At 57.2% G+C, this 69499-nt stretch overlaps 3 protein-coding genes across 4 annotated transcripts; 2 read left to right on the top strand and 1 right to left on the bottom strand.

The window, feature by feature from the left end:
* Window positions 1–1236: 1236 nt before the first annotated feature.
* RpL9 (ribosomal protein L9) lies at window positions 1237–7226 on the top strand. The gene is made up of 5 exons (XM_037214501.1): window positions 1237–1307; window positions 1506–1643; window positions 3515–3628; window positions 6007–6220; window positions 7102–7226. The coding sequence occupies exons 2-5, from the start codon at window positions 1506–1508 to the stop codon at window positions 7203–7205; spliced, it is 570 nt and encodes a 189-aa protein (XP_037070396.1). The 5' UTR covers window positions 1237–1307; the 3' UTR covers window positions 7206–7226.
* A 12598-nt stretch (window positions 7227–19824) lies between these two features.
* On the top strand, window positions 19825–40413 carry Msh6 (DNA mismatch repair protein Msh6). Of its 2 annotated transcripts, none has more exons than XM_037214124.1 (22): window positions 19825–19877; window positions 21507–21945; window positions 22236–22477; window positions 22738–22911; window positions 23533–23667; window positions 24088–24223; window positions 24622–24764; window positions 25550–25684; window positions 30229–30445; window positions 30832–30949; window positions 31881–31998; window positions 32481–32596; window positions 33240–33395; window positions 33762–33925; window positions 35280–35383; window positions 35585–35740; window positions 36207–36341; window positions 36842–37057; window positions 37876–38058; window positions 38433–38610; window positions 39275–39408; window positions 40037–40413. In XM_037214124.1, the coding sequence occupies exons 2-22, from the start codon at window positions 21540–21542 to the stop codon at window positions 40295–40297; spliced, it is 3627 nt and encodes a 1208-aa protein (XP_037070019.1). In that variant the 5' UTR covers window positions 19825–19877; window positions 21507–21539; the 3' UTR covers window positions 40298–40413. The 2 variants fall into 2 exon arrangements, with proteins under 2 accessions (XP_037070019.1, XP_037070018.1); XM_037214123.1 differs by having other exon boundaries at window positions 19868–19947.
* A 245-nt stretch (window positions 40414–40658) lies between these two features.
* Window positions 40659–66560, bottom strand: LOC119091367 (ras association domain-containing protein 1). Its single transcript, XM_037214122.1, has 9 exons — window positions 66479–66560; window positions 65919–66101; window positions 65498–65612; window positions 53747–53886; window positions 47745–47852; window positions 43391–43578; window positions 42333–42448; window positions 41766–41884; window positions 40659–41373 (listed from the first exon to the last, which is right to left on the bottom strand). Exons 1-9 carry the CDS (start codon window positions 66497–66499, stop codon window positions 41200–41202), a joined length of 1164 nt encoding a protein of 387 aa, XP_037070017.1. The 5' UTR covers window positions 66500–66560; the 3' UTR covers window positions 40659–41199.
* Window positions 66561–69499: the final 2939 nt, after the last annotated feature.

The following is a 69499-nucleotide window of genomic DNA, read 5'->3' as shown; positions in this document are numbered from 1 at the left end:
ACGAGACCGGGACCTACAGGCCTAGTGGCCTTTTACAATTCCCGATCACCATAAGGTAAGGTAAGGTAAGGTAAGGTAAGGTAAGGTAAGGTAAGGTGATGTCCCCAACTTATTCATAACATAGCATGATTCAGCATTTCATAACCATTGCTCACATTGTTTACATGCCATGTTTCAAACAAAATTGGGTTTGGAGGTTGGGATGGGGCACCAATGTAGCACTTCAGACATCTTCATATGGTACCTACAGATAAATTAAGACATTAAACTTTTACAACACATCTGCTGCTTGTTATTGTTCACTTTCACTTCCCAATGTACATGGTATCCTTAAAATGTATTAATCAAGTTTTCTATATTTCCAAAAAAGACCTGCAGGTCTCGTTGGTGAAAACTATCAATGATGCTCTGATAACATTGCAAAGCTCCAAGCATGATACTTACCTTGAGCGAAGGATCTCCCACATCATGTACTATGCTAGTTATCACTGGTACTAAATCAAAGGCCCTAAATGCCATGATCTATTTTTTAATAAAATATTTTTCTGGCTGATTTGTTTTTTTTGTCTGGTCACTCAAGTGCTTAAAGCAGCCAGAAATTACGCATGAAACGTACATCCGCAAGTGAGTAGTAGCAAAGTAGCAAAGCCATAACGCTAGGCAGGATTTATGGACCAGGCATAAATAGCATGGTTTTTGAAATAATTTACAGCCCCTTTCAATGCATTCAAATACTTGGTACCGCTAAACCCTTCCGTGAACAGTCCCCTTAGTTAACGAATACGAACGTGCGGGCCGCAACACGCCCCCGCCACGAAACTTCAGAGGCAAGCGGCGCTATCGACGCGCCTCCGCGGTACGTGCAGGCCTGAATGTAAACAATTTTGGTTTGCTGACATTTACGACGCTTTAAAGGCGTAACCTATACAAAAACAGTTTACTAAAGATCATGCTATGCACCAAAAATATTATATTTTCGAGGAAATACAGAAAACAAATGAAAATTTGCATGATGCACTTCAGCTAATACAGAACAAATTTTCTGACTTACGAACTCACTTTTGAGCCGACAACAATGTACTTGGTGAGGAGTTGACATATGGCCATGATAACTCATTCTCTTTGATCAACGTTGATGATATTGAATAATGCTTTTCAAATTATTTGAAAATTATGCTCATCTGAAAGGATAAAACTGAAATATCTTTTGGCCTCCAAGCTACTGTTTTTCATGTCCGCAAATATATGGTACAGCGGCAGCGCCGCGCAAAAGACCTTTCCGGCTTACAGAACAACAAGTCGAGACGGTAAGTTATAGAGTGGTGGCGATTTGAATCATGTCAAGTTTTGTTCTGCCTTCTTTCCTTTTCAAAATTGACCTTATGAAATGACACGCTATGTGGCAACCTGCGACAGTCCTGGGGTGTGTAAATGTGTCTGTATTTCGGTTTTTTGCTAGGGTGAGGCAAACATGGCGTTGCAATAACGAAATGTAATTTCCCCAGATGAGGCAGATTTTGCAATCGGAGACGGTCAAGATACCGAAGGAATGCACCGCCCGAGTGAAGGGGCGGACTGTCATCATCAAGGGCCCTCGTGGCACCTTGACAAGAAATTTCAAGCATCTCACCTTGGACATTCAGGTATTTGTTGTGCCTGTGCATGTAGGCTGGTATGTATATGGTGCAGTTGGTATGAGGAAATGACATTAGTGCAAACCATTCCATGGTATGCTGATGCTGCAAGTGGTGGCCATGATTTAATTGTTCATTTTCTTCCATCCTTCATTCACCACAAGGTGCAAATAAAAGCATGGTACACTCATTTGATTCATGCTGTTCATATTGCTCAGCAAAGAAATATCATTCTGCGGTAGATAATGCACTGCCAAGATTATAACATGCAGTTTGTCATGGTGTTAAACTTTGCAAGCTGCTTTTGTTTTGTGATGTATATTTTCCCACCTAATGTTACATTTATAGTGGCACAGCCTTGCTCTTGCTTTAACTCTTCTGAGCTTTTATCCAGTCAACCTAACATAGCCCCTGGGAGTGATAAGCATGTTGAGGTCCATTATTTGGTTGGTCCTGTTCAGGCTTGCTTAGTACTCTGTTAGTTATTAGACACTAGCTTTATCAATTATCAGGGGATGCTTTAGAGCTTGTTTAGCACTCTTGTGTGTGAACTGGGCCTAGCTACTGTAATTGAATGTTGTTTTATGATAATATGGTGGCTACCCTGTATCAGGCAGGTGGCAAGATCTGCACTCTGTTAGATTCAGGTCTTACATGCCAAAAGGCTATCAGACTGTGTTCCTTGTTGTAGGAGACATAAAACCTGCATCCTAAATATTTGATTCAGGTTATATTAGTCTGAGTGCCCAAAGGAATGTCTGATAATAGCTGGGATTTTAGCTTGCTTTGCTGATGGGAACTGCACCTTGCTTTCTGAACCTCTGGTGTTTGTAAATGAAGAAGACCATGTCTTCTTCCATGGCCACTGGCATGATAGGTCTAACTGCAAGATGCACTGGAGCCTTGAATTGATATAACATGAATGAAGTACCCTGCACTTCCTTTCATTGAAAGGGACAAGCCAGCAATTACAACTACTTTGCCAGAGCAGCCAGGTCTGCTGATATCTGGTCATAGTCTTCCATCCCTGTGATGCATGCTTACAGCTATATGTAATCAACAAAGCTCTTGATTTGATAATGCACACATTTCAGAGGTCCTTGTTAGAGATCAGGTGGGTGGGACCCAGCCCTGCCACCATGCCATTGTAAGCTGGTCCAATCTTGTGCTGTTGACTGTCACCTGGTGTGTTTAGCCAGTCAAGAATATATTGGTCCATCCTCATATGCCTTTATTGTGAATGCATTATTTGTCTGATAATTGCCATTCCTGTGTTTCTGACCAGTTAAAGAAAATGTCATAGCTGTTCAGTTTACAACTTGGTTACAAGCCAGGCAGATTAACTATTTGATAAGTATGGTATTAACTGCTTGTTTCTTACATCAAGCATGTCCATGCATGTAACTTACAGAGACAAAGTGGTGATTTTGTCAATATGGAAATGGCCTACCTGTCTCTAGAACTGTTTCACAAATTTACAAGATGTCTACCATGATGGACTGCATGTTGGTTTTGCATCAGTCATGTTTCAGTTGTTCACCCTGTGGTATTACATAGGTGTCATCAGCTCCAGCAGGCCAGCCTGTCCCAGTAATCATGTTTCTATCAGGGCTAGCTCAAGGCTAGCCTTGCTGGTCAATGCTGGCTTGTAGTTAAGCCTAGCTTCACTATAGCCCATTTTGGAGTGCTAGTAGTGTAGTGGTTGATGCATCTGCATCAACTGCTGCATGTCTGGGAAACCTGAGATTCATGGTTTGATTCCCCATGGTGACCACCCTTCCTGCCAGGGTGAGAGGGCGGGTGATGCCATATAGCCTCAGCAGCTGAGTGTGTTGTAAAAAGCCCCAAGGATGACAACTATAGCACATTTCTGATTGCAGATGGTGGGAAAGAATGTCATCAAGATTGAGAAGTGGTTTGGCAAGCGGAAGGAGCTGGCTGCCGTCCGTACCTGCTGCTCTCATATTAGCAACATGTGCAAGGGAGTCATCTTTGTAAGTGGATCGCTGTGTGGCTGTGGTGTGCTTTTAGCACTGCATATTTTCCAGTCACTTATGTTTTATATGTTGCATAGTCTATTGGCTAAAATCAGTATTACTGTAAGTAAGCTCCATGATCCCACTACTATAGTCTACAATACTTATGGGCAGCTGTGTTACAATATTATTGTGACCAATTTAGTCAAAGGTATGCTTTGACTGGTCACTTGGCTTACATTACAAAGAGACTCAGCACGCACCTTAGTGGCATGGTCAAAGTGAGCTTCCCCTGCACCATGTGTCCTGGCATACAGATGGTCAGGCCACTTGCAATTCAAGGTTTGTTGCCATGTTAGGCATAGTTTCCAGCCCTTCATCACTGGCATTGTGTCCATTTAGCTCTGATTGGCTTCATTACAGGTGGTATTTGGTGATCCACTGAGAATGTGAAGGCATAAAACAGCCATGCTGGTGTCTGAATGAGGTCTGATAAGTGCAACTGAAAAAACTGAAAGCCTACCACATTTCAAAGTGATTCACCACAGTGGGCACATTCAGGTGATGGCATGTTCTCCCATATTGAGATGATGCATTATTCAGAGCGAGAATGACTAGCTTAATTCTGTCAGCATACCATATTAAAGAGCACCACAATCCACAGTAGGGATGCACACCAGCACTGCCATGTTAAAGTAATCAAGGCCTATCTAAAGAGGGTTTTATGTGAATGTCTGTCACTTTTGATGTTAACACTCAAAATGGTATCTTTCTGCTGTTACATGTGGTGTGTAGTATTTTATCACTTTTTGCAATGCTACTGCAATATGGGTGTTATCCTCATTTTGACTACAGGTTATGAAATATAGAGTTGCAGGTGTTATAAATTCTTGTGTGTGGCAGCAAATGAAGTCCAAATAACCAGGCATCTGAAAAAGCAGACCATGCATGCCTATTTGAGGCCTTTATTAGGGGTGGTGGTTGTCAGATGACATTGCAAATATCCCAGGGGAGTAGGTGGGGAATATTAGGCACCATGTCTAAATTTATATTTTTGGTGGGAAGCTATGGATGGGGGCAACCATATGTCTAGGCCTCTGAACTTGGAATTCATAATGGTATTCTCCCATTCATGGATGGATTGCATTTTTCGCCACCAGAACTGCATTTTCTGGGTTAGCAATGTCACAGTGTCATTATTGAAGTCTGCTTAGTTTTGTCATTCCATTGCTGTTTTTATGACAGCTGCTCCAGTTAAGCCTGCATTGAACTTCAGGCACATTGTTGAATGTTCTAACCAAATGCATTTTTATGGATCCATAATATTCTCACTGCCAGAATTTGCTGATTTTTGTGGTGGAAAGTCAAATGGGTTACATGATGGTCAGTTTGTGGGATATCTGTGGTGGGTACCTTGATTGCAAGGCACATTGTTCAAATACATTCAGCTCCTAGTCACTTGTGTAATCAGGTAAACTTGTAAGTTGGGGGGAATACTTTGCAGTTGAAAATATTGAAGCCAGCATCAGATATGATGAAACAAGCTCCTTTATAACTATTTGTATGCTTTTAAGTAGGAAGGACTGCTGTAGGATGGGGTGCCAGTAGTGTAGTGGTTAAGGCATCTGCGTTAACCGCTACGCATCTGGGAAACCAGAGGTATGGGTTTCGATTCCCCGCGGTGCCCGCCCTTCCTGCCAGGGTGAGAGGCAGGTGACGCCATATAGCCTCAGCAGCTGGGTGCGTTGTAAAGTCCCAATGACACACACTTTGCTGTAGACCACAATTCTCTGTTGAGCAAATATGCTCTTCATTGTGTCATAGTTTGATTGCATCATTATACCTTTGATAACATTGACTGAGAGTCAACTGGCGGCCGTTATATCTGGGAATCGAGCTCACGAATGCCAGACATGAAGGCCTCAACAATTACACTTTTTACCGTGGTTGCATTTTGCTTATGGAATGGCAGGATTTGAATTCCATTATGATGACATCATGAATGCTGAGGTAACAATGAAATACTCTCCCTGATATACTTTTCCCCATTTTTGCTTGCATGTAACTCAAAATAGGGGGGGGGGGGGCTAAGGTTACCAGAAAGGCAGGATTGTGAACATCGCCGAGAGGTCTTGAAGATCGCTACTTATTCAAGCCTGCATATAAATGTGGAATGCTCCCTGTAATAGGTATGCCGGTGTGTGCCATCTGTTAACCATTGGAACACTGTTAGCCATCACACTTTGTATCATCAAAGCTCAAATCACCACCATCACACTTTGTATCATTGATCTTCTATTGAACTTACACATGCCATTTTTGGTCCACTTTTAGTGGCCGTCATGTTTTTTTATCGCACGGACGATCGTTCTAAACACATGCATGTTGTGCTCCAGGGCTTCCAGTACAAGATGCGTTCCGCGTACGCCCATTTCCCCATCAACTGTGTGGTGACGGAGAACAACACGCTGGTGGAGGTGCGTAACTACCTGGGCGAGAAGTACATCCGCCGCGTGCAGATGCTGCCCGGTGTGACAGTCTACAACTCGGCCAAGGTTAAGGACGAGCTGGTGCTGGAGGGCAACAACATCGAGGCCGTCTCCAAGTGCGGTGAGTTTGACCTGTGTTGGGCTCGTTGGTGGGTGGGTTCAGAATGCTGCTCATATGCTGGACGCTTGTCACCAGTTACGGGTCGGCTGTGGTTGGCGTCACTGCGTCACGGCATCGGTGACAATGGCATACGGTCCGGCCTCAGCTGCGGAGCTGGGAATGGGTCATATAGTTTTTGGCGAGACTATCACGCCTGTGTTGCGGATGTGTATCAGTAGTTGTGCACGCCTGAAGGATGCTGTGTCGTTTCAAGTGGAGTATGACTGGTTACGTTGCGCGTCTGGCAAATCAGAGGTACCGGGGTCCGATTCCCCGAGATTCCATACTGGAAAGGAATGGGAGCTTCGGGGGGGGGGATGTGTGGAGGAAATGTGGGGGCACATTGTCGGGGTGAGAGCCGAGAGACGCCATGTATAGTCTCAGCAGCTGAGTGCGTCGTAAAGCCCCAATGAAGACGATTCAGATCTCATTTTTGCAGAGGCATGCGACCTCTTGGTGAATCGTTCCCGCAACCGTTTCATGGCCGGGACCCCTGTAGGGAAAACACGTGGATTGGCAACATTAGCATTTCCTTTCTTCTTTTAGTCAGCTTAATGATAACAAATACTGAAACTGTCTAAAACATGTGATAACAGAAAAAACACCCTAGCTGGATGCCTCATATCTGGACTCTGATCATCCCTGATATTACTTCCTTGCTTGCTCAGAGAGATTCAGCGTAGAGGACGTCAGCCTCTTGTGTGCCATGTGCCATGCTGCCAGATTCAGAGTACCTTTTCAACCTGTATGGTCCATCATTGTGTCCCACCTGGATGTAAAGAGGCATGGATACAGCATCACCTGGGGTGCTGTGACTTACGCCTTGCTTCCGTTTGCCGCAGCCGCTCGCATCCAGCAGTCGACTTCCGTGCACAACAAGGACATCCGGAAGTTCTTGGACGGCGTGTACGTGTCGGAGAAGACGACCGTCGTTGCGACCGAATGAATACACTAGATGGACTGCCTCGCCAGCTTGTTTAATTGGCACCTGGTGGTGCTCGGAGCGAACTGAGGTCGAGAGTCGAAACTGGGCCTGCACATGTGCTCCCCACCTGGCGACGTTATTCGCCAGCATCAGGGAAAGCGTGCAGGGCGCAAAATGACCTACGACGTCGGTGCGCCCATAAACCATGACCGTCATCGTAGGAGAGCGTGCTTACACGTTGCACGTGCTCATGGCAAGTACTGTCATGCATGAGCAAGGGTTAAGGCGAATTCGAGCTGATTCCGTGTTTTTATGCGCGGCGCACCGCAAACGTGGGCTGACTGGACCGGGCTCCCGAGCCCACTCATCCCGAATGGCAGGGTCATCGCTGTAGATGCTGGGACTATATCGGTCTTAAATTTGCAGGAAGTTGTGACATACATTCTGGAATGGTATGGTATGGTTTTTGCTAAGTTCTATTCTTGCAGTTGTGAAAACGCTGCAGTTCAGCCCTAACACGGCTTAATGAGAGGTGGGGTACCGCATATATCGCAGTTTTGGCGACATTTGTACTCGAGGCTTGAAATGAAAGCAAATCACAATTGTAAAATTGACATGCTCGAAATTTGTTGGGTTTAAAGTGCGGTGGGTTGGAATAAAGATGTTCAGCTGGTTTCAGAAGAGAAAAATACGAGTTCCCCTGGTGAGGTAATGATTGTTCCAAGGTATACAAACCTGTAGATTTTTCGCGAGGCTAGTCAGTTGAAGTGTGTGATACGCAGGGTGGTGCTTCATTCCTGTCCCTGTCTGTACACGTGACCCAGCTGTTACATCTGTTCGTGATCTCCAGAAAGCGAGACTGTAGCGTCGATTCAACGAAAACTAGCATTGTAGGGAGAGAAAGCATCCGCAAAAACGCAACGTTGAATACAGTTGCTGCCGTGGCATGCCAGCAGCAGATTGATATCCAACTGCCAGTTGGATATTGCGGGGCATCTCGATTGCCCCCAAATTTGGTGTGCAGGGCCTTCTCGACACGCTGATTCCGAAAATCACTATCTTTGGGGTGGAATTTTGCGTAATTTTCGAGTTATACGCTGCGTAACATCCCAATGTGATATTGCGGGGCGTCTCGATTGCCCCCAAATTTGGTGTGCAGGGCCTTCTCGACACGCTGATTCCGAAAATCACTGCCTTTGGGGTGGACTTTTGCGTAATTTTCGAGTTATACGCCGCGTAACATCCCAATGTGATTTTGCGGGGCGTCTCGATTGCCCCCAAATTTGGTGTGCGGGGCTTTCTCGACACGCTGATTCCGAAAATCACTGCCTTTTGGGTGGAATTTTGCGTAATTTTCGAGTTATACGCCGCGCAACATCCCAATGTGATATTGCGGGGCGTCTCGATTGCCCCCCCCCCCCAAATTTGGTGTGCAGGGCCTTCTCGACACGCTGATTCCGAAAATCACTGCCTTTGGGGTGGAATTTTGCGTAATTTTCGAGTTATACGCCGCGTAACATCCCAATGTGATATTGCGGGGCGTCTCGATTGCCCCCAAATTTGGTGTGCAGGGCTTTCTCGACACGCTGATTCCGAAAATCACTGCCTTTGGGGTGGAATTTTGCTTAATTTTCGAGTTATACACCACGTAACATCCCAGTGTGGTATTGCGGGGCGTCTCGATTACCCCCAAATTTGGTGTGCAGGGCCTTCTCGACACGCTGATTCCGAAAATCACTGCCTTTTGGGTGGAATATTGCGTAATTTTCGAGTTATACGACGCGTAACATCCCAATGTGATATTGCGGGGCGTCTCGATTGCCCCCTAATTTGGTGTACAGGGGCTTCTGAACACGCTGATTCCGAAAAACACTGCCTTTGGGGTGGAACTTTGCGTAATTTTCGAGTTATACGCCGCGTAACATCCCAATGTGATATTGCGGGGCGCCTCGATTGCCCCCAAATTTGGTTTGCAGGGCCTTCTCGACATGCTGATTCCGAAAATCACTGCCTTTTGGGTGGAATTTTGCGTAATTTTCGAGTTATACGCCGCGTAACATCCCAATGTGATATTGCGGGGCGTCTCGATTGCCCCCAAATTTGGTGTGCAGGGCTTTCTCGACACGCTGATTCCGAAAATCACTGCCTTTGGGGTGGAATTTTGCTTAATTTTCGAGTTATACACCGCGTAACATCCCAGTGTGGTATTGCGGGGCGTCTCGATTACCCCAAATTTGGTGTGCAGGGCCTTCTCGACACGCTGATTCCGAAAATCACTGCCTTTGGGTGGAATTTGCGTAATTTTCGAGTTATACGACGCGTAACATCCCAATGTGATATTGCGGGGCGTCTCGATTGCCCCCTAATTTGGTGTACAGGGCCTTCTGAACACGCTGATTCCGAAAACACTGCCTTTGGGGTGGAATTTTGCGTAATTTTAGTTATACGCGCGTAACATCCCAATGTGATATTGCGGGGCGTCTCGATTGCCCCCAAATTTGGTGTGCAGGGCCTTCTCGGACATGCTGATTCCGAAAACACTGCCTTTTGGGTGGAATTTTGCGTATTTTAGTTATACGCGCGTAACATCCCAATGTGATATTGCGGGGCGTCTCGATTGCCCCCAAATTTGGTGTGCAGGGCCTTCACACGCTGATTCCGAAAATCACTGCCTTTGGGGTGAATTTTGCGTAATTTTCGAGTATACGCCGCGTAACATCCCAATGTGATATTGCGGGGCGTCTCGATTGCCCCCAAATTTGGTGTGCAGGGGCTTCTCGACACGCTGATTCCGAAAATCACTGCCTTTAGGGTGGAATTTTGCGTATTTTTAGTTACGTGCGTAACATCCCAATGTGATATTGCGGGGCGTCTCGATTGCCTCCAAATTTGGTGCGCAGGGACTTCTGAATACGCTGATTCCGAAAATCACTGCCTTTAGGGTGGAATTCTGCGTAATTTTCGAGTTATGCGCTGCGTAACATCCCAATGTGATATTGCGGGGCGTCCCAATTGCCTCCAAATTTGGTGCGCAGGGACTTCTCAACACGTTGATTCCGAAAATCACTGCCTTTGGGGTGGAATTTTGCGTAATTTTTTAGTTACACGCTGCGTAACATCCCAATGTGATATTGCGGGGCGTCTCGATTGCCCCCAAATTTGGTGTGCAGGGCCTTCTCAACACGCTGATTCCGAAAATCACTGCCTATAGGGTGGAATTTTGCGTAATTTTTTAGTTACACGCTGCGTAACATCCTAATGTGATATTGCGGGGCGTCTCGATTGCCCCCAAATTTGGTGTGCAGGGCCTTCTCAACACGCTGATTCCGAAAATCACTGCCTTTGGGGTGGAATTTTGCGTAATTTTCGAGTTATACGCCGCGTAACATCACAATGTGGTGTTGCGGGGCGTCCCGATTGCCTCCAAATTTGGTGTGCAGGGACTTCTGAATACGCTGATTCCGAAAATCACTGCCTTTGGGATGGAATTTTGCGTAATTTTCGAGTTTTGCGCTGCGTAACATCCCAATGTGATATTGCGGGGCGTCTCGATTGCCCCCAAATTTGGTGTGCAGGGCCTTCTGGACACGTTGATTCCGAAAAACACTGCCGTTGGGGTGGAATTTTGCGTAATTTTTTAGTTACACGCTGCGTAACATCCCAATGTGGTATTGCGGGGCGTCTCGATTGCCTCCAAATTTGGTGTGCAGGGCCTTCTCAACACGCTGATTCCGAAAAGCACTGCCTTTGGGGTGGAATTTTGCGTAATTTTCAAGCTATGCGCCGCGTAACATCCCAATGTGATATTGCGGGCGTGTCGATTGCCCCTAAATTTGGTGTGCAGGGCCTTCTCGACACGCTGATTCCGAAAATCACTGCCTTTGGGGTGGAATTTTGCGTAATTTGCGAGTTATACGCCGCGTAACATCCCAATGTGATATTGCGGGGCGTCTCGATTGCCCCCAAATTTGGTGTACAGGGGCTTCTGAACACGCTGATTCCGAAAATCATGACCTTTGGGGTGGAATTTTTCGTAATTTTCGAGTTATGCGCTGCGTAACATTCCAATGTGATATTGCGGGGCATCTCGATCGCCTCTAAATTTGTATGCAAGGCCTTTGGAGTTAAAAGGCGTAGAACGTGGACAGCTTTAGAAAGCTGCCCTAATGGCAGTGAAATCTGCGATATATTAATGCTGCTTAATTACGTGATTCTCCTTAGTTGTCCACGTGCTTGCTGCTTTCCTTTTAACAAGCTGTCAAAGATGAGGAAGTGCAGTACCGTGGGTTGGAAGGTGCCGCTGTGGGTTGCAATGAGCAACGGTATTTTATACATGGAATTTTACTTGGCAATCTGATTTTTGGACACCTTTGGACTGACAGCTGATCCGTCCTCGTGGTTGCGATTGGACTTTGGACAATCGTTCCCGGAAAAACGTCTGGTCAGGAAACATCATCCCACCATTACACAAATGGTGGGATGATGTTTTGTTTGTGGGATTCGAGTTTTGCGTAATTTTCGAGTCACTTAATGTCAAGTGAAAGCTGGAATGATGTACGGCACATGCAATGGTGAAAGTTACGCAGCGATTGGTGCAGTAGCTTGGGGTGTTGAGTTGACTGGTTAACATGCTAAGTTATCCCTTCATGTTCTCGAGGTGCTCCACCTCAGGTTTGGTCTTGACATGGCCAACCCATTACTCACTCATTTACATTGAATGGATTGGTGAAGATTTCAAGGCAATCGGACAAGCCGTTTAGTAGAACGAGCTGTGTCTGCTTGATATGTCAGTTTTTTAGACCCTGCCGCTTGAATTCGCGCATCGGATTACATCTTGCCGGTCTTTGTGAACGCCGTATGAAGTGAACGGTTGGGGTGATATGCATCAGGTGGATTGGTTTATGGCACGCACTAGGTGGAAGGCAGAAGCAGGATGAATCAGCAGTTGGAGATGGTATGTACAGAACCACGTTCACCCTGTATGTAGGTAGAAACGACTCACGCGCCGTTCCGCTGATTCGAATCGTGCGCCGGCGGAAATCCCTTCCCGTCGGAGGATCGACTGTTCAGGAAGCGATTTCGTCCGAATTATTGGTGGTCAGCTGTCCAAACAACAAAAAAAGAAGAAAAACTGCATCGCGCATGCAATTCTGTTCAAGGCCATCTCAGCTTTGTTTGGTGTTACCGGTGGCCACGGATTTTTAGCTATTGGTCAATGACGATCCAAGTCCAAGATGGAAAGGAAAAACGGAAAGAAGGTGAAGGTGACACCAGGCTACTAAAGTCCTCTCATTATTGAGGGACTTAAGTGGCTAGAAGCACAGGAATGCTGACGTAATTCAACCTTGTTAGGCAGGCGTCAGCATTGTGATATTATCTTTCCGTCTCAAGGTTAGATTGATTTACTTCTGGGGCAGGTTCCATGCTTCCAAAAACCGTATTGAGGTAACACAGTCATTTTATGTAGCTTAGCTTTAGCTATTTTATGCTAGCTTATGTAGCTTTAGGTGGGTTTAAGTTTCTTTCATTAGGTGAATACCTAGAGGCCCCAGGATTGTTATGGCAGAAGTTCCTTCAATTAGGATGCTGGCTGCATGTCAGGTTAAGTCTTGTGGGAAAGGTAACTTAAAAATTCCTGCATGATATGAAAGATATATGTGGTATTCATTCTGCAGAATTCTGCTAAGCTTTGGTCTCAATTTAGATGCGTTCAACGCTATGTGCGTACCACTTGGTGATGTTTGCGCAATGACATCTTCAGCTCATGTTATGGCGTAATGCAAATGGCATAAAATGATAATGTTTCACGTTTTGGTGGCCTGGCTTGCTGATAAGTTATGCATTGTAACAGACGATGTTTTGTAAGACTCGATGTCGTTGAAGCCTGTCTCGTCGCGACGCCTGCGCCGATCGCTGGTCTGACGGGGCACTGTCGTGTTCACAGCTGTCAGTCCGATTCCGGGCTTGCCATCGGCCGTGTCTGGGGAGCAGGCGTCTGGCAAGCCGTTCCCCATGGTGATGCTGGTTCACCTGATTCTGCTGACGCGCTTGCTGATGGTAAAGCTGGTGCCGTTCGACCAGCTCCTGGCCACGGCGGCAGCCGACAACGACGGGTCGGAGGCTAACATCTTCAAGAGGCCGCGAGACAACACGGGGTCAGGCGAGGTGATATATGCCTTCTCATTTCAGGCTGAAAACGCGCTTGTTCTTCGTGGATCCAGTTTTGAATGTAGACGAACTTACTGATGGATAATTTGATATTAGATTCACTGGACGGGATAGCCACATGCATAGTTGGTAGATGCGTGTTGGGAAGCCAGGCTTCAATGCGTTTTGGAATGTGTCTTGGAATTCCTCTTTGGGCCTGTTCGTATCAGTTCACTGGAGAAGGTCAGTCGCGAGATGTAAGTGATAACCGTGTGGTATATGATAGCATCGGCATGGTGGTATGGCCCAGTGACATCCTTCTCAGCTTTGTTTCGTTTCTGACCTTTACGGTGGTGGAGTAATAGTCCGACATAGTCATTATCATTGTTTGTCCTAACCAAAAACTGACAAGATGTCGCTTGTGACCAAACCAATCGTGCCCCACCGCCGGAGCGTGAAGATTTGGGTGATGTCACCGCCTGTCTTATCTCCCAAGGACGCTGGTGACGCCGGTGGAGCAGCGCATGCTAGTTGTGCACGCCATGCCCATGTTGTTGGCTGGCCGGCCACATCAGCCCGCTGCTGCTGACCGTAGTGGAGACACCGCACTACGCGAGCCGGCCGGACTGCGGTGGCGACACACCGGTGGTCAGGCGGCCCAAGCAGCTGATAGCCGACTGCATGCCGAAGCATGGGACGGCACACGACGTGCGCGCCGGGCGCTGATTGCCACCGACCCCGTCCTTACCCAAGCGCCGACGGCAACCAGCCTCGTCCCCACGCGTCACTGATGGATTTTGTTGCCCGCATCCCGCACTGCTTCACGCGGTGGATCAGGTAGGGGATGGAAACGAACTGGGGCCGCGGCAATGCATCGCTGATGATTCTCTTCCTCCGTGAAGCGACGTTTTTACTGGCATTGCCTGTCGCGTGTTCGTACTCCTGTGATGGCCGTCACGCGAGATGACTGGCTGGCTAGCGGCGAAGATGTGTGGCAGGGTCATTGCGCTGCGTTGCATCAAATGTTCACAGGAGCGCGGCGTGTGTGACCCCAAGAATGTCAGGAATCATAAGTGCGAGAGAAGCAGGTGATGGTGGCCCGGAGAGTGGTGTTTTAGAACTTATTTATTGTGAGGTCCGATGTGCACAGCTCATAGTTAAGCATTGTATCGTATGTTCATTTCCATATGCCGAAAGTGTAATCAAGTCAAACTTTTCTAGGGTGTTGTTTGTAGCGTAAAATACACTTCGCATGTGTACAATTTGCAGGAAATAAAACTTAAACTTGACTGAAGTCCCAAAGTAGTCGATTTTTCACGAACCCACGGATACGCTTTAGTACGGTCACAAGCATCAAAAGCAGCGGCAGCGAGAATGATCACTTTCCATTTGTGTAATGGTGGGATGATGTTTCCTGACCAGACGTTTTTCCGGGAACGATTGTCCAAAGTCCAATCGCAACCACGAGGACGGATCAGCTGTCAGTCCAAAGGTGTCCAAAAATCAGATTGCCAAGTAAAATTCCATGTATAAAATACCGTTGCTCATTGCAACCCACAGCGGCACCTTCCAACCCACGGTACTGCACTTCCTCATCTTTGACAGCTTGTTAAAAGGAAAGCAGCAAGCACGTGGACAACTAAGGAGAATCACGTAATTAAGCAGCATTAATATATCGCAGGTTTCACTGCCATTAGGGCAGCTTTCTAAAGCTGCCACGTTCTACGCCTTTTAACTCCAAAGGCCTTGCATATAAAATTTACAGGCGATCGAGATGCCCCGCAATATCACATTGGAATGTTACGCAGCGCATAACTCAAAAATTACGAAAAATTCTACCCCAAAGGTAGTGATTTTCGGAATCGGCGTGTTGAGAGGGCCCTGCACACCAAATTTGGGGGCAATCGAGACGCCCCGCAATATCACATTGGGATGTTACGCAGCGTATGCTTGAAAATTACGCAAAATTCCACCCCAAAGGCGATGATTTTCGGAATCAGCGTATTGAGAAGACCCTGCACACCAAATTTGGGTGCAATTGAGACGCCCCGCAATATCACATTGGGATGTTACGCGGCGTACAACTCGAAAATTACGCAAAATTCCACCCCAAAGGCAGTGATTTTCGGAATCAGCGTGTCGAGAAGGCCCTGCACACCAAATTTGGGGGCAATCGAGACGCCCCGCAATATCACGTTGGGATGTTACGCAGCGTGTAACTAAAAAATTGCGCAAAATTCCACCCCAAAGGCAGTGATTTTCGGAATCAGCGTATTCAGAAGTCCCTGCGCACCAAATTTGGAGGCAATCGGGACGCCCCGCAACACCACATTGGGATTTTACGCGGCGCATAACTCGAAAATTACGCAAAATTCCACCCCAACGGCAGTGATTTTCGGAATCAGCGTATTGAGAAGACCCTGCACACCAAATTTGGGTGCAATCGAGACGCCCCGCAATATCACATTGGGGTGTTACGCGGCGTATAACTCGAAAATTACGCAAAATTCCACCCCACAGGCAGTGATTTTCGGAATCAGCGTGTCGAGAAGGCCCTGCACACCAAATTTGGGGGGGGGGGCAATCAAGACGCCCCGCAATATCACATTGTGATGTTACGCGGCGTATAGCTCGAAAATAACGCAAAATTCCACCCCAAAGGCAGTGATTTTCGGAATCAGCGTGTCGAGAAGGCCCTGCACACCAAATTTGGGGGCAATCGAGACGCCCCGAAATATCACATTGGGACGTTACGCAGCGTATAACTCGAAAATTACGCAAAATTCCACCCCAAAGGTAGTGATTTTCGGAATCAGCGTGTCGAGAAGGCCCTGCACACCAAATTTGGGGGCAATCGAGATGCCCCGCAATATCCAACTGGCAATTGGATATCAATCTGCTGCTAGATTGACGGACGTGTTGTAGCACTTGTAGTTTCACGAAAATGTTCGGAGCTGGGTCAAACTCATATCTGCACCCACAGCTGAACACAGAAAACTGCGTTTATGAGTCATATCTGTGCGGACTTAACCTTACTTAGGCATAACGCCTTGGGTCTACGTGGGGCCCCAACAGAAACAAATTTTAGCACCCTGTCTGGCTTTGCTAGCTTGAAGAATACCAATACAGTTATAAACACATCGTGCTGACAATGACGGTGGAACTGCGAGACTTCGGTCCGATGAATAAGACTCATGCATTGCCGTGAGATGCTGCCATCATGTGCGGACAGGCTGTAGTAGCACCCTCTTAAAGTAGTACACCTCTTGTATAATTCCGATCGGCGAGACCTAAAAACCACTCTGATAGGCTAAGACACACCCCGCCGAGAAAACATCCCGACACGAACCCTAAGGAACGAAGCTAAGCCCCGGGAACCGAGGACCGAAACAAAGGCAACGGTTTAGGTACGGTACATATACGTTTAGTCGTGCCGGGCACCTGAAACAAGAGCCCTTATAACGCGATTCACACTAAGTAGAAATAAACACATTGTGCCGACAATGTCGGTTGAGCTGCAACACTTTAATTCAATGAATAAGACTCATGCACTGTCGTGGGATGTCACCATCATGTGCGGACAGACTGTAGTAGCACCTTCTTAAAGTAGTGCGCCTCTTGCATAATTCGTTGGCGAGACCTAAAAACCGCTTTGTCATCCAAAGACACACTGTACCGGAATAATGTGTCACAGCAATTCTAAGGGAACGGACCACGCCCCGGAAACCGAAGACCGAAGCGAGGCCAAAGTTTTCGGTACGGTACATATGTATTTATAAGCGCAGCGTACCTTATATACGAGAGTACTTCTTCGGTAGAAAATGTTATTGGATGCCGCAGCCGTTTTGAGGTCTCGACAGCTGGAATAATGCAAGAGGTACACAACTTTAAGAGGCTGCCTCTACGGCCAGTCCGCGCAACGTGATGGTGATATCTCACGGCAATGCATGGGTGTTGTTCATTGAACCGAAGTGTTGTAACTCAACCGACATTGTCCGCACGACGGCTGGCTGGCTGGCTGGTGGCTGTTGGCATATTATCTCGGCAGAGTACGTCTTTGGATGTCAGAGCGGTTTCTAGGTCTCGCCAATCGGAATTATACAAGAGGTGTACTACTTGAAGAGGGTGCTACTGCAGTCCGTCCGCCAATGATGGCAACATCTGGCGGCAATGCATGAGTCTTATTCATCGGACCGAAGTCTTGCATATCCACCGACATCGTCAGCAAGATGTGTTTGGTCCTAATAAGTGTGAATCGCATGATCCGGACTCGTGTGTGGGGTACACTACGCTAACAGACGTATATGTACCGTACCGGAAACGCTGGCCTTGCTTCAGTCTTCGTTTCCCGGGGCTTAGTCCGTTTGCTTAGCGTGGCTGTTGGCATATTATCTCGGCAGAGTACGTCTTTGGATGTCAGAGTGGTTGTAGGTCTCGCCAATTGGAATTAATTGGAATTATACCAGAGGTGTACTACTTCAAGAGGGTGCTACTGCAGTCCGTCCGCCAATGATGGCAACATCTGACGGCAATGCACGAGTCTTATTCATCGGACCGTGGTCCGGCATATCCACCGACATCGTCAGCAAGATGTGTTTGGTCCTAATAAGTGTGAATCACATGATCCGGACTCGTGTGTAAGGTGCACTACGCTAATAGACGTATATGTACCGTACCGAAAACGCTGGCCTTGCTTCAGTCTTCGTTTCCCGAGGCTTGATCCGTTTCCATAGGGTGGCTGTTGGCATAATATCTCGGCAGAGTATGTCTCTGGATGTCAGAGCGATTTCAAGACTTGCTCGTTGAAATTGTGCAAGAGGTGCACTACTTTAAGAGGGTGCTACGACAGTCCCTCTGCACATGATTGCAGCATCTCACGGCAATGCATGAGTCTTATTCATCGGACCGAAGTCTTGCAGTTCCATCGACATTGTCAGCACGACGTGTTCAGTTCTAAAGGGGTGAATTGCATTATCCGGACTCGTGTGTGAGGTGCACTACGCTAACAGACGTATATGTACCGTACCGAAAACGCTGGCCTTGCTTCAGTCTTCGTTCCCCGAGGCTTGATCCGTTTCCTTATGGTGGCTGTTGGCATATTACCTCGGCAGAGTATGTCTCTGGATGCCAGAGCGATTTCAAGCCTTGCTCGTTGGAATTGTACAAGAGGTGCACTACTTTAAGAGGGTACTACGACAGTCCCTCTGCACGACATGATGGCAGCATGTCACGGCAACGGAGTAGTCATATTAATTGAACCCAAGTGTTGTAGTTTAAGCGACAATGTCGTCACGATGTGCTTGGTCCTAATAAGTGTGAATCACATTATCCGGACTCGTGTATGAGATGCACTGCGCTAATAGACGTCAATGTACCGTACCAAAAACGTTGGCTTGGCTTCGGTGTTTGGTTCCCGTGGCTTGGTCCGTTTTTTAAGACTGCTGGAACTGCTTCAGTTCCGCCGACATTGTTGGGTTTTTCTCTGTGCTGTCTGTTTGGAAATATCAATTCGAGACACGAATGTGAAGAACTGAGATACTTTTCTTGATTGCTCGAATGTGCGTAATTTGGTGCTTATGTTGCGCTTTTAGTACATGCTATAAATCGTCGGCTGTCTGCGTGTTAAAAATCAAATGACCTGTTTGTGGCCGAAATTATTATATTATCAGATGGTTATTTCTTGAAGATGATAGGCAATCATGCGAGCATTGTGAGTAGCAGTGGTTGAAACGACGTAGTGAATAATGTTAATTGCCTGCTCATTATATTTGGTGCTAAAGATGTCGTTTGGATTGTATGATTTCAAAGTCGGGCAATCCTGCCAACGCGAGCCGGTTGAGCCCGTGCCGCACTGCGCGTAAAACGCTCGCGGTGGAGATTTTTCTTCTTCTAAAAAAGGTGAAGTACTTGAAGAATACCACAGATACCCCCGAACTCGTTTCTTGTTCCTGCTTTCGCAACACGCATCAGCCGGCAATTGCCTCGCCGGCGACTGACGGATATCCTCGACCACCAGGGACCGTCACCGCACCGACCGGCTTCTACACGCCTCCAACGTCCTTAAATGTATTGGAAAGAACCATGTTAGGTGGAACGAGTTACGCAGCACGTCCTGCACGTCCGTTCTCGCGATATGTTTACCTGGCGCGTCCCGATATCGCCCTCGGAGGCGCGCGCTTATTGCGGCATTAACGCCCTATCCGCGTTACAATTGGGTTTGCTGGTAAGTTCAGCGCGACCGGAGCCCTCTTCGCGCGCTCCGTAGCTCGGCAAGAAATGACGTAAAAACAAATTGGGATATAAAATTGTTATAATTCAAGCATTATTTTCCAAATATAAAAGCAAATAAGAAGGTTAAGTTTAATATTCACGCAAAGTGTTAAATGATTTCCCTCAACAGATTTGAAATAATTGTTGACGTCATGTAGTTCTACCACCTCGTTTCGATCAGCCTAGTAAAGAGTCGCGCGCAAAAATGCACATTTCAGGAGCAGCCACAGCTGGCGATAGTGGCAGCATCATTGCCCTGCATGGGTTAGCGCCTCGGTATGGACTTTTCAGTAATAAGAATCGGAAAGGAAGAAATGGCGTGCTGTTGGCATATATCCTCATGGATGTAATGTCTGTTTTTTTCTGTGTGCGAACGTATGTAGCCCCCAGCGAATGTGTCCCTCATGCCCGTAATGTTATGCATTAATATCGGGCTCCCGTGGTGCTATCATGTTCGAGGTTGGGAGGGGATGACGAGTGTTGACAAATATGTGCTTGATGTATCCCTTGCGGCTGTCCTTGATGATATGTTCTCCTTCCTTAGACTTAAGTGTCCGCTGGCACTGGATGTGAGTGTCTTGGCATGGGGATAAGACAGCTAACAGCTAAACTAAATCACAATTCTAGACAAGTAATGTGTGAAACATGAAAAACAGGGCTAGTTCCACTCAGGGGGGCTATTTCATACCAGCTTAGCAAGGTTATTTGATGCCAGTTGTGTATTAATCAACTCTGCTACCTGCCTGGATTTGCTCACACAGGTAGTGCCTAGACTTACAGCATTCAGACCTAAGCACAGGAAGACCTATACATGCTAGCTCCCTGATCATGCATGATTCAACACTAAAAATTGCATCACCACTTGAAAAGGTAAATCCACGTCCTGGGCCGGGCCTCATTTATCACAAGTAAGGAGAACTGTGAAGATGTAGTGTTGTTTTGAGAGATGGATCTTGTCTTTTAGCACCTTGGTGCCAGCCTGCAATAAAGCATGCTTTTGCTATGTTTCTACAGCACCCTGAACCTGGTGCTTGTATGCTCCAAACTGAAGCCATGCTAATTTGTGCTGCATTATGTTGTATTATGTATAAAAATACTTGAGAACATTTTTACCCAAAATTACCTAGACACCATCATATTTCCCAGATAAGATGGCTTTCTGCTGACATTGGTGGTGACAATGCTCCAAGCTCTGCTCAGATTTACAGATTATGTGAGCTGAAAGTTTACACCAGTTTTGCTGCTATGCCATACATCTTAGGCATCATGTGTATTTGTTCCAGCCTGATCTAGGTGCCACTGCTATCAAATAAAATAGCATCTTTGTGTCATCAGCAAACCTTTTTGTCTGGCTTATGATGAGGTTTGGTGAGTTATCAACACATAGCAAAAAAATGGCATGGGCTTGGCAATGAACCATACATCTCTTGCCTGGTGACTGCTCAAAATGAACTGAGCAATAGGAGTGGTTTCTCACTGCTTAGAATTAGGAGCTTGTTTCAATGTTTCTGAATAAAAGCAAGATGATGGTCAATGACCAGTGATAGAGGAGATATTTTTATCCAGTGCCCACATAGTACCCAGTGTCATAGAGCCTCAAAATTCTCCATGAGGTCTGAGAAGATTGGTGTATTTTCAGCTGTGCTTGATTGTTGCATTCATCATTTACAGACATTACCAGGTCACCAGTATTGTGCCCAGTTTTTAGTTTATGCTTTGTCTTGTTAAGTGCTTCCTATAAATAGCCCTATAATTGTGACAATTTGTCTCCAACAAGGGAAATTTCAACTGAGGCAGCAGCTGCAAAAATAGTGAAATATCTATCAACCATTCTTTTGACAGCACACATGCATAACTATATACTATAACTATGACTATTTTTTTAACTATGTGCCTGTTTTTCAGGCATCCATCTCAGAGTCATACAGGCTGAAAGCAATGTCTCAAAAGAATACACTGTTCAACTATTTCCAACGTTCAAAGGCATCGCCTACTGCAGCTGGCAGTAAACAGACTGAGCACAAGGAGTGCACTAAAAGCAGCACTCCAATATCACAAAAAGAGCACACTCAGAAAAACACTACTCCTAAAGTGCACAAGCAGTGCAACCAGAGTGTTACCCCAAAGCGACCGAGGCCCACTGGAACTGAGAGTGGCAGCCATGAAGCAGGCAGGAAGGGGAGTGCCAAACAGTTCAAGAGGCTTCGACTTCAGAGTGATGATGATGACAGTGAGAATGATCAGAGCTTGGCCAATGGAAAGAAAGTGGAGGACAAGCAGCTTCCCGAAACCATACATTCAGAATCAGATGAACTAGATGAAGATTCTGAAGATGAGTACCAACGTGAGTGCGTTGTCAGCTGTCATTACACAGGTGCTGTGCGGTAGGCCTGTTGCAGCTCAGGTAGACCTATTGGAAGATGTGGTCTAGCTGCTGAATATCGTCATTGACTCACAGTGTTTCAATCAGGATTTTGTTTAGACTGGGTAGGGTTTGGGGATAATACTGAATGGTCTTAGTATTGCATGCAAGAACCTGTGTGAGTTGAATGTGCCATTATGTTTAGATTTGCCTATTTGCATGCGAAGGTTTCGCCCTAAGCACTGGCTTAAAACCGTTCGCGAATGCTGCAGCTAAGAAACACGAGCTGAGCTCCGATGACGAGTACGCTGATGACGCCGTCGACTCAGCCGAGGACTCGCCGGTTAAGAAGACCCCTAAACGCGCCAAACTCGTCGCGAGAACTCCAACGTGCGGTTCATCTGCCGACAAGAAGTCTCCCCGAGTCCCCTCGACGCCCAGCACCCCGGCACCGACGACCCCGCGACCCCTGGGCAGTGCGACCAAGCTGAAGCTTGCCTCGTTCTCGGCGGAGGTGAGTCGGACTGGACCCCAGTTATCTAGGCGTCGGGATTGGTCGTTGGAAGCCGGTGGCGCAAACAGCATTTCCTGTTAGAATTTTGACTGATTTGGAATCGCTGTACGGTCACCACGCAGATTGGGTTCAATTTATCGCCCGTGTGGGGAAGTTTCAGTAGCGGAAGCTCCAGCCCTGCTCACCCGTGTGGAGCCGGACCACAACAGCGCCGGCGCCGGAAGCGTCGAGCCCGCTCCCGAGCCTACCCCCGGTTGCAGTGCGAGGCGTCGCCGGCGCCGGCGGACGACCTGGCGGACAACTGGCCGCACCTGAAGCTGGACTTCCTGCTGCCGGAGCGGCGGAGGGACGCGGCCGGCCGCCGCCCCAGCGACCCCGACTTCAACCCGCGCTCGCTGCGCGTGCCGGCAGATTTCCTGGATAAGCAGACGCCGGTACGGGCGCGAAGGCGGCGAGCGGCAGCTCGGCGAGAGCGTGTGGCTTTGTTAGACCGCGTTTGAAGTTATCACTTCATATTTTCTGGAAGGAGGCATCAGTTTTAAGGCAGAGCTACATGGGTCTGGATTTATGGCATAATGGTAGCTGGGCCAGTGCAGTTGATGCACTCTTAAACCTCCTAATGGTAGCTGAAGAGATGTTGACTTTTGCTCCAGTATCCGATTTGCTCACTGATACTCCAATTTCCTTGTTCCAAATTCTGCATACTTGGGAGAAACAGTGTCACAGGATCGACAGCAAATGGCCTAGCAGCAGTGTTTTGTAGCATGGCATTGGACTCAACTGCACATTAGATGGACTTGGTTTTGCCTGAACAATTTTCGGAATTATAGATAGTCATAATCTATGAGTTATACCATAAACTTCCTTGTCACACATTTGCCTGTGGTCCCAAAAGTAAACTTGGGCAGGGGCATTTATCCTGTTGCTTGTCCTGTTCAAAATCACTTGTTAATTATTTGCGGATGCATCCGCAGTGACTGTTGGTTGTAAATAAGCGCCTAAAACAAGTCTGGAATGTCCAGGCTTGGGTCAGATGCCAGCTTCTTGTGTCGCAGGCTTTACGGCAGTGGTGGGTCATCAAGTGTGAGCACTTCGATTGCGTCATCTTCTTCAAAATGGGGAAGTTCTACGAGATGTTTCATATGGATGCCGTTCTCTGCGTCAAGGAGTTGGGGCTTCTTTATATGAAGGTTGGTTCTTCACTGCAGTTGATAGAACAGAACCTGCATTTTTTTGCTCACGTGTTAAATTATGTGCGTCATCATTGTTTTCTGGCTGTTACTCATATCTTTTGTGGATGCGGACTGTAAATATGTCGCTGTGGAGCATTTCAACGATCTGCTTACTCGTTTGAAGAGTCTCGTGTACATTATATTTCAGAAAACACGGGCTCAGTGTATGTCACGTTGCACCATTCTGCACATGTTAGTTGTGCGTCCTCCTGCGCACCCCTGCCGCCAATATTGCGATTCTCACTGCTGCCCATGTACCAGCACCGTTCCGCGACTCTCCAGACAGCGCGGCGTCACCTACGGCCACCGGCCAGCCTTCTGTCGATTACACCTCTGCCTGGCCTTACCGCTGTCTCTGACGACGCCGCGTGCCTGCAGGGGGACCACGCGCACGTGGGCTTCCCCGAGGCGTCCTACGGCCGGTACGCGGCCGCCCTGGTGGAGAAGGGCCACAAAGTGTGCCGCGTGGAGCAGACGGAGACGCCGGACATGATGCAGAGCCGCGTCGCCAGCAGTGAGTGTCGGTCGGGCGACGTCGCTGTCGCCGCTAGGGGGCGTGCGGTACAGCCGAGCATGGTTGTTGTGTGACCTATCACACGGCTGGGAGCAAGGGACAAACTGTTCCGCGCCTGAACAGGATGAGGCTGCTTTTCAGGTGCTTTTTTGTGTTGTCTTTGCTTTAACTGCTTCGTCAGGAAGCAATCAGTGCGGCGGAAAGCGGACATACCTCAGAAGACCATCACCCAGCGCGTGCGAGCAACTCGAGTTTTTCTCACATCGGTTTCCCTTGCGATGTTGGTGTGACGTGTTGTGTCGCCGTCATGTTGGCTTTATGCGTTTAGTTGCACCGTGTACCCGCGTTGATGGTGCTGTTAGGCGTCAGTTCACGCCGCGGTTCCGCGTTCGCCGCAGGCACCAAGAGGACGACCAAGTTTGACAAGGTGGTGGCGCGTGAGGTGTGTCAGATCACGTCCCGAGGGACGCGCACCTTCAGCGCCATGGAGGGCGACGCCACCGACGGCGAGCTGCGCTACCTCCTGGCTGTCAGGGAACAGGTGAGCTGGCCGTCAGGTGGCAGGTGAGCTGGCCGTCAGGTGGCAGGTGAGCTGGCCGTCAGGTGGCAGGTGAGCTGGCCTTCAGGGAGTGTGTGAGCTGGTCTTCAGGGAGTGGTTGAGCTGGCCGTCAGAGGACAAGTTGGACTGGCCACTTGGGGACGGTTGTGAGCCGCGGGTCTGAACTCGACCGGACACAGCCGTGTGAAGCTGCTATGCCGCCTGATCTAAGTTAGGCTGCATCGTCAGTGCGCAGACTTGCGCTCTTTTATTTTCGGTTCTTAAGGCGATAAGAGTGTGTTGTAGGACCGTCTGCGAGCGGGCCTCAGTTCGCATGTCAGGCTGCGGTCTTGAATCGCGCAATCCTGCGAGGTTGTGTTTACGAAATTGATAACTGATTTGATTATTCGTTTTCGGCCGTGGGCGTTGGTGGGGACAGGCCGTGAATATGTTATGGACGTGCCATCCTGAATGGATTTGGCGTCATGGCATGTTTTGGTGTTGGTTGTCGTGTCCAGCGTACTCTTATTTGTATACTTCTCTGGTCCTTCCCCGCGTGGCCGAAAACTGTGGTCTCGTTTTGTGGTATTAGTCTTATTTAAGTCTAATTTTTAATGTTAGATGTGTTACGATCAGGCTGCGAACAAACCAGGCAGCGTGACGCAATATTGGCAAGCTCCTTCCAAAAAAATGCATGGTCACAACGGACAAATAGACTCGTTATCAGCGCGTCCGAACTTTCCCACCTGCGCCGCGTTTGTAACCGCTGATCGCTGACCGCCCGGCAGGAGGTAGACGGCGAGCTGCAGTTCGGCGTGTGCTTCGTGGACACGTCGGTCGGTCACTTCCGTCTGGGGCAGTTCAGTGACGACTGTCACTGCTCACGCCTGCGCACGCTGCTGGCGCACTACCCGCCAGTGCAGGTCAGTACCCCGCCCTTGCGTGTGGGCTGGTGGCGGATCCTCTGTGCGTTGGGCACGACAACTGCCGATTTGATTTCCGCCTGGGGAACACCTGCTAATCATTGCTGCATGCTCCTTGTCACTGTTATTGTTGCCCTCAGTTTCTCTGCATAGCTGTGCAAGATAAATAATTTACTGCGACGTGCGTCGTGTCGAAGACGAGGTGGCAAGTGGTCAGAATCTTATTTAACATCTTTTCAGCTTCTCTAGCTTTGGTTGGGCTGAATTCTGAGGCCGCGTTGAAGCCAGACAGTATTCATCGCCATGTATGGGAAATGAATTGACAGAATATGGTGCGCTATCTGGCGGAGAGTATCGCCAAGTTGCGAAGCGGCCAGAGCATCCAGGCCTGCCAAGACGGGAGTCATTGGAAAAGCAACCTTGCACAAACGTCAGTATACCTAGCCCGAGAAACCTTGGCGTGCTCAGCATCCTCCTCTTGGACACTATTTACACCACGGCACCACGCTGTTGTGTCGTGTTGCATTTCATTTGAATGTCGTTTTTGCTCCCATAAGAAATCAGGGGACACGCGGCTTGTAGCTGCACTAGCAGAGATCGTGTTAACGTACAGTGCGGAACCTTAAGTTGCTGTGGCATTTCATAAATGTCATAACGTGGACACCCGGTCTCTAATATAACCTGAGAATGCAAAATAGATGTTAGTCCAATATTTGGATCAACTGTATGTGTGCGAGGGCATTTTGTAGTCACTGACCTAGCAGATGTTTGAAGTTTCCATCATATTTCATCAAGTTTCCATCATGTTGTTTTGTTTCATCAGTGTGCAACATTTGTCGTTCAAGGCGTTTCGGGCTATCGTTCTGCCCACGTAAGCAGAGTGGACCTTCCGTTACTGGCCCCTGCTGATCTTGGTCGCATCCGTTGGCGGTGTGATGCGGTTTTTTGAAGGTGAGGTTTTTGTTTTGTCCGAGCTTAGTTGATGTACGACGGCGCGGCCTTCTTCGTCTGCACAGTCTGCTCGTCATCAGCGGCTGCTGATTCTCGCTCCCCATCAGCAGCTGCTGATGCCCTCCTACCCTCGGCGGATGTCGACGCTCTCCGTCCTTCGGTGGTTGTGGACGCTCCCCCACCCTTAGCGGATGTTGACGCTCGTCTGTCCTCGGCGGACATGGATGCCTTCCTGCCCTCGGCGGATGTAGATGCTCTCCTGTCCTCGGCGGATGTCGACGCTCTCCTGCCCTCGGCGGATTTGGATGCCCTCCTTCCCTCGGGGGTGGCGGAGCCTCCTCCATCCTCAGCGGATGCTGACGCTCGTCTGCCCTCGGCGGATACGGATGGCTTCCTTTCCTGAGCGGAAGATGAATCTCGCTGCTCTTCAGCGGATGCGGACCCTTGCCGCCCTTCATTGAACGTCGATCCCCTCCTTCCGCCTTCCCCTGCCGATCCCTGCCTGCCTTCCGCTGGGGCTGACCCCGGCTCCCCGTCACCAGCCAGGCTCTGCTCCTCACCATCGGTGGACCCCTTGGCCTCCGCCGGCCCGGACGGCGGCCGGTCACCCTCGGCTGGCGGCGTCTCCTCGCCGGCACCGGCGGCTGTAGAGCGAGGCGCCGCTGGCGGCGGGGCAGTGTCGGCGCGACGGCGACAGGCGCAGGCCGCAGCGCGCCAGCCACGCCACCATCTGCTCGGCGGCGGCGCGCACCTGCGCGGCGCCGGCCGGGCCCAGCGGCAGCGCGCGGCACACTCGGAAGTCGCCGGCCACGAGGCGCGCCGGCGCGGCGAACACCAGCCGCTCGGGCACGCCGAACGCGCCGTCCGACGCCACGCCCAGCGACTGGAGCCGGCCGTCCTCGTGACCGGCCCACCACTGGCGCAGCGTGTGGGTGAGGCCGGAGGCCAGCGTCAGCGGCGAGAGGCGCTGCTCGGCGCCGTCCAGCGCTGCGTGCGGGATCTCCGGCAGCGGGCGCCGGTAGCCGGCCGGGCCGCGCACGGCGCCGCGGTGCCGGCTCACGCCCGCCGCCTCCAGGTCCAGCCAGCTGCGCCCGCCCGGTGGGTTGCCCCACTCCACCAGGTCGTGCACGTCGGCGGCGGTGACGCCCAGCTCCGCGGCCAGCCGCGCGCGCAGCTGGTTGACGCGCGGCGTGCAGAGCGCGATCACGTTGTTTGGCGGCAGGCGCGCCAGGTGGAGCAGCATCACACTCGCTGCGAAGCACGGCACCCGGCCGCCGGCCACCACCACCCGGCAGTGGCTGCTGGCCGTCGCCTCGATGGCCAGCGCGTACTCGCGCATCCGGTCGAACAGCTCCCTCAGCTCCTCGTCCCAGTCGTCGCCGTCCGGCTCAGGCTGCTCGGGCTGCGTCTCGCCTTCGGCAGATGGCGTCGGCGCCGTGCTCGGTGCTTCCGAGGTGGTCTCGCCGCCTTCCGACTCGGCCGCCTCGGCGGGGGCCGTCTGCGGGTCAGACGGCTCGTCCTCGGCGCTCCCGGCCGCCGGCTGGCCGGAGCCGGGCGGCGTCTCTCCAGTCTCGCCGGAGAGCTCTTCCGGCGGCGGCTCCGACGCAGCGGCGTCCGCCGGGGCGCCCTCCTGTGCGTCGCCGGTGGACGGGTCTGGTGTGCCGGGCACCGGCTCTTGAGACCGCGCCAGCGCCGGCGTGGTCGTGGTCGTGGTCGTGGGCGCCTCAGCAGCAGCGGCGGCTGCTGCCGCGGCCGCGGCCGCGGCTGCGGCGCTGGCGGATCGTGACGCCGCCTGCATTTCCTCCTCCTCCAGCGCCTCGCTGTCGGGATCCTCCTGGATGGTGGAGAGCCGGTGCAGTTCACTGCCGGCCCAGCGCGCGGACGTCGGCGGCGACGAGGGCATCTCGAAGGCGGCTGGCGGCGGTGATGCGTCCTCGGTGATGGAGATGGCCGGCGGCTCTGGCGAGGTGCGCGGCGCCCCCGCGCTGTCGGCAGAGCCGGATGGCCGCGCCGGCTCGGCGTCGCCCTCCGAACGCTCGGCCGAAGCGGCCGGCAGGGCGCGCTCTGCGGCGGGCGGCGCGTCCTCGGACGGCGGCGGGCTGGCCGGCGGCGACGGCGGCGGCGGCGGCGGAGGCGGAGGATCGACGATCGGCTCCAGCACGATGACGACGGCCGCATTCCGCACGGCCTCGCGCAGCGTCGGCAGCAGCGCCACCTGCGCCAGCTGCGGGCTGGCTAGGTCCAGCAGCTCCATGCGCAGCGCGCTCAGCTCCGCGCAGCTTGGCTCGCCCAGCAGCTGTAGCCGCATCACCAGCTCCTCGCCCAGCACGCGGCCCGTGGCCAGCGCCGCCAGGAAGTGGTAGGCGGCCGGCGTGAGCGCGCCGATGATGGTGACGCTGGTGAGTCGGCGCTCGAGCGCGGCGCGCTCCTGGCACCGCTGGCGCAGCTCCAGCCGCTGCTGCTCGGCCGTGCTGGCCGCCACCTGGCGAGCGGCGGCCGGCGCCGGCGCCGGCAGCGGCAGGCCATAGTAGATGTCGACCAGCCGCAGGAAGTCGGAGAGACCGCCGATGAGCAGGGCGCGGCCGCCGCGCTGCACCAGCAGCCGCCAGACGAGCGGGCCGCGCGTGTCGGCTGGCAGGTCCCAGCCCTGCGCGGCGCACGTGCGGCGCAGGTAGCACGCCCAGTGTTCGGCCGGCTGTGGCTCCTTGATAACGCGGCAGCTGGGCAGACGCCGCTGCAGGTGGTCGGCGGCCGCCTCCAGCCGCGCGTACCGCTCGCACTCCACCTGGCCGCAGATGACGAACTGGCAGGCGGCCATGGCGCGGGCAGTGGCGGCGGCGGCGGCGGCGCTCAGGGGTCGCGCGCGGCGCTCTCACACGCACGGCTCTGGCCAAGGCAGAAGCGCAGGCTCAGAAGCTCAGCAGGCAGCGGGCACCGGTGCCGCGACCGACTGGACCACTGCGACGTGTCTGAAGCCATTCGGCCGACATTTAAAGTCACGATGCTATTTGGCGCATCTGGCTATCAGGATATAAACACTAGCACTATACGCAGGTATACGCTAGCATGATGCCGACACCACTTCTGCCCTTATTTTACAACGTTGGCGCTTTCACGTGACGCAAATATGTCGGTGCTTTCAGTCAGTGTGGAAGACGTTATTTTGTTGACGAAAAATGCGAAGCTTGTTTTTCTTGTTTTCTTTTTGCTGTTAGTATTTGAATATGTATTTTAATGGATATATGTTTCCTGTAGTTCACGACACACAACACTCCGCTCCTAATCCTTGGTCACCGTATCACCGAATCTAGAATTATGATAGTTCTGTAGGGTTTTTTTTTTTGTTAATCTACGCGGGGTGGCTGGGCTTTCAATTGCGCGTACGAACATGTTGGATCACTCCGTTGGCTCTTTTCTCCTGCTCTGTTGGAGCACCCCGTCTTAGGTAACAGTAAGATATTCGCACACACTGGCAGCTGTGCGCCTGCCGGCCTGTCCCACATGCATGGTGCGCTACCCGCATGCTTCTTGTCGCCTGTATCACCAGACCCTCGCCAGCCCGGCTGACACTGCGCGCCGTTCTTCACCCGCAGCTGCTGCAGGCGCGCACCGCCGCGCCGCAGCGGTCACGTGACGTTCTGACGTCACTGCTGCCCAACTGCCTGAAAGAGACGCTCCGAGTCGGCGAGGAGTTCTGGGCGGCCGACAAGACGCTGCGCTTCCTGGCGGAAACGGACTACTTCCGGGAGGGCGAGGACGGCAGCGGCGAGCTCCAGTGGCCGCAGACGCTGCTGGACGCCACCAGAGACGGTGAGGCTCGCCTCGGGGGTGGTGTTCGGCCGACGCGTTACGCCGAACGGGACCTCAGGCCAGTGGCGGCGGCTGGTCGGTGTTCTAGCATGCGTGCTGTGAAGAGGTCTCCGACCTACATGTATAGCCTGGAGGCGGGGGACGAGCATCGCAAAGCTGGTCGATGAGAATCACACGTTCTACTCTGTGTTCGAGTGTCGTCGCCGCTTTGTACCTCCGAAACTGATCTTCTCCAGGTGTGTTGTATGCGAACACTATATCAGTAATCCATTTCGACATTTCTTAAGGTCACCAGAGGTGGCGAGAACGAAGGCGAATATGAAAAGTTATCCGTATTCACGGACATCTGCTCAGCACCCAGCCATGGAGTGACGCCTGCCCCGCAGGAGACACCCTGCACCTGAACCCCCGGAAGGACTGTGAGCTGGCGCTGCAGTGTCTGGGCGCCGTCACCTGGTACCTGCAGCTCAGCATGCTGGACACGCAGCTGCTCTCCATGCGCAGGTACGGCCCCGCGCGGGCTGACGGCGCCCGGTACAGGACTCGCCCTGCAGCACCTCAGTGGCGCTGTGTAACACGACGCCACCCGGACTGGCTTCGGGCTGGGGCGCCGAACCGGACATCCGCTGTGAACCCGGTCCGACTTCGGCACTTGTTTGCAGAGCGGTCTCATGCATTCAGCGATTTTGATGCGACGGACGTCATACGTGTGTTGCGCGTGCAGCTGCTGCTGCCAATCCAAGTGACATTCTGTCGACGGGACCGCCATCGGCAGTCTCAATGGCAGCTTGGTTGGGCTGGTGCGCCCCCCTGGTCAGCTGACAGGGTGGCTACATGCCCGAAGTGCAGTCGTTCTCTGGTGTGGTACTGCCAGTATCTGGTGCAATGAGTCGTGTTTGAATGGGTCAGTGTCTCAGCCAGATTCTCTCAGTGCACTGTGTTCTGGGCTGGCGCGGCCAGGCTCTTCCATGCTCCGATGTGGCGTGTGCCCTTTACGGGGTCATGTTCTCCCGGCAGCCCCGTATGACGTGTGTCTGTCCTCTGGCAGGTTGTCCTGGTGCCCCCGTCTGACGCGCGTCTGTACCCTGGCAGGTTTTCCCGGTACCCCCGTTTGACGTGCATCTGTTGGGTGACAGGCTCTCCCGGTACCCCGTCTGACGTGCGTCTGTACCCTGGCAGGTTCTTCCGGTACCCCGTCTGACATGTGTTTGTGACATGACAGGTTCTCCCGATACCCGTAAGACGGCGCCCGTCGGCTGGCAGGTTCTCCCGGTACCCCGTATGACGTGTGTCTGTACCCTGGCAGGTTCTCCCGGTACCCCGCATGACGTGTGCCTGTTGGCTGGCAGGTTCTCCCGGTACCCCGTCTGACGCGCGTCTGTACCCTGGCAGGTTCTCCCGGTACCCCGTCTAACGCGCGTCTGTACCCTGGCAGGTTCTCCCGGTACCAGCCGCCGGACGTGCCGGGCGCGGCGGCTGAGGACGGCTCGCCGGAGACGCCGCCGGACCGGCCTGAGTCGGACGGCCCCGCGCACCATCCGGCGGGCAGGATGGTGAGCAGCGCGCTCTCACAGCAGCGCCGGTGACGTTCAGTGCAGGGCCTCGTGTTGTAACGGCCAATGACTTTTGTGCGGCTGATAGTTGTTCATACTGCTTTCGTATGTGGAACGATGCTATATGATGTTTCTTTCGAAACGTCATGACCAACAGAAATTGTATCCGATGGCTGGTTGGGAATCATATGTGCTTCAACCCCCCCCCCCCCCCCGTCTGACGCTTCCGGCTACTGGAACCCGCTGGGTTATGGTATTACTTGGGTGATTGCTTTTGCATATGAACCAGAAGCCCTACTTGGTAGCTGATATTGCACCATTTAGCGAGGTACGACGCACAAATTTTATGTGGCAAATAGTTGGTTTTCTGTTCGATGTTAAGCCATATGTGGTGCCATTCTGGTGGACTGGTGGTCCTCTCGCAGCCGGCTCCCTCAAAAGCGCTGCCGGCACTCACGGAGCGACGTGCTCACTATCGCCAGGTGCTCGACGGCGTCACACTCCGGAATCTGGAGATCGTCTCCAATTCGGTAGATGGCGGCACTGAGGGTACGCTGCTGGGCACACTGGATACCTGCGTTACGGCCTTCGGAAAACGGTAGGAGGCTTGGCGGTCTGAACCTGATGAGCGGCAACGGAAGTCGGTCCGCGGCCTACTGCCCACACTGCTAGGTCATATCAGGGCTGTGGTCATGCCAGGTCCGTCCACAAATGAGGGCTTTGGCACCATGCCCATTTCCACGCAGGAGCAGCGTGAGGAAACTAGTCTAGATGCACTCAGACCGCCCCACACCCGGATGCCTTGTGTTTTGGCTCTGGGGGTTGGCCCTAGTGTATTATAGCCTGGTTTGTCCTGACCTGGTGCCGCCCTGACCTGGCGCCGGCGGTTTGCTGTCGGCCTGCCCCCACAGCCTGCCGGTGACCTGACCTGGGCCGCTGTCGACAGTGTGCTGCGGGCCTGGTTCTGTAGCCGGCCGCCGACCTGACCTGGGCCGCTGCCGACAGCGTGCTGCGGGCCTGGTTCAGCGGCCGGCCGCTGACCTGACCTGGGCCGCTGTCGACAGCGTGCTGCGGGCCTGGTTCTGTAGCCGGCCGCTGACCTGACCTGGGCCGCTGTCGACAGCGTGCTGCGGGCCTGGCCCTATAGCCGGCCGCTGACCTGACCTGGTCCGCTGTCGACAGCGTGCTGCGGGCCTGGCCCTATAGCCGGCCGCTGACTTGACCTGGGCCGCTGCCGACAGCGTGCTGCGGGCCTGGCTCTGCAGCCCACTGCGCTCGCCGGCCGCCATCGCCGCCCGTCTAGACGCCGTCGAGGACCTCATGAGCCGCGCTGACGTCATGGATGACGTCACGGCGCGGCTGAAGCAGCTGCCCGACCTGGAGCGGCTGGTCCGGCGGTACGTCCGCCGCCGCCGCTGCGGCCGAGTCGGCGCCATCTCTGGCGTGGTTTGTGTGTGGCCTGACCCGTGCTATCTCCTGACTGGGTCACCACCAGCTGCTTCCGCCGCCGTGAAACGGCGCCAGCTCACTGGAGTTGGAACCCAGGCCGCCGCGCTCCTGTGGAGTGCTTTGTCTGGTGTGCGCATGTCAACACAAGGCGTGTTCTGAATCAGAAGTAGTGATATGTCTGCTGGCCGCGTGAAGAAGTGCGCTTGCGAGCCCATCTAGCCGCGGGGACCGGGACCATGACGCCCAACGCCGCGAGCTGCGCCGTGCGGTGCCGGCCGCGCGCGAGCCACCTGACCTGGCCGCTCGCCTCGCAGGATCCACGTGCAGGGCAACAGCCGGCTGCGGGCCGGCGGCAGCCACCCAGACTCACGCGCCATCATGTTCGAGCAAACCAAGTACAGCCGCAGCCGCGTCATGGACCTGCTGTCGGCGCTGGCCGGCTTCAAGCAGGCCGCCCAGCTGCTGCAGTCGCTGGCAGGTAGGCGGAGGGCGGCTTCGGCCCGCGCCGCGGCAGCTGTAGTCGGAGCGGGCGCTATGATGTCAGACGCTGACGCTGCTCCACGGGAGCTGCCGGACGGGAGGACCCGGGCCCCGCGCTGCGTTGCTCTGGTGGAGCTGCGGCCGACCTGGCCTCGCCAGACACGCTCGGTGGGGTAGCGTTGTTAGTCGACTCCGTATTCGGGGCTTCACGAGGCCCGCAGGAGGCTGCTCACGTGCCGCGCCGCCTCATTATTGAAGGCCTCGCCGCCTGTGGCCGTGAGACCAACGCCAGCCTCGTTCAAACACGGACTGAGGCAGCGCCGGGCCGCGGCGTCCATCAGTGATGCATCCCGACATCCATTGTTGATGCGACACGGCCGCCGCCTCGCAGCCGCTTTATGGACATGTCCGGTCTGAGTTTGTGTTTGACGATCGGAATGTTAACGTTCGCTCGTACGTTCTTTTACCTCTTGTACCCCTCCGTACGACATGACTGGTTGACGTGACCTCGTGCCTCGGGTCACGTTTATGTGGGTGACCCGTTGGTGGAAATAAGTAGTTGAAGTCGGCGGCAGGGGAGGAGGATTGGGCTTTACATGCTCGGTGAAGGTGCTGGGGTCGAAGTTCACAGCTGTCATCAGCGGGTGGCCACTGGCAGGCATTCGGGCCTCCCTGGCCTTGGCCAGGCGGCCTGGCCGCGCAGTTCTGGTTGGAGTATACCTATAGCGCTGCTGTGGCTCTTGACAGGAGGTAGACCGGCCTCGGTCAGGCCGGCGGAATAAGTCAAAATATGTGCTATTTTCAGTTAATTTGCGATGGGCAGAGAATGCACGAAACCGGCCTGCTGTGCTCAGTGGTGGGCGACTGGGTTTCGCGGCTGGCCTTACCCTTGAAGCATCCATCCATCCTTAATGGACGGATGGAGCGAGACTCGTTCGTTTGGAGACGTGGCAGATTGTCCAGTCGTTCGTGTGATATCTGTGATTTATTTCGCTGTGTCCTCTTGGTAGACTCCATATCTTTGTCTGCAAAGTCCCGACAGAACAACATAGCAATAATGGATGGTGTGGAGCTGGAGTTGGACAACAAAGCAGCGAAGAGTTGAACGTCGCCAAGTTAGAAAAAGGCGACGCCACAGTGCCAAAACGCGAGTTACGGAAACATTAAGAGCGCTGTCGGGTCACGTACCATCCAAGCCCTGGCGTTCGAGGAGGGATGGCCGGTAGACGGCAGGGGACGACGGGCAGGGATGATCGGCAGACGTCCAGGGAAGACCCCGGCCGTCGTGAGTGTGCAGCGGCAGGGCCGGAGCTTCGGAGCCCGGATTCTGAGTGGGGCTCTGCCGACCGCAGGCACCGCGAGCGACTTCGGCAGCTACCTGCTCCGCTGCTGCCTGACGCTGGAGAAGGATGGCGGCAAGTTTCCCGAGTATGACGAAGTGCTCGAGTACTTTGAGGTGAGGAGTGTTGGTGTTTCATTATTCCCAAAGTAAATTATTTCAAAGACCTTTGTAACGTGAAGTCAGTCTGATTAACACCGCCCGCCTAAGCGTCATCCTGTTGGTTCCGAACGCTCGTCACACCTGATCCGTGAGCCAGCCGTGTCGCGCCTCCGCTGTCTGGCGGTGGTGAGTTTGACGCGGTGCCGGTCGGCGCAGACCTCGTTTGACCAGGCCGAGGCGCGCAAGGAGGGCCGCATCCTGCCCTCGGACGGCGTGGACGAGCAGTTCGACGCGGCCCGCGACGCGCTCGAGCAAGTGGAGCGCGAGCTGGACGAGTACCTGCACGAGCAGTGCCGCCACTTCGGCTGCAAGGTAGGATACGTAACGGGCCGCGGAGGCGGCGCGGCCCCTGGAGCACGGCTGTAAATTGGCCTCCATGGCTTGAGGGGCGGGTGTAATACGGGTGTGACGGGGTAAGATGATCGCTGTAACGGATGAAACGCGGATGTAACGGTGTAAGATGGCCGGCATAGCGGGTGTAAAGTCAGACTTGTCATGGGAGATGCGGACACGCGGCAAACGTCACCGGAGCACTGGCGTGGGCGAGGTCAGACCGGGCTCGTCAGCACCGACAGGGGCGTGGCAAGAATGCCACTGGGGACAACGACACGAGCTAGAAGATCGCACTTGCACCTGCGTTTCCGCTGGAGACGTCGGCCTTGACCTGAGTACAGAGCGTACGCTTCGTGTACGCGTGAGCTCGTGATTGGCGTCCCACACCGAGGTGTCAGCCCCCCCCCCCTTCAGAATGCACCCTGACCCCTGCGCCGTCCGCCAGGTGGTGTACTTCGGTCAGGCCAAGAACCGGTACCAGCTGGAGGTGCCGGACCGAGCGGTCCACAAGGCGGGCGGCTCGTACGAGCTGCAGACGCAGAAGAAGGGCGCCAAACGCTACTGGACCGACACCACCAAGGTAGGAGCTGTGCTCGAGAGAGCCATGCTGGGCGGGGCGATGGGGCTATTGATGAGTCGCCTGAGGGGTGTTGGCGAGTGTTCCCTCTGTTTTTGAACTCGACTGTAATGCTGGTGCTACTGTCTTGCATTGTTTTGCGTTGCATGGTATGGAGTATCTCACGATAAAGGACGTTGCAATCGAGCAAAGTGTTGTGGAATGAAAAGGCATGACACTCGTTCCGACTCTTATCCCAACTTGTTTGCCTAACTTTGCTATTGCCGAGCTCAAATATGTCTGCTGGCGGTTCCCTACCTCGGCCTTTTTACACTCCAGACGCGCCCATATCAAATGCACGCAACAGTGTCACAGGCCCGACGAAACGCCCGGATCCTTATAAGAGGCACGGGATTTACGTGCGACTAATCGCCGCGTGAGCCTTGGCCGTGGCCGTGGGGCGCTGGCGCCGCGTCCCCCGCCAGCAGCAGCGATGCCGAACCCTGTGCTACCTGTGCCGGCAGGAGCTGCTGGCCCGGCAGCTGGCGGCTGAGGAGCAGCGGACGGCGGCGCTGCGGGACATCAGCCGGCGCATGTTCGCCAGGTTCAGCCGCCACCAGGCTGTCTGGGAGCGCGCCGTCCAGTGTCTGGGCCTGCTGGACGGCCTGCTGGCGCTGGCCAGGTTCAGTCGGGGCGCTGAAGTCAGCTGTCGACCGGAGCTGGTCACCGGCGCCGACCAGGTGAGACGGCTGCCGGCTCCAGCTGGTCACCGGCGCCGACCAGGTGAGACAGCTGCTGGCCCCAGCTTGTCACCGGCGCCGACCAGGTGGGGCAGTTGCCGTCCCCAGCTGGTCACCGGAGCCGACCAGGTGAGATGGCTGCCGACTCTAGCTGGTCACCGGGGCTGACCAGTGAAACCAGGTGATTTAAGAGTCGATGAGCTGTCTTAGCGGGGCAGGTGGCACGGCTGTTAAGCCGAGCTGCTCACTGGCGTGGGCCACGAGAGGTGAGGTAAGTGGTGAGACGAGTCACGAGAGATGAGGTAAGCGCTGGGACGGGCTGTCAGGGGTGAGGTGAGCGGTGGGACGGGCCACAAGAGGTGAGGTGAGCGGTTAGATGGGTGACGAGATGTGAAGTAAGCGGTGAGTCGCGCGCGAGAGGTGAGGTGAGCGGTGACACGGACGAATGGCTCTGGCGTCGTCCTCTGGATCAGACACCGAATCCGGTTCACGCCCCTTGACCTTTCCGTGGCCCGCTTCCACTAGGACGGTGACACGACTTTCCGCCACATGAGATGGTGAATCATGCAGCGATGATGATGCGCTGCGCTGCCGTTGACTGACTGTCAGCAGCGCCAGGCGACCGTGTTTTCCGGCCGATGAGACCTCCCCCGGCGGCCTCGAGGCGATGGTTGTGTCCGTACAGTTGGCAGCCCATGGCCGCGTGCGTGGCGTTCCCCCCCCCCCCCCGCCGCGTCGCCTGTCTGCAGACGGCGTCGTACTCGTGACGGCCAGAGGCTGGCCGGCGGACGGTGACCGTCTCGGCCCGTGTCCGCCAGGCGGTGCTGGAGATCACGGACGGCCACCACCCGTGGCTGGGCCGCGGCGGCGGCGGCGCCGACTTCATCCCCAACTCGGTCGGCACGGAGCGCGGCCGGCTGCTGCTCATCACGGGCCCCAACATGGGCGGCAAGTCGACGCTGATGCGCCAGGCCGGCCTGCTCGTTATCCTGGCGCAGCTGGTGAGCCGCGCTCCGTGCGAGGGTGCCGACCGGGCTGAGCACGGCCTCGTGCTCTGCCGTCTGCTCCGCGCTCTCCCTGCCGGCCCCCCGCCGGCGGCGGTCCGTCCGTCGCTTCTCGCAGAGTGCTGCGGTACTCAGCGATACTGCTGGTGGGTGGCGCTACCCTGGCTGGGGTGCTGCTCGCTCGGCAGTCGCTGGCTCCCGCGGTGTGTAGGTGTCGCCGTCGCTCGTCAGACGCCCGCCGGCCGTGCTCTCTGCGTCAGCGGTCCGTCGCTGGTGACCGGCTCTCGGACACGGCCCCCCTGACCAGCCCGCCGTCTCCCGCGGCGCCGGACTCCGCCGCCAGTCTCACCGTCGACGGGCGCTGTCGGCAGGGCTGCTACGTGCCGGCGGCGTCACTGCGCCTGTCGCCGGTGGACCGCGTGTTTACGCGGCTCGGCGCCCAGGACCGCATCATGAGCGGGGAGTCCACCTTCCACGTGGAGCTGAGCGAGACGGCCGCCATCCTGCAGCACGCCACCGCCGCCTCGCTCGTGCTGGTGGACGAGCTCGGTGGGTGAGATGGGCTTGTTGGACGAGAGAGCGAGAGAGAGAGAGAGAGAGAGAGAGAGAGAGAGAGATAGAGGAGAGAGAGAGAGGAGAGAGAGAGAGAGAGAGAGAGAGAGAGAGAGGAGAGGAGAGAGAGAGAGAGAGCGAGAGCGAGGGAGCGGGAGCGGGAGCGGGAGCGGAGCGGAGCGGGAGCGGGAGCGGAGCGGAGCGGGAGCGGGGGGAGCGGGAGCGGGAGCGGGAGCGGGAGCGGGAGCGGGAGCGGGAGCGGGAGCGGGAGCGGGAGCGGGAGCGGGAGCGGGAGAGGGAGAGACGTGGGGGACAAGCTCCTGCATGTAAGTTATGTGCAGAGTTAAGGGAAATCATAAGGCAGGTGTCCACTTAACAGCATAAGACATAAAGCATGTCATGCAACACGTGCAAACCTCCTGTTTGGTTTGGGACCTTGCGAGTTTCATCTGGCTACAATGTTCGACATGGGGTGGTTTTAGCCGTGTCGTGGCGTGCCGTGCCGCGCGGTGTCGTGCCGTGCCGTGCCGTACCGTGCCGTGCCGTGCCGTGCCGTGCCTCGCCGTACCGTGCCGTGCCGTGCCGTGCCGTGCCTCGCCGTACCGTGCCGTGCCGTGCCGTGCCGTGCCGTGCCGGCCCGTGACCGCCGCCCGCTCGCCAGGCCGCGGCACCTCCACATTCGACGGCTCGGCCATCGCCTCCGCCGTGCTTCGCCAGCTGCTGCGCGTCGGCTGTCGCTGCCTCTTCTCCACCCACTACCACAGCCTGGTGGAGGAGTTCCAGGACCACGACCAGGTGGGCCTGCACGCAGTCTGTTGAGGCGCCGGGAAGGTGGCGGTTCAGCTTGCATCGTTTGCCTCGGCTCCGCTCGACTTATGACAGATTTGGCAGCTGTCACTGATGACGTTGGCGCTTCGCAGTCGGGTTACCGGCGTCCGGTGTCTGGTTTATCGTGCGGTGTGACGTCACAGGCACCGATAGAATTGGCACCGTGCCCTGCTGAAACAGGCTGCGTCGAAAAGCGTTGCAAGTCCGTCAGATCCTGCAACGTGTTATTACTCCGTCATGATGGTCCCGTAGTGACCTACTTGTGTGTCACTGGAACAGGACGTTTTGCAGTGCCCTCGTCTGTGCCGCGCCTAAATTATCGACGATGCTAGGACCAAGGTCATGTCACCGACGAATGCAGTAGCGCTCGCAAATCTCTGGTCAATTCTGCGATGCATGAAGCTGAGGGCTAAAGGACCGTCTGTCAGCCAATTTCTAACTTTCCAGCTTCGGGCCAGGCTCTGGTTGATTGCATGAACAAGTGTCATGTGAAATGGCTATGCATGTGCCCTACATTGCGCCTGCTGTGTGATCGTGTCCGATCGTCCCCACCCCGGTCGTGTGCAGCGCGTGACCCCGTCCCGACGCGGCCCAGGTGTGGCTGGGCCACATGGCCTGCATGGTGGAGAACGAGAACCAGGACGACCCCACCCAGGAGACCATCACGTTCCTGTACAAGCTGACGGACGGCGCGTGCCCCAAGTCGTACGGCTTCAACGCCGCGCGCCTGGCTGGCCTGCCCGCCGACCTGATCCGGCACGCGCACCAGCGGGCGCGCCGCTTCGAGCAGCGCGTAGAGCGCATGATCCGCTTCACTACCGTGTGGCGCGCCGCCGCCGCCGCCGCCGCACAGTAGACGGCCGTTCATTTCGAGGGTCAGATTGAGTTGTTTCACCACCGCCGGACTCGTTGCGTGTCGGAGTCGCTGCCGTTTGTAGGGCCCCGGAAGAATGTCGTCGACAGAAATTCGCCTGGGACCTGATTGTGATGACTTGCCATATGTTGGAGCTAAGCTGGTATGTTGGTGGTTTTCAGCAATATACATACTCTTTTGTAGCATCCGTGTGTCTTAGCTGGATGATCCCGGACGCCCTGCTGAATGCTCTTATGGCGCACACCGCGGGCCACACAACTTCATGTGGGGTCGGCGCCCAGGTCGCCGCTACCTCCGCTCACGGACCGGCACAGCTCTGCCGCCACTACACACGACGCCTCTACAAATCACATGTATTGTATCACTATGTCGCCCTGGAGCCGGAGCCGGAGCTGAGCCGCCAGGAGCGGCCGGCCGGGGGCGCCGGCGCGTTACACAGCGCCCCGCCGTTAACAATGTAACAGACAGACAGACGGGCGCGCCGCGGCGGAGGCCAGGACGGCGGCGCCCGCGCTGAAGGACGACCCTGGTGGCCGCCGGTGCGCCCTCCCGCACAGGGTCGGCCAAAGCCCGCGCTGGGGAGAAGGAACACTTCCTCCACGCCACCGCGGCCAGCCGCCGCGAGACATGAGGTACAACAGGCGCTGCGCCGACGCGAACGCGTGTGAAAGACGTGTTTATACGCGAGAGGTGGCCGCGGCACGGACGGGGCAGGCACAGGGTAAGGCCTATCGCTACAACAGAGGTACTCGGCGCGCGGCCTCCGCGGGCCGGGGCGCGGCGGCCCGGCGCCGCCCGCTCGGCTGCCAGCCTGGAGATCCGCCCTTACCGGCCGGCCTCGAGCGCACCAGCGCCGACAGTAGCTAGATCGGGGCAGATGGCACCTATGTGCTGTCGGGCACGTGATTCGGGACGCCCCGCTTCAGCTGCTCCATCTGCTCGTCGATGCGTCGCTTCATCTCGGCGTACTTCTGCCGCACCCGCCGCTTGTACTCGTCCTCCTCCTTGTTGAGCATCAACAGGAAGTTGTTCAGCTCCGGGAGCGTGAAGTTGTCCCACTGGAATCGCGTACAATAACACGGCTTAGTTCCATGCCATTTGGATGGTGGCATGACCATAGACCAACGCTTTTTCCCCTCACAAAATCTCGACATTTTTAAAATCACACCACGGCTCATCAGAATATACGGCATAATCTAATATACCCCATTCAGTGGCCAATTCTTGTAATACACTGACACCGGTCGTCACTCGCCGGGCCCAGCCGCGGTGGGTCCCTGGGTAGAGGCTGTCCGGTCCACCACTGTGGGGCCCCGGGGTAGAGGCTGCCCGATACATCACGTCCAGGCGCCATTAACGTTCAACAGCCGCGAGTTTCGGCGCGACGGCTCAGCATTCCTGCGAGTCATCACGGACCAGCGGCCGGCGCGTGCGCTCCGACGATACGCACCAGGATGTCGCCCGTGTCGTTCTCCTGCAGCACGAACTTCTTGTTGACGACGCCGTTGTGGCTCCAGGTGAGCGCCAGCTCCAGGGGGCGCTCCGAGTCGGCCAGGCGGCGCATCTTGACTGGGGACGGGCCGGCGGCCACCGTCAGTAACAGGGGCACGCGGCGGCCCGGTCGCGGACGCGCCGCTAGCCGCTAAAGGCACCGCTAGCCAGGGGCGGAGTCAGGGGTGGCGCGGCGGCGGCGGGAGGGCGCTGTTTCCTTTCAGCCGCTCGCTACCTGGCGCCGAGCAATAGCTGATGCCACATCGGTCGTTGTGGATGGTGTACACACACATCAGGCAACACAAATCGTGTCTTAAATGGAGGAGAAACGGACGAAACATGACACCAGCATGGCTGCCGCTGTCACAACGGGATTACAAGGAACTGAATCAACACACCACATGCACGAGGCACCACACCGAAACATCGCCGCACCTTATCGGAGCACACTGACCAGCGGGAGGCCAGCCCTCACACAACGCGACCACGCTGAGGTGCCCCTCGTATCCGGCTGCTGATGTCGTACCTTTGGTCGACTCGCCCTGCTCGGTGAACCGTTCATACAGGGCGAACTTCCGGGGGTCGTCCACGATTTTGAACTTCTTCAATAGTGACGATATGACTTCATGCACAGTGGTGTCGCTGGAAGGGAGACTCGGCGGGGTCAACATCCGCCTTCAAACCATATGGCCCGGTCTGGCCGCATGGGCCTGACACGTGACGCTCGTGCTGTGGTGTTCTCCGGTATGAGCACATGTGACGCTCGTGCTGTGGTGTTCTCCGGTATGAACACACGTGACGCTCGTGCTGTGGTGTTCTCCAGTATGAACACACGTGACGCTCGTGCTGTGGTGTTCTCCGGTATGAACACACGTGACGCTCGTGCTGTGATGTTCTCCGGCATGAACACATGTGGCGCTCGTGCTGCGGTGTTCTCTGGCATGAACACATGTGACGCTCGTGCTGTGGTGTTCTCCGGCATGAACACATGTGACGCTCGTGCTGTGGTGTTCTCCGGCATGAACAGAGTCTTGCGATTCTGCCTTTTCAAGAAGGCCGGATACGCTATTATCCGTGTTATTAGACGCACTGACACTGGACGGATGGTGGGGTATTCTGAGTATCATTAGCACATCGTGCTTATTGCGCACTCTGAAAGCAATGTCATTCCTGGAAGTAACCTGCCAAGTCATTTCACAAAAACAATGGTACGACCCGTTCTACATGAAAAAATGCATACCAAACGCATCATGAATATCCGACATGCCTACGTGACCGTCCATCAGTCACCCAGCCTTCCTCTCCATCAGGTGCCGTCACGTGCGCCCCACCCACCAGCCGGCACCCGGCCGTCCTCTGCCCCGGGAGCCTCACACCCTTCCCCGGCGCCGGCGTGACAGACCGGCGTCGCCCCAGCCGCGGCGCTGCTGACCCAGCACCTCGGGCGCCGCGGCGCCAGCAGCCAGGAGACGGCGCCGATAACAAGCATGCCATGCCATTGATCGGGCCCGGAAATACACGCTGCGGCGGCCGGCAGTGCGCGCGGGAGACGGCCGCCGCCGCAGCCGGGCGGCCGCCACTCACTTGTCAATGTGCAGAGCTTTGACGGTGTCGCGCGGCAGGTAGAACGAGGCCAGCGTGCGCTCCAGCGTCTGCTCCGGCTGCAGCACGTCGTAGATGGACGGCGGCCGCGTGCCGGCCACGATATTGATCGGCCGGAACAGGTTCATGTGCACGCGGACGAAGCCGTGGAAGGAGGTGCCGTCGTCGGACTGGAAGGGCGGCTGAGGGTCAGTACGACCGCCGCGGCACGGGCGCGCCTGCCCTGACACTGCACCGCACGGCGCGGCGACGGTGCGGCTTCGTTAGGGACGCTGACGATGACTGCGTTCGATCTTTACGACTCGGAACATGGGCCAATCCAGATGAATTCACGCATGGCCGCGCGCTTATGGGGGAGTCGCCGCCAGGAGTATTTATCACGCGCCATAAAGCATTTGATATGTGACAGCTCAACATAAAATACTTCGCTATTTTGAACTTTTCCACGGCCCATCTTGCCTGGCACCATTTCGTCGCACGGAAATCGGACTTCCGCGAGAAAACAAGTTCATCGCCGTGATTTTCAAACGAGAGTTATGACACGGCGCCTGCAGCAACGGTGACATTAGCCGGCAAGGGCACACAACGGCACAGTCACATCTGGCCATCCGGCCACTGCTGGCCCATATCCAACTCGGCACTAGCGTCGTTACAGCACAACACAGCGGCGGCCTCCCACCCCCGCCACCTCCCCCTGGCCGCCGCCGCGGAGATGCGGCCGAGGTCCTCACATCCGGAGACAACGGCCGCTATCGGCCTCCTTCCGGCGCCCCCGCCGACTGTGGCGCCGTCCCCAGCGCCGCCGCGCGGTCCGCGCTGGAGCTCGCCACCGCTGACCGGCCAACCCGGCTGCTCGCAAGGGCTGAACCTCGCCCTGCGTTAGAGGCCTCACCCGCCCCAATGTAAGCCCCGGCCAGGTTCTTACTCACGACCAGGCCGACTCTGCGTTGGAGGTCTGGCCTAGTTCGTTACTGGGCAAACGTTACGGCGCTACGAACCGTTCGACCGTTACGAACGCCGGCGCCACGTGCCACACCCCACTGAACGTGATCCCGGTCCGCACCCACGCGCTACACCCTACTGAAGGTGATCCCGGTCCGCACCCGCGCGCTACACCCCACCGAACGTGACCCCGGTCCGCACCCACGCGCTACACCCCACTGAACGCGACCCCGGTCGGCACCCACGCGCCACACCCCACTGAATGTGACCCCGGTCCGCACCCACGCGCTACACCCCACTGAAGGTGATCCCGGTCCGCACCCACGCGCTACACCCCACTGAACGTGACCCCGGTCCGCACCCACGCGCTACACCCCACTGAACGTGATCCCGGTCCGCACCCACACAGCACGCCCCGCCCCGCTCCGCAATGCGCACTTATCCATGCCCCGCCCCGCCCCCTGTACCACAAACCTCCCTGCCCGCTGCGCAACAAACCTCGCTCCCCGCTGTGCTCTTAGCCTGGGCGACCGGAGCCCACTAAACTTTGCTTAGAGACGCGCGGTAAGCCCGGCTCAACGGTGGAGGGGGGGGGGGGGGGGAGCGCAGGCTTAAGCGGCTCACGCAGTGCGTAGGTCCTGGCGCTGCAGCCGTTCCCCACTCGGATCACAAACTCCCGACCGCGCGGCGCTCCTCACAACGAAACGGCCGCCCGGCGGATCTTCCGGATACAACGCACCAATAAAACCCCCCGAGCCGCGCCGCGCCGCCCGTAAATCGACTCTGAGCGGCTCCGCGAGCGCCAACGTCTGCGTGCGCGCCGGACCCAGCCTTCACGGAGCTAGCTTAACACGTCGTCCGGCCGGCACAGCCAGATCATGGCGGCGGGGAGGAGGCCGGCGGGCGCCGATCCCCAGCCGATGGTGCGGCGGAGTGGCTGCCCAGCGCCGGCAACAGGTATCTCTCCCACTGAGGGCGTCGGCGAGCGCCGCTGGCAGCTCGGCCGGCGGAAGGCTGCGAGGCGCGTCAGCTGACGGCGCGGCCGGAGGTCAGCCGGGCGTCATCACGGGAAGGGGAGGGGCGTGACATCAGCTGACCTCGCCCGGCCGGCCGGCGACAATCGATGCCACTCGGCCGCTGAATTATGCACGCGGCCGCCGCCGCTCCGGTAGCCGCTGATACAAACATGGCCCGCGGGCCCAAATCAATGGCCGCGCGTCGCCACCGCCGGCCGCCCGCTCCCGGGTCCCGGGTCACGTAAAGCCACCGCCGTCCGCCGGCTCCCGGGTCTCGGGTCACGTACAGCCACCGCGTCCGGCGGCGGGCGCCCCCGCTGTCCGGCCCCCGCACCCGCCCACTGCCGCCGCGTCCCCTTCCCGGTGACGCCGCCGGCGCCGCGCGAACGACCTCGGCTTAGGGCGGCAGCGTCCCAGTAACTCCTCCGGTACGGGGGCAACCTGGCGACGACGCCGACGACAGGCCGCTGCCGTGGCTGGACCGGCCGACGCCACGCCAATGCTACCAACGGGCCAGCGAAACGGCGCAGCGTGGGCACTGCGCGAAAGCATCACGTACGTCGTAAACGGAATTTGATGGAACTGCATGCGCTGGAACCGTATTGAGGCTATGCAAATAATCTCAAGCCGAGGTCAAGGCAGAGCGTAGCCATAAACCGACGCTGAAACTAGTAAAACATGTGCTCGGGGACTGGAAGCAGACTCTGTGCACATGTGAAAATGCTTCGCGGAACATTCCAACATACAAAGCAAATCGAATTGCATGATACCAAAATAGCTGGGCCATAACGCCAAAAAACGCAGCACGCCATGCAATTCACTGATATCAGTAGAGGCGTCCCGTAGCAACTCATAAATTGATTGGCTTGGCGGGAGGCATCCGAACGGTAAGCAAATCACGGAAAAAGCTACGGAGAAGCTGGCAGAGAAACACCCTGAGACCACGTGCCAAACGGCTCGGCGCGCCTGCCCCGTCGGAGGCCGACGCTCCCGCGGCGGGCGGGCCGCCATCGGGGGCGCCGCTCCCACGGGACTGACGCCCGTTCGATGCGCCTCTGAGTGGCCGTCATTCGGCCAGGTCCGCCGAGGCCGCGACAGCCGTCAGCCGCGGACGGACGGCCCACACTGTGGAGCGGAGGGGAGAGAGGGACAGCACCGGCCGGTCCGGACACCGTGCTGCCTGCCCGAGGGACGCATGCCAGGCTCGCTCTCGCCCGCCCCCTCCCCTCCCCAGGGGAGAAGTGGGGAGGGGGAGTTCCGCTTCCTTCCTCACAGTCGTATCTCACTCCCAACGACTCAACTTGGTGCCGCCGTCCAAACAGCGACGCTCTCCCGTCCAAGTTGGTCCCAGAGAGCGGCGGCGGCGACGGCCGAAGGCAGCCATCAGGCCCCGGGGGAGCGGCGCGGGACGGCAGCGCCCGGCGTCCGCGCTCGCCCCGGCCCACCCGGACGGCACCGCAGTCACCGTCGCCACGCGGACAGTGGGCGGGGACGAGAGCGCCCGCCGTCAGCGCCCGACGGCAGGAGATGCGGCGAGCCGGACAGACGGCGGCGGCGGCGACCGTCGCCCCGCCAGGCAGCGGACTGCGGCGGGCCGCGCGACCGCGGTCCGTTCGCCGTCCCAGTCGGCGACTCCGCGGCGGACTCCGCAGCGAACGTACCCACTCGATGTCGCGCACCACCAGGTCTTCGGAACCGTCGTCGTTGATGGAGACGATGGAGAGGCGCCGCTCGCGCTCCGACTTGCGGCGCCGCTGGCTGGCCTGGCGCGCCCGCCGCTGCTCCTCGTCCTCCATCGCGGAACGGGACAGGCTGGCCGCTTCACACACCGCGGGGCGGGGACAGGGCGGGGACAGGAGCGGGCGGGGGACGGTCGGCAGGCGTCTCAGAGCACTGCACGGGTCCAGGCAGCGGGCACGGGCACGGGCACGGGCACGGGCACGGGTCCAGGACGGGCACGGGTCCAGGCAGCGGGCGCGCCCTGCAAGCGTCGGAGACGCGGACCGGCGACGACCTCAGCCACGGGTCACCCTCGGGCGGTACACGGCAGGCGGTACGGACCACGCCGCGAGGCCGAATGACCAGCGGAGACGGCTGCGGAAGCCTGGGCGGCCGCCGCATCCGCATCCGGCCCCCCGCGGCGGGGCGTTCCGGCGCCGGCGGCACGCAGCGCCGCCGTCCGGACGCTGCTGGTGCGGGATTCGCGGGTGACGGCGCGGCGAGGGCGCGACCGTCGGAGATCGACCAGGACCAGGCTCCAGCGTCGTTGCGTCGGCTCACTTTGCCGACCCGTGCTGCGCATCCTTCACGACCAGCTCGACTGACACGACCGAGAGCGGAACGCGCAGACGGCCGCAGGCCACACACCGAGCACGTACCAGAGTCATGTAGAGCCCCTGCGACGTGGCGTTGAACTTCTCGATCATGCCGGCCTTGATGGCGGCGTCCGTGCCTCGCACCTCGGCCACGGCGGCGCTGTCGCATCGCTGCAACGGAGGAGTCGGTCAGTGGGGCAGCAGGCCCGCGGCCCGACGGAGACACGCGTGCACCGCTGTGCCGCCCGCCACCAGCGCACGCGCCGGGCGGCGTCAGGGACGAACGCGACGGGCTCATGCGAGCGCTAGGTGCTGTTCCCGGTCGGTCCCGGTCCTCCACGCGGGCCGCATGGCTGAGTGAATAACATATTCTGCGGATCATATTCCGTGGAGCCCTGACGCCGTGGATGGGTACGTTTATGCTGGACGTCGAAGTCACGCCACAGCACCGTCTCTCGCCGAGAGGAATGATTGGGACTCCACACGGGGAACTAGGCCGTGATCATCTGCGATTCCGCTTTCATTGCAGACGGGGCGAGGGAGCTGGCACTGGCAGAAGCTGCCCGGCCCCGGCGGTGGCAGGCAGACAGCGGCGTCTTTTCCTGGGAGCGTGCTCTAATGCAAGGCTGACTCCGTTGGGTGATGAAATAAGGCCCGCAGAGCCAAGTGAGTTATCTCATGCCCACGGCAAGTGTCTGGCGATGATCAAGTTTGGTTTCACTCGAGGAAAGAAGGCATAAACGAAGTTGGCCGAATGCATACGTGGTGAGAGTGAGAGCATCTCATTCGTACAGCGCCATCGATCTTGCCAAGACGCCCACGGCAGCTCATTTCGTGTCAAAGTGCTCCATTCTGCAGCCAGTGGCTCGATCCGCTGCCGTCCCTCCAGCCTAAACGCCGCTCCCCACCAGAGATTCCCTGTTTAGGCCCAAACGCGCCGTTATTGCGGGGCATAACTGCGAGACGCATCTGATGGAACACAATTCCAGGGGACATCCTCTCAAGTTGAGACATCGAGCGCCATCTTATGACGGGCGGGCCGGCCGGGACGCGAGGCGCACGGAGTTACGACTGCCGCGTGCGCGGACGACGCCCGTCGCTCGGAGACGGCCCGCCCGTTCAGCTTGGTCCACGCAACATCGAGGGCGCGCGGGGCGTGGCGCGCGGAGAAGCGCAGGAACAAAGAGACCAAATCACCGAGACATATGGCCAATAGTGGAGGGAGACCGGTCCAATGTCGCAATCAGAGCTTCGCAGCGCGACAGCGCACGTCAACTTCTCCCAGAGACGAGCAGCGTGATGTGACGTGGGCGAGCTGCTGAACGCCGCCTGCCGCGGTCCCAGAGGACAGGTTCGGCATTTTCCCGTTGCATTTTTCATTCCACACTGCTGCAGGCAGCGTCGGAGGCCGCGCCACCGGCAGCCGCACCCGTTCCTACCCGAAAAATACCATCCCAACGCGCCGAGTATTGATCCCGGAGGGCGACTTTGTGTCCAGCACGGCTGCCTTGTCTGGCCGGTGGGCGGCGGACAGGGCGGGCTTCTGGGAGCCACCCACCACTGGCACGCGCCAGCACGCGCGCTCACTTGCCATCCCGGATCAGGGCGGCGTCGGTTCGGTCCGACGCGCGCCGACGCACGCGGGTCCAACGGCCGCACACAAAGCCGGCCCACCGGCACGTGGGGCTCAGTGGTCTAATGGCTAGGAGAGTGGGACCCAACCTCTGCCGCAGTCTCACCGGACCAAGGGCCGCTTGCCGCAGTCTTACAGCATTGGGAGCCGTCTGCCGCAGTCTCACAGGACCGGGCAACTGACGTCTGTGGTGGTCTCACAGGACCGAGAGCTGTCTGCCGCAGTCACACAGCATCGAGAGCCGTCTGCCGCAGTCTCACAGGACCAGGAGCCGCCTGCCCCAGTCTCACAGGACCAGGAGCCGCTTGCCGCAGTCTCGCAGCATCGGGAGTCGTCTGCCGCAGTCTCACAGGACCGGGCAACTGAAATCTGTGGTGGTCTCACAGGACCGAGAGCCGTCCGCCGCAGTCTCACAGCATCGGGAGCCGTCTGCCGCAGTCTCACAGGACCGGGCAACTGACGTCTGTGGTGGTCTCACAGAACCGAGAGCCATATGCCGCAGTCACACAGCATCGACAGCCGTCCACCGCAGTCTCACAGCATTGGGAGCCGTCTGCCGCAGTCCCACAGGACCGGGAGACGTCTACCGCAGTCTCACAGCATCGAGAGCCGTCTACCGCAGTCTCATAGCATCGGGAGCCGTCTGCCGCAGTCCCACAGGACCAGGAGCCGTCTACCGCAGTCTCACAGCATCGAAAGCCGTCTGCCGCAGTCTTACAGCATCGAGAGCCGTCTGCCGCGGTCTCACAGCATCGAGAGCCGTCTGCCGCAGTCTCACAGCATCGAGAGCCGTCTGCCGCAGTCTCACGGCATCGAGAGCCGTCTGCCGCAGTCTCATAGGACCGGGAGCCGTCTACCGCAGTCTCACAGCATCGAGAGCCGCCGTCTGCCGCAGTTTCACAGCATCGAGAGCCGTCTGCCGCAGTCTCACAGCGTCGGGAAACTGACATCTACCGCAGTCTAACAGGACCGGGAATCTGACGTCTGCCGCAGTCTAACAGGACCGGGAATCTGACGTCTGCCGCAGTCCTACAGGACGAGACAAGTGACGTCTGCAGCGGTCTCACACCAGGCCTGTCTCGCCGACGGCAGGCTGCCCAGCCCTGCACCGCCAGAATGAGGCGGGAGACGAACTACCCGGCTGCCGCCGCCACCACCTGCTCCAGACAGCTCGTCACGAGGACGACCGCCTCCCGCCAGGCCGGGCCCGCCCTAATGAGCAGACCATTGAGCGGTGGCCCCGTCCCCGCCTCCGGCCAGGCGCCGGAGCGCAGGACCGGCGGCCAGGCGACCGGCGGCTCCCGCCAGGCACGGCGCGCTGGGCCATGCATGTGACCGGCTCGTCACTTCAGGCCACCATTACGGTCACGGTATAATCCGGTCACGTTCGTATCCGTAACCAGGAGACACTCATGTGGCGATATGGCTGACGTCCGGCGCGATAACATTAGGCCGCAATCACACTAACTCATGATCACGTCGGGGCGCAATCAAGGTCGGGGGCGACCGTAGCACAACCAGCGCAAGGTCGAGTAACGCCACGGCCATAAGGCATACGTCGGGGAAGCCACGTCCCAGCAGATCAGCCACCATTACAGTCCCAATAGGTCCGTCACGTCGGGTGACCATGACGCCACATGATAAGGCGCCGCAACGACGGTGACGGCCGCAGACCTATCCTCGCCCGGTCCGCCTAGGACAGTGAACAGACGCGGCGCCGCCTGGCGACCGGCCCTGTCCAGACTGCGCTCGACCCCGGCCTGTCGACGGCGCCGGTCCTAGTCAGCACAGACGACCGGCGCCGCCCGGCAGCCGGCCCCGTCCAGACTGCGCCCGACCCCGGCCTGTCAACGGCGCCGGTCCGCGTCAGCAGAGACGACCGGCGCCGCCCGGCAGCCGGCCCCGTCCAGACTGTGCCCGACCCCGGCCTGTCGACGGCGCCGGTCCGCGTCAGCAGAGATGACCGGCGCCGCCCGGCAGCCGGCCACGTCCAGACTGCGCCCGACCCCGGCCTGTCAACGGCGCCGGTCCGCGTCAGCAGAGACGACCGGCGCCGCCCGGCAGCCGGCCCTGTCCAGACTGTGCCCGACCCCGGCCTGTCGACGGCGCCGGTCCGCGTCAGCAGAGACGACCGGCGCCGCCCGGCAGCAGGCCCCGTCCAGACTGTGCCCGACCCCGGCCTGTCGACGGCGCCGGTCCGCGTCAGCAGAGACGACCGGCGCCACCCGACGGTCGCCGCGGCGCCGCCAACTAGGCCGACGGCCAACCGGCCCGAATCATCAATTCGCAGTCGCACCTCCGAGAAAATCCACCGCCGGAAAAAGAGGAACGGACCGCCAAATCCCCCCCCCCCCCCATACGAGAAGCCGTAGCACCGATCACTGCATACCCACGTGGACGATAAGCATTCGCTGTTGGCAAGACGCAGAAAGCCCCGACGCCCAATACGCAAATACGGCCATCCACACGCACGCACGCACGCACGCACGCACGCACGCACGCACGCACGCACGCACGCACGCACGCACACACACAACACACACACACACACACACACACACACACACACACACACACACACACACAGGCCATCCACACGCACGCACGCACGCACGCACGCACGCACGCACCCACCCACACCCACACCCACACCCACACCCACACACACACATTCCGGACGGTCGGGGCTATCCGGCCGCCGACCACAATTACGGTGGCATTAGAGGACAAATGAAGTCGGCGCCGAGTTAGCCCAATGCCAGTCGGGCCGGCCCTGAATACGTAATGGCCCGGCCTTAGCAGTCCGACACGGCGCTAAACGAGACTCAACGGCCGCACGGCGAGGCCAGCATGGAAATCCGGCGGCGGGAGCGTATACGTGCGGCGCTGATGAGCAATTTGAGGAGGGGCGAGGGACCACGACGTCGTGTTCCCTGGAGGTGGCTCAGGAACTTCTCGCCACACGCTGGTGGCTCAGCACACTACGGAATGTTTTGACAACGGGATGTTGCGCGTCGCGTGATTACTGCATTTTATACCGTAGGATATTCGTTCAACCTCGCTCTACGAGCGAGCCGTAGATCCCCGCCTCTGAGGTCGTTTACGAAATAAGTTCTGACGTTTTTACAAACGCTAGTCAAATTTAGAGCACTTCAGTTTTCATCATTTTTACACGTGACGTGAAATGAGGAATTTGTGACCCTACCGGTTTGTGATTTCTGTCCTGATTCTCGGTGTCATGTCGGTGACATTTTCTTCAAAAATGAAAAAAACAGCGCTTATCTAAATTTAATGGAACATAACTCACAACTTGGGAAAACCTTTCCAACACTGTATTCCGCCTGGACGTGGCTTGTTTAGTTCAGGGCGGGCCATGATAACAATAGCCTTCACCACTTTGACCTCGCATGACAAAGCACATGTCACATCTGCCGATGTCCAGTGCACATGTGCCCATGTGCACATGATGTCTAGTACATATTCGACCGAGTTTCCCAAGAGCCATTCAGCGCCGCCATAGCATTTTCGGCATTCCGCATTCTGCAGCATGCTACGCTGTCGTAGCATGCTTAGCTCTTCAGATAACAGGGCGGTCGCTAACGTTGCAATAAGACATTGTCAGATGCATTGAACCGTCAGAGTTCACATTTCCCATTGCTCAGATGTACTTGTCTGATGCGCTTCGGCGGGAGATTTCCGATGCCGCTTTTCTCCTGGCTCTTCCTCGTGGCGGCGAGGGCCCTTTGATCGCACGTGACGACGAGCGCGGGCAGAAGCCACCTTCAGCATTAGAAAGGGATTCCGCTCGCCGAAAAATTATTTTACGACACATATCTATAGAAATTCACAGCCTCTTCTAATATTTGTGGAAACATACATTTCCCCGCCACTCACCACTTTCATTGAGGATCGTTGAGAGAATCACCCATGGAGACTCGAAAGGCTATGCCCAAACAAAGGGTGAGCGGGGTTCGAATGGTCTATCGATACCGACCAGCCCGTCACTTGCCCACATGCAGGCCAAACTTTGCAGAGGACTGAACAGCTATCAGGCAAACGGATGTCGTACGAACCAGCAGGAGATGTCTGGACTTTGTACGTGTGCATCTCATGAACAATTTTCGGTAGGCCCCGTCATTTCACCGGCAAATGGACAATATCAAGAGCGAAAAACGGAACCAAATAAACAATGTGAGAACAGAATGAACACAAAAAAACCTTTTAAATGAAGCGAGCAGTTATCCAACTACTGTCACCATGCCTGGCGCTCTCACATTCCGCCGTGTCCGGGCCGGCGGCGCTCTGACATTCCGCCGTGTCCGGACCGGCGGCGCTCTGACATTCCGCCGTGTCCGGACACGGCGGCGCTCCGACATTCCGCCGTGTCCGGACCGGCGGCGCTCCTGGTGCGTGGCAGCTCGGCCGGGCTTACCACTAAAGTCTGCACTTCGATCAGATCCTCGTCCTGGTTGGGATCAGTGACCTCCGACAGGTCCAGGTCGCTGGACGTGTCCGAAGGGCAGTCCAGGGTAACGACATCTCTACACCGCTGGTGACACGTGTAGCTGCAGTCTGCGAATACAGGGGCCGTAGGTTACGGAGCGTTAGAGCGGCAGATCAGATGAATACGCAATACGTACTAATGACCACCATTTCTGCCCAAACTGTCCAAACAACCTTCCTGAATAAAGGCGTACGGACACAACAACTTGTGCAGATCTTCTTTCAGGAAACATAACTCATGGATCAACTTAAACATTACGTTTAATGCTCGCAAAAAAGAGGACTGGCCACTTCTGACATAAATATGCAATTAGGAGCTACAGCCGTCTGCTGGCAACCACGAGCGGCATTGATCCGGCACAAAAACACGAGACACAAGATAACAAATGCATAGACACCAGAAAAGACACCAGACACAACTGGATCACAGAATCAATCAATCCATCAATAAATCGATCAATCAACCGAACCAGCAATCAGTCGACCCGTTCAGTAATCAATCAATCAGTCATATATTTCGGGAACGTCCCACATTTTTTCCAGCGTTTCACGTCAGTGACAGATAATAGTACGCGACACACAAATACAGCAAACCCTAAGAAAACGAAACCGGTCAGAACACGCTGCAGTCATCACACAAATATTGTCGGTTTTCTGTAAGTCTGGTCTCAAGAACATCCATGTGAACATCCCAACAGGTGAACATCCAAGCCAGGGCAACATCTCCCATTCGCGAACAACCCATTCCGAGCTTGCGTTGCACGACTCAGAAATGAGCGCCGTTGTCAAACTCTGTCCGCATGCGTGGATTGTGGGGCTGGCGGTCGACGGCTGCCCCTGTGCAACGGCGGGACACACCGGAGGGGCTGCATGGTCCGTACATGGGCGGCTCCTCCACCCGCAGCCAGTTGAGCTCGGTCCACCCGCAGCCAGTTGAGTTTGGTCCGTCTCGGTCGCTTTACCACGGTCTCCGAGGACCGCGACAGTGTGGGTACCGTTTATGCATGTCTGCAGTCACCTCAGGTGTATAATCGTGCAACATCCCAGGACAATTATGCGATATTTTCTGTGGCGACACGCTAACGCCCCGCCAGCATCTGCCTGGTTTCCAGCGGGCGTAGGGTGCCGTATTCTGACCAGTGCGATCCATGTACAGAAACATTGCCGCATGACGCCTTCGTAGGCATTTGTCCAACATCACGGCCCCATGGACGGTGACACCCAGCACCCCGACCGACTGAACTGGGGTGATTTCAGAGTATCTGAAAAGCACAGAACAATATGAAGTTGTGTTTTGGCGCCGTGGTTAGAACTAATTATTCCACTTCTTGATGGCTTTGTGTTTTTAATGGTTCTGAGAAAACCACTTGAGTGAGTTCTGGGGACCAGAGTGGAGACAAACTGTTTTAAGTCCATAAAAGTTTACTGCTAGGTCAGTGTCAAGAAAATGAGCGTCGTTCTCGCACCTAACGATCTCACCACGCGGTATATGTTGCAGCATACCACATGTAACCAGACGGAATGGTACCGGACCCCGGATAATCCCTGCGCCCGGCCGTGTGAGGCAGAGTGAGCGCTGTAGCCGCCGTGGTCACTAGGGCTCGTCCGTTGAACCGTACACAAAACCACTCGCCGTAGATCCCACACCACCCCAGCTTCACCGGCAGATGGCCGTGTTCGACGCTGTCAAAAGCCCCAGAGGTGGCCGCTGTGACCAGCGGGGTCACGTGACCATTACCCATGCTGATGGCAGCGTGGATGAGAACATCACGCAGGGCCGCCTCTGGGGAGAGGCCGAGGCGGAAGCCGCACTGTTCGGGACATAACACGTGTTGATTTGTTACACATTACATGAGTTGTGAACGTACAACGCGTTCGCAAAGCTTCGTAACGACGGGGGCATTGCCATGGGCCTGTCACTGTTAGGATCACAAACATGACCACCCTGGCGACGGGGCACGCCCGTCGCAGCTTGCCGGGCGGGGGGCAGCCCGCAATTCGTGGCGCAACTGTTCGCATGAAGACCGCGTGGCCCCACAACGGAGAGTGCCGTTCTAATCATCGACATGATGCTGCCGTCGTTACCGCACGCTTTGGACGATGTGCTGCGCTGTAGGGACAGTTCGGGCGGAGCTCGAGCAGGGTAGCTGATCACGGGCGGAACGCTCCGCTGCCGACCACCGACGAGCGAGGGCTGAGCGTCTCCACCGCGTCTGACGCTGCCAGGCTGCCGACTACGGTCGAGCGAGGGCGGAGAGTCTCCTCCGCGTCTGACGCTACCAGGCTGCCCGCTACGGTCGAGCGAGGGCTGAGGGTCTCCCCGTATCTGACGCTGCCAGGCTGCCGACTACCGACGAGTGAGGGCTGAGCGTCTCCCCCGTGTCTGACGCTGCCAGGCTGCCGACTCCGGTCGAGCGAGGGCTGAGCGTCTCCCCCGCGTCTGACGCTGCCAGGCTGCCGACTACGGTCGAGCGAGGGCTGACGGTCTCCCCGTATCTGACGCTGCCAGGCTGCCGACTACGGTCGAGCGAGGGCTGAGGGTCTCCCCGTATCTGACGCTGCCAGGCTGCCGACTACCGACGAGCGAGGGCGGAGAGTCTCCCCCGCGTCTGACGCTGCCGGGCTGCCCGCTACGGTCAAGCCAACGGTCGCCGAGAGTTGGTTTGGCCAAGCAAACTGGCCCGGCTGCACACATGCCGGCTTTTCAGGCCTTGGCTTTTGCCCCTTGGAGGCAACCAAGAATCGGCGGCTGTCTTTACAGGTGGTGGATTAAGAGTTTCGGGCAGGATGCAAAGAAGAACTGGGAGCACGCGCGGCGCCGTGCCGTCTTCTCCACGTTACGGCGGTCGCCAAATGCTCAATATGCATCATCGGGAGGCGTCCCATCCCTGTCTGCTCATGCTCTGTCTCGTGATTCCACGGCGGTTCTCATACCGTCGTCGCACGGCCCGGATTGTGATTGATGTCGAATCACTGAGCCACCAAGAATACCGGCTTTCAATCACAGCATCCAAGCCACAATGTCAGTAGCTGTCGAAGAAGTGATCGGTTAATACTTATATATGCTCCACCAAGACCAGCGGGGACTGGCCACGCAGACCCGGGGGCCAGGACAATAAATGGCTGGCACCAGTCGGACCAAGGGGATTCGCTGCGATGACCCAGGATACATAACACGTGACCTCCAGCCGGACCAGGGGTATGACAGTTACACCAACCCGGGTCACGCAACGCACCCAGTACTCGAACAAAACCACGGCAGCCCCACGTGACCAAGGATGGGTCAGGTGCCACCATTCGGAAGCTACTTTTCACGGGCGATCTCACGGAGTACGCCCCCAAGCAGACGAAAAAGCACCCGCCGTGAGGAGGTGGTGACGCGTGGCCAGGGGGACGATGGGGGGGGGGGGGTCATCAAAGGGCACGGTCGATAGCGAGCCGCCGTGCCGGGCGGCACCTGACAGCTGGCGGTCGTGACGTCAAAGGACCCCCCTAACCGTGACGTCAGAGGACCCCGGCCTGGACAACTACGCCTCCATGCCGCCGGTGCCCCCGTACCAGCTGACAGACTTCCTGAGGCCAGGAGGGAACGAGGGGCAGGGGGGGGGGGGGTCGGAACGTGACACCGGACGGCGGACGAAGCGCCGCCAGCTCACCCTCCACGATGTACGCCACCCGAAAGCACTTGTCACGCGGCGAGTAGTCCAGGTAGATGGAGAAGCTGGGCTTTGAGAACTTGACCATCAGCTGCGACTTGTACAGCTTGGGCTCGGGCGGCGGCCGCTCGCTATGCTCTCGCAGACTCTTGGACCGGCTGAGCTTCCGCGGGAGGGGCAGCTCGCCAGTGCGCGAGCGCCCCAGCAGCTTCCTCCGCACGGGCATCGCGACCGCCAGCACGCGCAGCGCAGGAGGGCACGCCGGTAAGCCGCGGCCGCGCGGCTCGACGCCGGCCGGTGGCCGCACCGAGACCTGCCGCGGAAGGTTGGCCTAGCTCCGCCGGTCGGCAGGGGGGTGCGGCCGGCGGCGGGTGGGCTAGCTCCGCCGGAAGCGGTGCGGGGCGCGGGCGGGGTCGATCGGCCGCCGGCGGAGGTCACGGAGGTCACTGGCGGGCCGGCGGCCGGCGCGGGCGTGGTCGGGCCGGGGGCGATCGCCCGCGGTGCCGACGACGTGAGGTCACCCGCCACACTGGGCGCGCCACGGCGCTGGCCAGGAATGTCGACGCCGGGCGACGAGCCAACCGGACCCGGCTGCCAGCCCAGCCGTCCCGCAGACAAACAGACGGCGGCGGCGGCGTCTGGCCTGGCCGCCCGCAGACAGCGGCAGAGGTCCGCTGGGGGGACTGCATCCAACATGCGGCTGCACAGGTTCGCTGAAGGGACTGCACCCCGCCGATCCGTCCCAAGGACAGATAGGTCACTCAGGTTCCTTAACTCAGGGTACGGAAATCTTCCCCTCTCAACATCCGCCTTCCCATCGGTATTCACAGCACAGCTGCCCGCAGATGTCAGCCGATCCAACAGACCACCGCGCAGACGTCTCGGCCCAGAATTCAATGACCCATAGGGCCCATCCGTCCGTCGTAAGTAGACAAGTTGGAGCACCGCTCGGCGGTCAGCGCTCACCAGCGACGACCGCCGGTGCGTCGCCCTGTCTCGGCCCTCCCCACCGCCTACTGGAGGGGACTGGGCGGGGGCCGCGGACGAGCCGACCCCGCCCACCGCTCAGGCCGATCTCGGTATCCCGGCCAGTGGGCGGTGTCGGCGGCCGGGGCGGGGAGGGCCGGCCGACGGGTCTGCGGCCGGCCGGCGGGTCTGCGGCCGCCGCGGCCGTCCGTCATCGCCTCGAGCCGCCGCCGCCGCTGACGGAGCAGAGTAATGGTCATCGATCGGCCCGCCGCCGGACGAACGGGCCTGGGGACGGACGGACGGACGCCCTGTATGGCTGCAGCTGATCACGCAGGCCCGGCGCAGCTGCGGCCGCCCGCCCGCGGATGATGGCTGGCGGGTATCGCTCGCACCGGGGGCGTGGGCAGTCAGCTATCAGCCACCGGCGGGGAACACAAACCGTCAGCATCCTCCGAGGGGAGGAAGACCTGCCAGTGGACTCTCCCAGCCCACACTAGAGAAAATTGCCTGACGATTGCCATTGCCTTCACCCACCGAGGAAAGGCAAGACGGCCGCTTCTCTGTCGCCGGAGGACACGTTTGTGAGTTCTCCCCCCCCCCCGCGGCGAACAAGATTGTCAGTTCTCTCCCCAGCGGCGAACACGGCTGTCAGTTCTCTCCCTCACAGCGAACACGGCTGTCAGTTCTCTCCCTCACGGCGAACACGGCTGTCAGCTGCCCCCTTCATCGGGGACAGGGCTGTCAGAGGCCGCTCCCCGCTGGCGACACGGGCTGTCGGCCGCCCACACGCGGAGAAAACGAACTGCGCCTCCCCAGCGAGGAACGCAAACAAGAGGCCGTGCCGTGCCACCCTCCCCTCCGAGAAGGCGCACTGTTGGATAGCGTGATCGTCAGGCGTAGGCGGCGACAGAATCTCGCCCCCGGGAAACAGCCCATTTACCGAATCGACTTTCTCTGAGTTACGACAGCCATCTCCTGGTACAGCCTTCCGTGACGTAGGAGTGCTCTCCGTAATTCGGGGTAAAGGTCCCATGATAAGTGAGTTTACATAACGGACCTGACGGCCGGCAATACCTTTGGTAACAGGATGTCACACGGAAAATGATGCAGGCTTTATGAATGGTCGTGCCCAGGGCAGACAGAATGAGGCACACAGGCTCCAATTCCGGCAATGTTTCCCTAGCCCTATTCCCGATGAGTATACACACGCCGCGAATAAATATTAGCAACGTGCCATTAGCATCGCACACAGCCAGAAGATCTATGCCAGGACCTGCCATACCTTGTCGATATTGATGGGAAGGGTTGGCAGAGGCCAGGAAAACGCCCACACAAAGACAAAGCCGACACCGGCTCCGACCAACGCGCACAGACCCACGTACAACTACCGTACGCTACAGTAGTAATAGTTGTCCGTAGCAGATCCAAGCACCGTTCTCGCTACCAACCAACGTTGCTGGGCGGTGGGAGGGGAAACAGCTAGTGTGTGAGATGTATCTAGTGTCTAATATGCAGTCAGCCTGTGAACAACACAAACTGTTCACAACACATATAAACACCACCAATGAATCAGTTCGGTCCAACGGCAAAGCTAGGCTAGAACAGTATGCGCCACGGCACGTGGAGAATCTGCTGGAACCTAAATATTTCCAGAGCTTTAAGCGAAGCTGAAACGACGAAGATCAACACACGCGAACACGAAGACAAAGGATGAAAAATGAAACGCCACCAGACAGACAAAATCAACAAAGGTGGCCAAACATACCCCGGGATTGAAGCTTCGACCAAAACGTCATCGTCTCTTGTAAGCTTTCTGTTACTAAATTTGAATTGTTCGCCGCCTGAGCGGTGTATGCACACCAACGTTTGACTGCAGTGATATGTGCAAAACGCGTTCTTGTCTGTAGTGGACCTAAGGCGGTACATACGGGAGGATTTATATGTCTAAACTGTACCGCAGTCGGACATTCTCTTCTGTTATCTTTCCCACCACACCTCCGCTGAAAGCCGACCATGTTTGGAAATAGTTGCGTGCTCATTACCCGCAGGCGATTCTGGTTAGCTGATCTATTTGTCTCCCGGGAAGAAGACATGTGTTTACGGCTATCGCTGCGGGCTCGTATTTTCGTATTTTTACACTTCCGCTGTGGTCTGCAAGGGTCAACCTGGGTGCTCGCGTGTCAGGCCGTCTTTGTAAAAGTTCTACGGCAGCCTGAATGACACCTTGCATGAGAAACCTTGCTTGCACCGCCCAGTATACTTGCCCAATGAGGCATGTACCTGTCGTCGGTTTGCAATGCGTAAATACCCTGAATGGAGCTTGAGCTCGCTAAAAAAACTGCTCCTCCATTCTCGCAGATCCTGACTGCGCCCCTGCCAATCCACATGGCTATCGTATGCCACACGGGCGTGCATCACAGCGATGCCTGTCTACGGCCAGCCAGCCTCGGCGGGGATATCGTTACGTCACCACAGAGCCTCGGGCAAAAGATCGGCCCGGCCGCCGCCGAATCGGCCCTGGCTTTGGACGTGGCGTCCATCCGGCGATCGATTCCGGCTTGCCCCCGGACCGCAACTGTTTTCACGACGGTATTCAGTCAGGTTTTATGACGGCGTGGCTTATTTGTTTATCAGTGTAGACCAGCTGTTCGGCAAATCAATGCTGACATTTGCTCTGGTAATTGACCCCAAAGTATAGAGGGTTTTCAAGGGCGTGATAGTCAGCTCGCCCTCGAGGGAAAGTTCCGTGGTGCCTGTAGGAAGGTGCGCTATGTCCAGCACGCCGCAACGCAGCGTGGCCAATCCTGGAAGTCCTCTAGTCACAAAACCCGGTGCGCCCCTGGGTGGACCTCGCTGGTATCGGGGACCAGGCGGCACACCCGACACCGGCCTGATCACCCGGAGCCAACGTCGAGCGACACCGGGTCATGCCAGAGTCCACATCAGAAGCAGCACTGCCAAGAACTGGATCCAGACGGCCAGGTCGGCTGTCAATCACCAAACCAACCACCGCACTATGCGCAGCAAGTCGACCGGCGCCACGGTGAGCAGAGGGAGCCTCTCAGCACCTGAGCCGAGAGCAGCCGCGCCCCGGCCGGAGCAGCAGCGTCGGGCGGCCTCCACGGAACTTACCGGAGCTGCCGTTGTGCGACGGCGCGGCTCTGACAGTGCCCCAGCTGTCGTCGCCGTCCTGCCAGAGCGCGTGCGCGTCGGCCAGCAGACACACCGGGCCGCCGTCGTCCACGTCCGCCGCGCGCGGAAACGCCACGTCCACGTTCACGTCCGGCTCCAGTTCAGATCCGTCCGGCACCGCGTCCTGCGGCGGCACCGTATCCGTCTCGCCGGTCGCGGCCGGGTCCAGGCGGTCGCCCACGGCCGGGCCACGCACATCCGACACTTCCTCAGCGGCGCCGGCGGCGGGCCGGGCCGCCGCGGCGAGGTCCTCAGCGCAGGAGTCGAGCCGCGGTGGAGGCAGCGGGCTCCCGGCGCCGGCCGCGTCGTCCGCCGGCAGGTCCGCCTCGGCCGGCGCCTCGGTCGGCGCCGCCGGCGGCTCGCAGTCCATCAGCATCCGCAGCACATCGTCACCGGAGTCGGCGAACAGGCACCGGTCGGGCGAATGCTGCGTCAACGGCACGTGCGCGCCGCCGCCGGCCGCTCCGTATTTCGGGCCCGGCAGCTGCTGGCGGGCGGCCAGGCCGGCGCCGCCCGCGGCCGGCACGCACTCGGCGCGTGGCGACGCGCGCCTGGCGCCGCGGCTGTCAGGCGGCGTGTCGGCCGCGCTCGGTGTCGGCTCAGCGCACGCCTCCTCCGCAAGCTCCGCCGGTTCCCTTCGCCGCGCGGCAGCCTCCGCCGGCCGGGCCGCGTCGCCTGCGTCGCCGGCCCGCTCCTCGGGCGGCGCTCCGCCGCCGGCGCCGTCATCGCTCTCCAGCAGGCCGCGGATGTCGCCGGCCAGGCGGCGCAGCGTGCGGCAGTAGCGTGCGTGCGGCGCGCTCTCGGGCGGTGCTGCATCAGCGCCGGGCACGGTGGGCGTGGCCGGGGCGGAGCGCGCCGGGCCGCTGGCGGCTGGCGGCCCGGCGCCGCGGCCACCCTCGGCCGACCGGCTGCGGCCGGCCGGCTCCGGCGGCCGCGGGCCCCACAGCATCGAGACGACGCGGCGCCGGTGCAGGCTGCGTGAGCGGCAGCGCGCCACCGACCAGCGCTGCCGGCCGGCGCGCTTCGACGGCCACGCGGCGGCGGGTGGCGCCGGCCCCGGCGGTCGGCCGCCGCCCTCGGCCGGCTCGTAGCTGCTCTCCAGGAGACCCATCACAGCGCGCGGCCCGCGCGGCCGGTGGCTTCGTCCGCTGTCGTGGGTCGCGCTCCGCTGTCGGGAATGGGGCGGCTAACGTTGGCGTTTCGCGCGGCGCCGCCGGCCGCCGTGCAGAGCGCAGGACTCAGGCTGGGAGAAGGAGAGGAGGTGGGCCACGTGCTGATGAGGGATGACTCACTTCAAGACGACGCTTTTCGTGACAACTGCGCCAGTCGCGCGCCTGGGCGTCCACACACAAGCTCACGCAATGCATTCGAGCATGTGGCGTGCCTGCTTCTGAAAGCAATCTCTGAAAGTCATGGCAAAGACGCAACTTATTCAAAGTTGCGCCTTTGAAACCCCCGAGACGACGCTCGGCTCGATGGTCCCTCCCCCTGCGCGGGCGCCGCCGAGCCGCTCCCCACCGTGCAGCCCCAACCGTCAGGGGGCGTCGGAGGGCAGCATATGCGCAGGACAACTGCCAGCAATCAAACGCATCACCTGGCCGACCAGACCGCAACAACAGACGCGCCCGGTTACGTAACCCAATAACCGCTGTCTCCGGCGCAACGGATAGCGTGCTAAGGCCACACGGTAACCCGGGACAAGTTAATTAGATGGCCCCCAAGGGAGGGCACAGCGGGAGATGCTAAAACTTGGGACAAGAATAGAGACTATTCGTTACGTTGTTCGTTTGGGCACACAATACTTAAAAGGTGTACACGACTTGAACGGAGCAAAGTCTTGACGATGTTGACTCAGCATATGCGCCACAACATAGAGGCTATGACGCATGCTATCGCTATTGATCCCGTCTCCGAAACGGACGTGAAGTTTGTGACGACACCTAACAGGTAATCGTACGAAAATTTTGCGAAAACATCCAATATTCAGCGTCAGTTTACTGCTATCAGACAAGTGTCCAGCAATACCGTAGGAACAGCCGAACCCTCCACATCGAGGCGGCCCTTTGGCCGGGTGGCTGGTGAGCTGTATCGGCCCTTTCTCTCAGTAACTGGTGAGCTGTATCGAGCCGGCCCTTTCGCCGGGTGGCTGGTGAGCTGTGCGATCGACGCACTGCTATGACCACGACGAGCGTGACGCCAGCCGCGTCAGTCACGACGCAACTATGAGCGCCGGTCACCGTAACTGGCAGCGGCGGTGACAGCCGGCCGGCGCAGCACTGAACCGGCCCGTGCCGGCGCCGACCCACACGAGCGCGGTCTGGCTCCACTGACGGCGAGGGTTCCGGCGCTCCCTGTCCGTCCTACTGCCGTGTGTACGTCGTTCGCGCCGTACAGAGCGCCCGATCTGGACTCCCGGACAGCGAGATCGACCCATGGAGAGCGAGCATCAGGTCATTCCTCAGCAGCCGGCGCGAGGATTCCGAGGACTACACCGCTGCCGATATGACGTCCGAGAATTCCAGTCTCAAACTGGCGCCAGGAAGCCGTTTTCTCCGTAAGATAGTGCAATCTCCGAGCCTTCCCAAGGCTAGTTCACGGGAGCCCGGCGTGGATTGCAGAGCATCGGCAGCGGCTTACCTGGGCCCCACACTGGGCAAGCTTTAGCTCGGACTCTCGTGGGGACCGCCCATGAAACGGACTAGTAGGCGCCACACCAGTCCGGCGGGCATCAGCCCAGAGCATCACGAATAGCCTCCCTGGAACCTGGCATGCACCACTAGACATCAGGCCAGCTGGAAGGCACAAAATTGGATGCGACGGCGGGCAGGTCTGGCCAACATAGACGGCTGACTTCAGCTGATTACATTTAGCCTAAACACCACAATATTCCGTTGAAATTTGCAAATACGGTTCGTTCTAATCGTGTGTCATGGAAAGTAATAACTAGCATATTCCACTACATCAGACAGAACAGAAGGTACCTCAAAGAGCAATATGTAATTCGCACCAGACTGCCGTTTTCTGTATCAAATCATAAAATTCCAAACTGCTGCACGGCTAAGGTTTTCATACATTTGGAGCCACCGTACGCACAGTGATGACGTCGCCTTTCACGTCAATAAATCGGGAACATCTGCATGGAAAGGTACGGCAGGAAGCCCGCACAGGCACCGCGAGGGAGCACCGCAGGCGGCAGTGCAGAGCGCAGCGCGGGGAGCACCACAGCACCTGAGCGCAGTGAGCACAGGGAGCACTGGAGCTCGGCGGCACGCGGCGGCCGGGACCAGCCGGCGCCGAACACTGGCCGGACGGACGGCCGTGCCACGTGCCGCCGGCAGTGCGCGCCCGCCATCGATCGCCGCTGCGCCGCCGGCCGCACGCAGCGGAGCGTGGGAGTCGGCCTGCCGTAAGCCTTTGCGTGGTGGCCGGAGCGGCGGCACTGGCGCGGCCGAGCACGGCTTCCTTGGGGCGGACGGGCCGCAGTGCGCCAGGGCGGAGGAGAGGGTCCGTAGAGTCCAGCGCCGCGCGGGTGAGCCTCGCCGCGCTGGGCGAGCTGTGGGCGTTCCTTCAGGCCCTGTGTGGCATACTCCGCGACACGCTCCAGGGATGGACTGCTGTCAATGCACGGCATCACGCCGCACGCTGGAGGAAGCCGAGTTCAATCCGAAGGGCGCCCGGCGTCTCGCGGTGCGCTGCACCGACCGAGCGGCGGCCACCTTCGCAGGGTACCCCGCGGTGCGCTGCGCCCTGCAGGCGGCGGAAAGCCCGTCCGACCGCGGGGCACCTCGCGGCACCTCGCAAGCAGCGGCGTCACCTGCGCCGGGGGCGCATGCGTCCGCGACCGGGTCGGGAACGGTACTCACAGCGGCAGGCGACGGCGTCGCTCCAGAGCAGATCGCCGCAGCAGTCGCACCAGCTGGGCTGGCTCAGGTCGGACGGCGAGAACCGGTGGCCCTCGCCGCTGCCGCTGCCGTCCAGCTGCGACGAGCGGACCGCCGTCAGGACAGTCACGGCACGGGCCCAAGCCAGCCGGCCGGCCCAGCCGTGTACGAGAGGCGCCACAATGATACTGGCGTTTCGATTCGCGGAAGAACAAGCAGGTGCGCAACAGCTCACCTTATGTGGCAGTATGACAGCACGTGGAATGTGCTGTCTTATCGCCACATGAGGCCCCGGAAATAAGTAGTAGACAGCTCCATGTGAAATGGTCATTGCAATGAACTGACGCCACACAGCCATAGGAGTGAGGGCACTCAGCAGGCATCTGCCGACGCACGCACTAACCTCTTCCCAGAGCACCACACCGTTGGATCCGACCGTCGAGTCACGGTCCACGCACACGCCGCTGTCCGCGTCAGACACCTCGCGCCACTGCTGCCCTCTATCGGTCAAGCTACCAACTACTGGTGCCGACGCCACGCGACAGAGCGCGGTGCCGCCACCAACCAGCGGACTACTCGGCGCTACCTGCAACAGAAGCGTGCACCTCATGCGTCGGCAGAGCGCGGCCCCGACGGCTGGGCGGCACGCCAGGCCATAGCCAGAGCAGCCAACCGGTGGCAGGCAAACAGGCACCTAAAGCTTAGGCACAGTCAACAACACCACATTCCCCACTTACGTGGTATAGTCATGCACGTCGCAGCGGACGAGTCATTCAGGGGCAAGCTTTGATTCACCCTTAATGTCACGTTCATTTGAAGTCACAAAGCAGATTTGCCGCAAGTCTTAATTAAACCCACCATGTTTCCAGCCACTGGAATCAAGCTACACCAACATCAATTCATGCACAAGTCACCACCGAACCTGCCCTAAACGAGCACCTGTGCCGGGAAGGGCCCTCTCACCCGGTAGCTGAACGAGGCCATCTCGATGGTCTCAGGTGGCGAGGGCCGCGCGGGTGCCGCGGCTGCGGCGTCGGAGCCGGCCGGCGACCGGGTGCGCGCGCCGCCCCGCCGCCGGAAGGCCGCCAGCAGGCCCCAGCCGTGCAGCAGGTCGCCCAGCGCGTTGTTGAGGCTGAGCCGCAGCCGGTCCCAGTCGGGCAGCAGCGTGTCGGCCAGGTCGGCGGGCCGCGCTCCGCCCGGAGGCGTCGGCGGCGCCCGGAGCCGCTCGGCGCTCATGACAGCCCCTGGCGGTCAGACGGAGGCGACTGCTGTCAGGGAGGGACAGGCTGGCCAGGAGAGGGAGGTCAGGGAGGGACAGGCTGGCCAGGGGAGGTCAGAGAGGGACAGGCTGGCCGAGGGAGGTCAGGGAGGGACAGACTGGTCACGGAGGTCAGGGAAGGACAGTCTGACCAGGGGAGATCAGGGAGGGACAGGCTGGCCAGGGGAGGTCAGGGAGGGACAGGCTGGCCAGGGGAGGTCAGAGAGGGACAGGCTGGCCAAGGGAGGTCAGGGAAGGACAGGCTGGCCAGGGAGATCAGAGAGGGACAGGCTGGCCAGGGGAGGTCAGGGAAGGACAGTCTGACCAGGGGAGATCAGGGAGGGACAGGCTGGCCAGGGGAGGTCAGGGAGGGACAGGCTGGCCAGGGGAGGTCAGAGAGGGACAGGCTGGCCAAGGGAGGTCAGGGAAGGACAGGCTGGCCAGTGAGATCAGAGAGGGACAGGCTGGCCAGGGGAGATCAGAGAGGGACAGGCTGGCCAGGGGAGGTCAGGGAGGGACAGGCTGGCCAGGGGAGGTCAGGGAGGGACAGGCTGGCCAGGGGAGATCAGGGAGGGACAGGCTAGCCAGGGGAGGTCAGAGGGGACAGGCTGGCCAGGGGAGGTCAGGACAGGCTAGAATGGCCACGGGAGGCAATGGAGGGACAGGGCCACATATTTGAAGGGTGAGATGACTGAACTAGCCAAGACTGAAGCTGCCACAGTAAAGACCAAAGTCGGGGTGAAGTATACGCTTACCTGAATGGTAGGCACTGTTCTCTCAGTGTCCTCCAAACCTGGACTGGTAACAGCAAACACTTATCCAGACCATAGGCATAGGAACATTTCAAAACGTGGGGGTGGTTGGGGGGCAGGCTTAGGGTATACTTTAGGAATTTTCACTGCGGAGCAAGCCTATGAGGGGGCGGGGGGTTAGAGACGAGGTTATTGTTCGCTCTTAATTCACATAGCATATTATGGAAATAATCACATATCATGGCTGCTATGCGACACATGCGTCTGCAGTTGTTTCCCACCAGATCACAATCTTGCCCATTTCTCATTCGCGCTATTCAGCAAATGAGACTATCGAGTTTCCTAACATTATTTGTTTACTTCAACACTGTTTTCCCTGGGGAAGCAACATTCCACGCGCGGGTAGGGATTTTGGGTCGTCGGGAGGCATCTGCCTCCACAGTGTAGACGCTAACATACGACCTGATCACAGGCACGTCAGAATTCTAAATGCGAATCGACGGCGCACAGTGGATGAGTTTTCATGCACCTTGATTTCGCCGGCGACTTTCGAAGAAACAACATTTGTCGCAGCACTTTTAGTGGAGCAAACTGGGAAACTTCAAATACCAACTGCTGAAAGAAATGTGACAAACCATAAACTGGAGGTTCTATTGTAAAATCCAAGTCACAGAATGAAGGCCTTTCATTAATGTATTCCTTATCTGAGCCCTGCACCCGTCCGCCGTCGGCGAGTCACTGCCCTGGCCTGGATGTCCCCCGCATGGGCAACTGCGAAGTGATCGCATGGCTGCTTTGCTGCATGCTTATGGGTCAGCATTACTGCTTAGTGGTGTGTGAAGCATATAGTGAACATATGTAACAGCATCAATTTCCGAATAATTTTTCCTTACACCACAGCACGGCAAAAAATTAACTTTCAGGAAGCGGCCTGTCTTTAGCATGAATGAGTCCACAGGGCATTCATTTGCCCCTCACTCAAAGTAGCCGATTTGATCCGCTATTGTATGTAGGCAGGGATGCAGCCAAAACCTTGTCAAGGAGGGACAGAATTGACAAAAGCCCCCCCCCCCCCCTGATGGTGACCCCTCCAAAAAATAATTGCTGGGGATAGCTTGTTTGCTAACAAGCGGCACAGTTTTCCTCGTTTTATTGCTATATTTACCTTGAAAAAAGAACAGAAACAGAACCCGGGAGCTACCGCAAGATCAATTCTCTTTGTATTTTACAGTTGATAAAGTGCAGAAATCTGGCATTGAACGACTGCATGAAATAAATCACTGGCCCCTTAATTTTATGATGACTCGATGGACTTTTGCTACACTGATAGAAATCAGAAGCTTTGCCTGATTCGTTCGGTTTTTCAGAGATTTTGAGGATCCCTCAACGTAGATTGCAAATCTAAATGGGTCCAAAATGAATATCGACACGACTAACCCAGGTTTGTCTTGAAATGTTCGACATTCAGTCACAATCAATTACTGATAAAAATCCTGAACTTGGTTTTGACAATGTGCCCTCGCAAATCCTAGTAACAGCCTTGACATCCCACCTTGCATTCTCCACAGGCCGCGAGGCGTCGGACCCGTGGGTGAGCGATGCGCTACTAAGCAATGGCCAACAGGCAGACGAAAAATACGGTGCATCTGAAAGAACTGCCTTTGCATGCTTTGGGACATTAATGCGTAGGTTAAGAAAGCACTCAGGACATGTATGTAAGCTGTGTGATTTGATATGGATAACAAGGACGCATTAACCTTTACAGCACCACAATGTAAGCTGCACTCTGGAGGTGGAACTGGAAGAGTTAATGCAGAATCTCCATTGTTTGTGTTACTGTGATTGTTTTTTGTCCAGAGGACATCCTGAAAATTGTGTTAAAAAAACAGAGGCACCAGTCTAATCTTCAAATGATTCAAATTTATTTTGATAAATGATCGGGAACAATTTCACCACAGCTGCCTAGCACCTGTG

The sequence above is a fragment of the Pollicipes pollicipes genome, unplaced genomic scaffold, assembly GCF_011947565.3.
Source record: "Pollicipes pollicipes isolate AB1234 unplaced genomic scaffold, Ppol_2.1 Scaffold_3447;HRSCAF=4054_pilon_pilon_pilon, whole genome shotgun sequence".
NCBI classification, from domain to species: Eukaryota; Metazoa; Arthropoda; class Thecostraca; order Pollicipedomorpha; family Pollicipedidae; genus Pollicipes; species Pollicipes pollicipes.
The sequence above is the reverse complement of the archived record's forward strand: the minus strand, read 5'-3'. Positions and strand labels throughout refer to the sequence as shown.

What these genes read in the sequence shown, in the direction of transcription:
- RpL9 (XM_037214501.1), top strand. Translation starts at nt 1,506, where the DNA reads ATGAGGCAGATTTTGCAATCGGAGACGGTCAAGATACCGAAGGAATGC. An exon ending in ATCTCACCTTGGACATTCAG is followed by an intron (nt 1,644 to 3,514) that starts GTATTTGTTGTG and finishes TTCTGATTGCAG; the next exon opens with ATGGTGGGAAAGAATGTCAT. An exon ending in CGAGGCCGTCTCCAAGTGCG is followed by an intron (nt 6,221 to 7,101) that starts GTGAGTTTGACC and finishes CGTTTGCCGCAG; the next exon opens with CCGCTCGCATCCAGCAGTCG.
- Msh6 (XM_037214123.1), top strand. An exon ending in GCAGAGCCGCGTCGCCAGCA is followed by an intron (nt 24,224 to 24,621) that starts GTGAGTGTCGGT and finishes CGTTCGCCGCAG; the next exon opens with GCACCAAGAGGACGACCAAG. An exon ending in CAGCTGCTCTCCATGCGCAG is followed by an intron (nt 30,950 to 31,880) that starts GTACGGCCCCGC and finishes GTACCCTGGCAG; the next exon opens with GTTCTCCCGGTACCAGCCGC.
- LOC119091367 (XM_037214122.1), bottom strand. Translation starts at nt 66,499, where the DNA reads ATGGCCTCGTTCAGCTACCGG. An exon ending in GTGTGGTGCTCTGGGAAGAG is followed by an intron (nt 65,613 to 65,918) that starts GTTAGTGCGTGC and finishes CGCTCGTCGCAG; the next exon opens with CTGGACGGCAGCGGCAGCGG. An exon ending in ACGACACGGGCGACATCCTG is followed by an intron (nt 41,374 to 41,765) that starts GTGCGTATCGTC and finishes ACGCGATTCCAG; the next exon opens with TGGGACAACTTCACGCTCCC.